At 39.2% G+C, this 71,276-nt stretch overlaps 6 protein-coding genes across 8 annotated transcripts; all 6 read right to left on the bottom strand.

Moving 5' to 3' along the window:
* Positions 1–22,806: 22,806 nt before the first annotated feature.
* Positions 22,807–42,461, bottom strand: hoxd3a (homeobox D3a). Of its 2 annotated transcripts, none has more exons than XM_082508976.1 (4): positions 42,003–42,461; positions 26,756–26,815; positions 24,716–25,265; positions 22,807–24,531 (listed from the first exon to the last, which is right to left on the bottom strand). In XM_082508976.1, exons 3-4 carry the CDS (start codon positions 25,161–25,163, stop codon positions 23,780–23,782), a joined length of 1,200 nt encoding a protein of 399 aa, XP_082365102.1. In that variant the 5' UTR covers positions 25,164–25,265; positions 26,756–26,815; positions 42,003–42,461; the 3' UTR covers positions 22,807–23,779. The 2 variants fall into 2 exon arrangements, with proteins under 2 accessions (XP_082365102.1, XP_082365103.1); XM_082508977.1 differs by lacking the exon at positions 42,003–42,461 and adding an exon at positions 38,994–39,089.
* hoxd4a (homeobox D4a) lies at positions 33,664–36,273 on the bottom strand. Of its 2 annotated transcripts, XM_082508979.1 has the most exons (3): positions 34,890–36,273; positions 34,387–34,483; positions 33,664–34,302 (listed from the first exon to the last, which is right to left on the bottom strand). In XM_082508979.1, exons 1-3 carry the CDS (start codon positions 35,296–35,298, stop codon positions 34,185–34,187), a joined length of 624 nt encoding a protein of 207 aa, XP_082365105.1. In that variant the 5' UTR covers positions 35,299–36,273; the 3' UTR covers positions 33,664–34,184. The 2 variants fall into 2 exon arrangements, with proteins under 2 accessions (XP_082365105.1, XP_082365104.1); XM_082508978.1 differs by having other exon boundaries at positions 33,664–34,483.
* A 4,565-nt stretch (positions 42,462–47,026) lies between the features above and the next one.
* Positions 47,027–48,848, bottom strand: hoxd9a (homeobox D9a). Its single transcript, XM_082509446.1, is given in 3 exon segments — positions 47,027–47,656; positions 48,149–48,713; positions 48,715–48,848. Coding segments are annotated over 3 exon segments (885 nt in total). The 5' UTR covers positions 48,790–48,848; the 3' UTR covers positions 47,027–47,411.
* A 1,501-nt stretch (positions 48,849–50,349) lies between these two features.
* Positions 50,350–52,712, bottom strand: hoxd10a (homeobox D10a). The gene is made up of 2 exons (XM_082508087.1): positions 51,866–52,712; positions 50,350–51,100 (listed from the first exon to the last, which is right to left on the bottom strand). The coding sequence occupies exons 1-2, from the start codon at positions 52,611–52,613 to the stop codon at positions 50,826–50,828; spliced, it is 1,023 nt and encodes a 340-aa protein (XP_082364213.1). The 5' UTR covers positions 52,614–52,712; the 3' UTR covers positions 50,350–50,825.
* A 1,540-nt stretch (positions 52,713–54,252) lies between these two features.
* On the bottom strand, positions 54,253–58,202 carry hoxd11a (homeobox D11a). Its single transcript, XM_082509290.1, has 2 exons — positions 57,539–58,202; positions 54,253–56,872 (listed from the first exon to the last, which is right to left on the bottom strand). Exons 1-2 carry the CDS (start codon positions 58,137–58,139, stop codon positions 56,637–56,639), a joined length of 837 nt encoding a protein of 278 aa, XP_082365416.1. The 5' UTR covers positions 58,140–58,202; the 3' UTR covers positions 54,253–56,636.
* A 3,500-nt stretch (positions 58,203–61,702) lies between these two features.
* On the bottom strand, positions 61,703–64,115 carry hoxd12a (homeobox D12a). Its single transcript, XM_082507144.1, has 2 exons — positions 63,556–64,115; positions 61,703–63,087 (listed from the first exon to the last, which is right to left on the bottom strand). The coding sequence occupies exons 1-2, from the start codon at positions 64,103–64,105 to the stop codon at positions 62,849–62,851; spliced, it is 789 nt and encodes a 262-aa protein (XP_082363270.1). The 5' UTR covers positions 64,106–64,115; the 3' UTR covers positions 61,703–62,848.
* Between the last annotated feature and the right edge of the window lie 7,161 nt (positions 64,116–71,276).

Below are 71,276 nucleotides of genomic sequence, written 5' to 3'. Positions count from 1 at the left end.
AGAGTGCTGATGATTATAGCAAGGACAATGCCCTGCATGTGTCAAACAATTGGCAAATAATTTATGTCATCTTTTCCACTGTTATTTCCGTGGAGGGCACTAACCGTGTTGCCAATATCAAACCTCCTGCAGAGGAGAGGCAGAAAAAAAAGGCAACGTGCTACAAAAGACTGATGGAGGGAGTGAGGAAGAGGGAGCAAGAGGAGAGGATTGGGGGAGGGGAATAAGTGCCAGGCTCAGCTTTTTCCTGACTGAAGATGCACTGCCATCTGTGAGGAGACAAACACACGTATGACCATCATTTGTCCAACATCTTACGTGATGTGAAGGCTTTTCACTCGCCATGCCAACCTGTGTGGCAGATGATGTATGTGTTTCTTCAGTCCCGTGATTACTAGCATGGAGCTGCAGAGCAATGCTCTTCACCTCATCAGTTCCACAGGCTGCGCTCCAAGGTGGGTGAGGGATTCTCTGCAAGATGGCTTCTGACACACAGCACAACCAAGGCGTACCAGCATGAATATTATACAGTGTATTTCACCATAGCCACCCACTGTGAACAGATCAATCGAGGTGGATGAGGTGAATTAGAATTTTAATAGAGTGCCTAGGTACAGTAATTAAAAAGAATGATTATATTTATTCCTGTATGTATGAAAAAGTGGATGATGCTGTGCGGGGGTGCTTGCCCCTTTTGTCTTATATGTATTTTGTTTTTCACGTGTGTCATGGTGAACACTTTTAAAGGACAGTGAAATTGCAATACATATAAAAATGTATTATTTTATTTTGTTATTGTTTTTTCTTCCATGACGGTTTTGTAGGCTTTAGCAGTTTTTTATTTCCAGTATTCTTCAGAAAGACAGCGCATTGTTTATTTACTATACAAAGCAGTTGACCTGTATGTACATAACACTTTTTCCTAGTCGCTTCCAAGTCATTAATCACTGCCAGGATTTAGGCGAGTATTATTAAATTTCACTTAATTTTGAAAATTAAGCCCATTGCTCCTTTTGGTCCATAATTATCTTTCATGACCGGTGGGTGATGCATAACAAGTTTATATATGACTAAATTCAGCACAACTAAAAAGGTGGAAGATGCGGAGGACGGTAGCGGAGACGCTGACACAACCACATAGTGTTATCAGGCAAGCTGAGAGACAAGTGGGGTGATAATTGTTGTGGGAGCCACGGGAGCAATAGGCTGTTTGAGGGAAAGGTAACAAACCAGCAAAACAATAGAGATGAATCACACTGGAGGACCTCCCGCTGCAGTCTACCTTCCACTGAGGCCCCATTAGACTTGGCTCACAAGCTTTATCTTTGAGCTACAGACTTATAGCTGTGGCTTTGAAAGCCCAAACTTGCACTGTAACTGATGTTATAAGACAAATCCCGGCTTTTAAAAATGGCCTATTCATGTAAAAGGTAAAGAACTGATGTTTGTTATCTCTACAGAATAAATATGATAGAACAATGTAACCTCATCCTCTAACACCTTCTAAGTTGAACAGCAAGACAGGAAGCAGGCAGTTTCTTTAAAGTTCATTGCAAAATCCACCCAAGTGAGCTTAGTCTCAATTAGAGCTCCACGGGCTGTCTGTCAACAACAACTATCCATTGTTTGGTTGCTTCATCCAGAAAGAGAGCAGTGTTTTTGTAGGGTGACCTCAGCACCTATACAATGTCAACTGGTGTCAGGCTACAAGTGCAATATAGCAGCTTGCCTGCAGGCTAAAACCCCAAACGAGGCCCCTTGTGTCCTAAACAACCTAACCAAAGATAGGGTTCCCAGTCTCTTCCTTGACAAATATTTCTGGTTAAAAACACCAGAAGACAAGACACGGCTGCGGTGATGACACAGGACGTTGGTCAGCCAACTTATGCTTTCAATGTTAGCAGATCACAGTTGAGAGATCTCAAGTAGAGTGCATGAACATTGCTGTGCAAAAATTTCAGTTGAAACTGATATTTTGAGGTGCTTCTTAAGGAAGAAGAGTGTTTTCTAAAATGTGCATCTATGCTTAAGATTTGCTCTTTTGTTTCCTCCAGGGCAGAAGTCAAGGTTTCTCATTTTCTGGCACCCTGCACCACAGAGGAAGCTTTGGCTCTCAAACAAAAGAAGCGGTCTACTGTAACTGCGGCTTCAAAGTCAAAGGGCGCGTTACAGATGATGCAGCATCTTTCATGTTAAAGTTAAGGAGAAGAGGAACAAGTGAATAACGTAACCTTTAACCCGTGCACGACTTTTCAGGGCCCTTGGTTGATGTTTTGGTACTTAGAAATAATGACCAATCACTCATTGTCCAGGGCAGCAGACCATAATAATACTTTTATTTGAATTTTGAAATTGGGTAGACTTACAGGGGGATATAGCTAATTTCCCATGAACAATGCAAGTCCTTTTTTATTATTTTTTTGGAAACAAACCAGGCCATCCAGTTCAGTGGTTCTCAAAATGGGACACAGAAAAACTCATTAGGTTTCTCCTCACCTCCCTCAGCCTTGGTTGAGCTACAGCAGGTTAAGTGTCACTCAGAAATTAGCGTTCTCCTGGTAGAGCAGTGGACGCCACATCAGCTGCTACCATTTTTGTAACTACATTAAACAAACCCTCTGAAGGCCTCAATGATGCATGCAATCTTAATTTTTATTACAGCAATTTATTATACACTCCCCAAGCTTATGACAGCCCCAACTGTCATTAACAGATTAATTATAATTTCCCCCTGAGCTCAGAGTTAAAGAGAAACGTGAATGCATACAGGCGCCCCTTAAAAACAATGAGAGTTGGGTAACCGTGTTCCATCATTCCAGTGCCTTTACCCTTCACCCTTCCTGAAAGTAAATGATAAGATGGAACCAGGGGTCTGCTCCTGAGCTTCTTCTCAGCCTTAACAATGCGCTCAGATAGAGCTGATCCACTTCAAAGGGGAGACTGTCTCCTCCCAGTTCACGATGTGCCAAGAAACTCAAAAAAAGACATGAAAGCTGCTGTTGGATCCTCCTCCTTTGGGTCACCGTCCAAAAAACATGACAGTAACAGAGAGTGTAGATGTCATGTACAGTATTACTTTACATCAGTGGTTGACTGTTAAACTGCTGCCCTTCAGCTGCAAACAAATACCAACTCCCAAAGCTATTATCACGACCATATCAGCTTGCATTATTGTTTCGCAACTGGAAAGCCTGAAAACCAAAACAGTGGACAAATTTCTACACGACAAGAACATCGGTGGAATTAATGAAAGACTGCTCAGTCCAGTCGCTTTGAAGTTGTGTATCATAGGTAATTATTCCAGCTGTTCTTCCAAGCCTTTCTTAATGCAGTGGACTCATTTTACAACATTTAAATGCTGTCCCCAAACTGAAACCTCAACATATAATAAATGAAGCCGACTGGGATGGCCTCAGCCACACATTAGTAAAATCAGTCCACACACCTCATTAGTTTTGTTTCACAGTTAAACACGTATTTTAGTAACGTAATTCATTAATTTCTTTACTTAAACAGTGATGTGTGCAACCATAATATTACTGTGTTTTTTCAAATTTATTAAGTGCATTCTGTTATATTAATTATGTTTCTCTTAATTTTGAGTTACCTGGTTTGGGGAGTTTGCTGTTTCCTGTCTGTGCAAAAGGTGTGGACCAACCATGTGCTTGTCTAGCTAGCTAGGTTTAGCTAGGTTATTTTGTGCTTGGATAGTATTGATCTCCCATTGATTAGTTTAGTTTCCCCTATTGTGTGTAAATGGTTTGACCAAACCACTATAAAAGTTACACTCCTAGTCTTTGTTTGCCAGTTTATAAATTAAGTTGTATATACTTTGTTTGCTGAGTTAATTTTCTCTAAGTCACTTTTTGAGAAGTTATGCTTACTTGACCTCTTTAATGGACCCATTAATTATATTTTTAACTTTTTCATTTTGGGGAGTGAAATAAAACCCCACAATGAAAACATTTTTTTCTGACCTTCACTGCTTGGTCCCTCACAACAACGCACAAGTGCCAGGAACCCTAGACCCTCAAATGGTCATTAGAGTCGATGCCCAGCTTTAGAGCAGAAATAAGTATGTTTACAGCCTGCTGTGAAAAACAAATTTTGCCTCTGCACAACACTGCAGTGGATTTTTATTAAGATATGACTATGTTCAGAGGTAGCTGGAAAAACTAACATCATTCATGTGATGTTAGTTTATAAGATATTTTTTCTAATGCTTGGATAAAAATGCTTCACAGTCAATGACTACCTGAAAACTAGAAGTCGGGGACATCACTAAATGCAGCGTTTCCTCCCTTGAGACACTCTGTGTAGCCTTTTATTGCAGCCACCTGCAACTGCTGTGTGTTTGTGGGTTTTTCTGCATTCAGTTTTGTCTTCAGGTATTGAAATGCATAATATAATATGTTGAGATCAGGTGATTGACTTGATCACTGAGAAACCTCGGGAGCTCTTGACTTGGTCAGAGGGTGTGAGCTTGTTTTTCTTAACCGTGATAATAATTCTGCCCATCGTGCACTTTTTTTCCCCTCTGTGATCTTCCAGACCTTCTCTTACTGAGGTGGCCAGTTCATGCCTTCTTTTTAAAGATGACCCAGACTGTTGACTTGGTCACTCCCAAAGTTTTGGTTATCTGGTTTATTTGGGTTTTTCAGCCTAATGTCAGCCTTCTTTTTATGTATTGGCATCTCATTGGACCCTATATTTATACTGAGAGAATTAGTAAAAACCAAGTTTAACACACATCAGCTCCAGGGTTATCTCTTTAAATTTTCGTGGAATAAAGGTGTCGTGGCCACGTCTCATTTCTTTTGACCCTCTAAACATGCTAACTTTTTGGAAAACCTAGAACTTCTTGATTGTTTAATTTAAAAAAAAATGTGCAGTGGTGCAAAGAGACAAAACTATAAAAACTCTACTGTTGTCCAAAACCTGATGAACCTTAATATAACTTATAATAATAAAACTGCACAAATCTTTAGAGCTAAGAGCTAAACTGCTGTACTAATATCGGCAGATTAACAAAGAAAAGACATGATGCATACGTAGGTGCAGCGAACCAGATACCAGCTAACGTGAACAGCAATTCACCGAAGGTCTGTCCCCTACAAATTAAAGGAAGAGCACAGAGATATTGAGGTCAGGGTAAGTTTAGCTAATTTATGTTAAAGGCTGCGAGGCGAGGACATTAAAAGGCTAGTTGGGAGAAAGGTAATAGCCCAATATTAGACAAAGGTGGGAATTAAACTCATTATATCACCCTTAATCATCTCTAATGACCCCCACCTGTAATTCGCACCTCATAAAAGTTCTTCCCTTTCTGAATTCATCATCTTGGGTTACAGTGAATTTAAACACAGTAAGTGCAGGTGAGAGTGAGAGTCTTAGTTCATAAACATTTGTAATTAGTTTTCGCGAAATAATTCAATATTGCATTAGAAAAAAATTTATTTTTAAATAAATAAAAAATATATAGTAGGTGTGTTTTTATCACTCTGTGGTATCCATGATTGACATGTTTCTGCTCTTTATTTATAACATAACATATTTCAATGTAGATGGAAACAAGTTATGTTATCATGGTGACAATTAATGCCTCTTTTAATGGATCGTTTGTATACTCATTAAAACAAGGAATACACAGAGTTAGCTCTACGCTTCATGAAAAATCTACTATTCCTTATTGCCTTAATCATTAAGTGGTAAAACTCTGGGCTGGAGGGGGTCTTTGTTGCATGTTCTACCCTCTTTTTATACATGTGTTGTGTCTATATCTCTATGAATGGTGTCAAACTCAAATGAAAGCTAAATTATGCTAATCTTTAAAGAAATGATGACCTCTGCATGACCTTTCCAGCCAAGCACACCTTGTGCTTCTGTGCATTCTGAAAATCTTTTTTTTATTTCACCCTGATCTTGTGCTGTCAAATGCTCATCATAATATATTTTGAATGCAAAAACAAAAACAGGTTTTTGGATTCACTGTATATTTGTATAAAACAAAAATATTAAAGCATTCAGTTTAAGCATTCATACCCTTAACAGACCTTTGGCAGTCACAACCACATTAGCCCTTCTTGGGAATGATGTTACATGCACAGCCTGCCTCCAGAGAAGCTGTGTTGGATTCAGGTCCCGAAACTGGCTGGGCCAATAAAAGTCTTTGGCAGAGTTTTTCTGAAGCCACTGCTGTGTGTTCTTGGCCACATACTGTGGGTTGTTGTCTTGCTGAAATGTAAACTTTTGTGCCTGCCAGAGAATTTCAGCACCGCAGACACAGTTACTCAGGATTGCCCTATGTTTTTCTACATCTTTCCTTTGATTCAAACTAGTCTCAAAGTCCCTGTTGCAGAAAAAACACATCCCCACAGCTCTGTGTTTGACTGTAGGGATAGTATTAATGAGGTGATGCTCATTGCTTGGTTTCCCCCACACAAACCAGAGGATTTTGCTTCTTATGGTCTGCAAGTTGTTCAGGTGCCTTCTGGCAAACTCTCAGTGGGCTGTCATCTGCATTTTAGTGACGAATGGCTTCTGTCTGGCCACTCTACCATGAAGGCCTGATCGGGGGAGTGCTGCACCAGTGGTTGTTCTTCTCTAACAGCATGGTGACTATGAACGTCGGATCCCTATATATTTGGACAATGACACAAGTTCTGTAATTTTGTATTAATATGTGACTGAAGTGCTGACCTTTAACCTCAATTCAAAGGGTTTAACAACATGTTTTTATAACTTTGCAGTCAATGACTCTCTAAAGAGTAGAACTCAAACCAAATGCTGTGTTTTCTCACTTAAGATGCTCTTTTAGGCTTTTACCGCACTCATTCTTGGTTGTTGTTTTTTGTTCATTTCTCTGCCTTCAGTTTTATTCTTTTGGGCTGAGACCAGGTACCTGACTTGGCAGCGGAAGGAAATCCCATTTGTTTCCTTCTGGAAACTCTTGGGCTGCTTCGGGTCATTATGCGTTTGCGCCGTGAAGCACCGTCTGATCAGTTTTGCAGAGTGAAGCTCTTAAACTTCAAAATTCCTCCTGCTACCTCTATCAGCAGTCACATCATTAATAAATAAAAATAATTAATCATGGTTTCATTTGCCCCAAAGTTTTGTCTTTCAGAGGCCGTTTTAGATGTTTTCAGCCTGCACAGTCTAATTCCCCCCCCCCCCGTTCCTGAGTGTAACCACCTTGTTGTAAACCCTCTGTATTTACGAGAGCAATCTTTACTTGGTAAAATGTTTTTCTTAACAACAGAAATAATTGTGTTATCATGAACTCTCGTTGTTTGGTGTTGTTGGGCTGGCCAGAGTATTCCTCCTTTATAAGAATGCATCAGATTTTTGATTTGGCTACTTTTAAAGTTTTTGCTTTCATTCTGATTGCTTTATTTTGATTTTGTAGCTTTAAGCTCTCTCTGGACCTCATATTGAGAATCTACCAAATGCAAGTGTAACATTTGGACTTAACTCTACATCCTTTCTATAAAAAATAACAAGGGAAAAGGCCTCACCTGGCCATGAAAGAGCTTGTCGGTCAATAGTCCAATCACCTTTAACTCTCAATTCTTTTGTAAAACCTCTTCAAATAAAACTTGAGGTCCCCCTTCATTTACACCCCGATTGTCTGATTTAAAATCCACTGCAGTGGTGTATAGAGGCACAATTATAAAAATGTGGTCATTGTCCAAAAACTCATGGACCTAGCTCTAGTGTACAAGACAAAAATAAGTTTTTCTCCAACAGGACCTCCTACAAATCATTTCTAATTGTTAACACGTAGTTTAATGAGGCACTTATGTATTCCAGTAAAAGAATCAAAGTGACAGTTGATAGAAGTGTTTTTTTTTTCCAGAGATAAACTGCAAGTCTCATACCGAAATGTCTGATTTTTTAGTACATACATAGGATGTTCTTTTATTTTTATACGAAAACAAAAAAACTCTAAGAAGCAGTTTTGCTTTGTCATAGTCTGTTCTGTGGAAATTAATGAGAAAAATGAACCCATCTTAAGGTGAGTCTGACATATAAGAAAAACTTGGAAGGATGTGAAATCTTTCTTTATGCAATATAAAGGCAAAGCATCAGTCAATAAGGTAAAAAAAATGTATTTATTCGTTATTTAGTATCACCAGCATACACTGCTCGTGGTTGTGATTTGTCTCTGAAATGCTTCAAGTGTATCAACAAGATGCTTTTTCTGCCTAAAGCCATAAATCTACCACCTGTCAAGCAAGTTGCACACCGAAACTATAAAACTCATTTCAAACTGATCACTTAAGAAGAATATCAGTGTGAGTTTATTACAACCCAAGATGACTCGATTGTACCTTCTGCATACATTTTGATCTAACGCAGAGGCTTGCTTTGTGGAACACTGGACATTTTTCACACCTTTCTTCAATACATCATGCAGTTTGTCCGCATGATAATCTCCGCCACTACACTGCCACCGATTCTGGTTTTGTTTTTGCATCGGGACACATCGCTCAAAGAATCTTTAAACTGCCAGTATCCATAGCAACAGCATGACTTGCAACCTTTTCTGCTCTGGTTAAGATGACTCCCTGAGGTGTGTTTAGATAAACATGAAGCAAAATGAGTTGAGGCCTGCGGGAGTTAAAGAAGTCAGCATCACGAACAAAAAAGTAACGCTAATCCTGGAGGATAGATTGGAAGATGCAGAGGAACTTAAGAAATCATAAATGCAAAGTACAGTTGGTACACCAGTAGAGTGGGGCAACAGGCGGGATAACAGCTTGCATTTTACTCACCCTGTCTGCCCGTAAACGAAATGGGAGAGATTGATAATCTGCCTGAACGCATTCTTTTTTTACACACAGATGCACCAACAGAGCTGTTACTGCTGCTCGGCTAAAATGCTGCTCACACTGTGCACCTTCCGCGTTAACAGTTTCATGTGGGCTGTACACATTTTGGATGCCACAAAATATAACCATTGTTTATTAAAATCATGAAGTCAGTGTTCAACTTGTCTTTATATATCTTCAACTCTTACAAAGTCATACTATATTTCACACTGTGTGTCATTCTTTAGAAAGACAGATGAACACTGTTTTTAAAGGCATGGTAAGGCATGTGTGGCGCACATTCATGTCATCAAAAAGTAAACTCTTTCATGGTGAAGGCATATCTTTAGATAGCAAATATTGCCAGGGACCAAGACAGTGAGAAAATGCAGTGATGTACATTTAATTCATTTAATATTAATGTATTCTTTAATATTTTATTAAAGAGAAAGGAAAAAAGATGAATGAAAATAAAAGTGGTAAAAGATCACGTTTGAATATGTCTGTAAGATGCCAGTCATTCAGGTCACTGAAGACTCAAGTACTTGATTTGAACTAGACTTCTTTTTATAGGCTCATGAAGATGTTTCACCTCTCATCTGAGAGGTTTCTTCAGTTCTCAAAGCTGATGAAGTCCATGAGGTATTTAAGACTTAGTGTGGCTGTCACTGTGAGGTGGTCCTGAGAGTCACTGTCCCACCTTGCCAGTTTTGCCAAGTTTAAAATTAAATTAAGAAAAAATAATAATGTACAGAATAAAATAACAAAAAAAGTTACAAATCTGAAATTGAAATTATTCAAGTTAAAGAGAGACGGCACAGAAGAGGATGGAGCACTTGCTAGCATGGCCTCTTCCTCAGTTGCATGCTACTTAAAACAAAAATAATAGCTTACACTTGGGCTGTGATATCAGCCAATAGGAGTGGCTGTTAGAAATGACATAATTCATTGCATGGGCTGTGTAGCTGTACTGAAAACAGGCATCTCTTGGCTTTGAAAGCCTAATTTATTCAGGCAGTGGCATTTCTAAAGATTAACCTGACAGAGGTTCATTTCTGAATGCAAATGTGCAACACAGCTTTAACCTTTCCGCTCTCTAGTGCAAAGTCTGTGTGATCGCAGGAATACGCAACTAGTGCAGCTAATTGTCACCGTTAGTGAGTGGGCGTCATGTGTGCTGCCTCCGGTTGCTTAAACCACACAGAGCATCTCATGTAAAGCGAATGTGTCTGCTGTGTGAGAAGACTGTGAAAAAAATGTCCCAACTGTATTCTCTGAAAATTGTTCACGAGTGAAAACAGCTATATACTATATTTGCTAGTATACCATTTGTTTCAGCAGGCCTAAATGAACACTGTAAAGGCAATGCTATAAAGTACAATGTTTCATTTATGAGCTGCAAGACACAATAGTAAAGAGAGCTGCATTTCATTAAATTTTAATTAAGACAAATGATCTGTGAGAGCATACCGTCTCTTAGGTGGCTGTCCTCATGTGACAACCAGCTGGTTGCAACTGCTGAGGAGAGAGAGGAGACGCAGAGAGAAGGAGGAAACATTGGCGACTAGATAATGAACAATAGACTTGTGAGTTTCTCGCTGAGTTACATACATAGAGTACTGAAACTAAAACAGCAAAAGCTGAGGAGGTTTGAAGAGTTGTGTGAAACAACGTCCTAGTGGCAGGTGATGTGATTTATAATGAGATGGCAGAAATCCGAAAAGGTTAGCAACATGTCATTAATGAAATTTCACAGTGTCACAGTAAAAAGGCATCAACGTGATTGGATAACATCTCATGCAAAACCATGTGGCCATTGATGGATGTTGATGCTGCACTCGTTTTTTGTTTTTTGTATATTCTAAGGGAGAAGGCTCTTTATATACCCCAAAAGCTTGCTGTCCTCACCAGCTAAGTATTTATTTGGTGTATCCTAAATTTGGTGCTAAGTATGTAGCACAGATTCATCAGAGCTTTTTAGCAAAAAACAGATGACTGCTGTCCTGAAGCTGGTTAGACCAGTAAGATAAATGGTAAATGGGCAGATTTACCATTTACTATTTTAACCTAGCACTCAAAGCATTTCTTTACTACATGCCGCATTCACTCAGTCACACACACATTCAAACAAGAGCTTTTTTTTTTAATATACTGAAATACCTTGTCTAAAATTCACACACACCCACACTCTGATGGATGCATCAAGGGCAACTCGGGGTTTGGTATCTTACCCAAGGATATAGTTGCCTGGGATTAAACTACTAAACTTCAGACTTGTAGACAGCTCACTCTACCTCCAGAGCCACAGCTGTGAAGCTAAAAAAAGAAGGGGAAAAGGGCAGCTGGGCTAAATCTAGACTCTCATCCCAGAGCCCACAATTTATTCTGAAGATTTGATCCATTGCTAATAGCGGTCCAAGATATTGCATGGTGGTCTGGTTATGTGTACAAACTCTTCACATTCAACAAGCCCTTGCCCAGAGAAATCTAATGTCAGCACCTCTGAAGAAGAAAATTGTGTAATTTATTTTCCTGTCAGTCAAACCAGACTTGAGAGCTGTCAGTCACCATAAGCAAAAGAGCCACAAACACGCTACTCTTCTACATGTCATTAGGAGTGGCAGCAGTCACATTTTGAACATTTACAGCACCCGAGCTGTCAGCAAGACATTTTTCATCAGAGGGCTTTACTCAGGGGCTTTTGGACAAAATCCAACCCTTCAACACGCAGCTTCAGGACAAGAGGTCCGAGGATTTTACACCAAGACGGGTCCTAATGACTCGTCTAAGATGCTGCAGCTGTAACAATAAAGAGTCAGGACCGTTTGAACCAATAAAGAAATCTAATGTGTAACACAACTCCAGAAAAAATGTAGTGTTTAACATAATTTCTGCATTTTGTGTTAAAGAAAGAACCCACTTCATATCAGCAAATATTTTTCAAATGGTTATGGTATGTATGCAGGCATTGTGCAGAACAGAGGGAGATTGATGGACTTGTGTAGCCCTGTGCAGTCTCTGCTGCCTGGCCATACTAAGGCAAGCTTTCCCCTGGGCAACCAAGACTATTGGTCGAAGTTCAGATATAACTTCATTTTCTATGTGGATGAAATGCACCTTAAGGGCAGAAGCAGTGGGTGGAGGGGAGGGGAAGAAGGGGTTTAGGAGAAACTGTGTTTTCCATTCACACAGATGCTTGGTGAGAGTCAGAGGCTAAGGCATAAAAGAAATCCATTGTGGCTGTGGAGCCTGACTGCTGACAGAAATTAAATTGTGTCCACTGACTTTTCATATTGCAACCCAAGGTCTATGGCAATAGTGCCAGAGTCTCTGTAGCATTAGTGGTCAGAGATGCCTTTTTGCTTGAACTGGAGCATTTTAAAAATTATTTTATTATGAGAAGCTAATAAAGAAAAACAAATCACAACTGTAACTGTGAAACATCACTTATGGGTAAACTGTATTATATATTTTCTATTAATAATGACTGATAATACAGATTTTCATACCAGCAAAGTTTCTGAAAATATTCATTCGTATTCAAAATGAATGAGAACACAAAACCAGCACACATGTGATTCTAACCTAGTACATAATTTCGGACGATCTCTAGACTTTACTGTGTTTCAGTTTCCCCTTTTCTCATTGTGGGGTCGTTTTTAGTTTGTTTAACTTCCTTGTAGACTGATACATGACTTGTGTACAAGGCTTGTCCACAACAGTCAATACAGGCATCATTTCAAATGAAACTCAAGGACCGGCATCGATTTGCTATTTCCAAACAAATGAAACCTTAGCGAGTGTGTTTAATGAGTACAATGAATGGGCAATAGAAGAAAGGCTAAAAACAGATATGCTGCTGTACTGCACAACTACTCCTTAAGTTGCTGCTGGTATAGAAATTAATATCTCTAACACCTCCCTGTAAATGTTAATGGTAGTGTGAATAATTTAAACATAATGCCTTAAAGAAATATTTTTGAAAAATATCTGTCTGGCATTTTTTGACCAAAAGATTAAGCCTACTTTCAAACCTCTTTGAGAAATACAGGGTTACAGCCCATATTTTGTTATCATAGCTTAGCTGCTTGCCTAGCGCTATCTAAATCCACCTACTAACACTCCAGCATATTCCCAAGATATTCATTCATGTATTTGAAGCTACAAAAACAATAACTACAACATAATTTTAAATATCATATGGTCCTTATAAGGCAAATGAAAACAGTTATACTATAGTAATAGAGACTATAAAAGTAATACAATTATTGTTCTGTATCCATGCAAAAAACAAACAAACTAATTTACAGCTTTTATAAGCTGTAAAAAATATAGAATGCAAAAACTGCAAAAAACAAAATCTTACCTTGTTGCATCAAGATGCTCACAAAATTCCAAGCTCACACTTATTCTTTCAGAGATTGAATCCTCGGAGACAGATACAGCCCTCAAACAAATATCAGATTGACAGATTGATACATGAGGATGCCAGACGTGATGATAGTAGCAATCTGCATGAAACACAGGCCAGAGCAGCAAAGAGAAATAACTTCTTTTTTTTTTTTTTGATGCATGGATCCCGCTGTTGAGCCTAGTTCACAGAAAGTTCAGCTGAGCAGCAGGCCCTGTCATAGACCTTTTGAATGGATTCATTCTGCACTATCTCTCTGGCAGACTGCGTGTAATGGATGAGGTGCAAGGTTCCAACAAAAAGCACATCTGCATCCACCCGATAAAGTGCTTCACAAAGAAGAGGCATCTTTTTTGTTGCTTTGAGCAAGGACCTGCTTGGAGTTTCCCACACATGGTCCTCATAAACAGTCGAGGTCCACAGTATTACTCTTTTGATACAGCCTGCTGAAAATATCCTAATACAAATTCTCACTGTACTGCAAACAGACTCTCATGCAGACACAATCATTTTCACAGGTGACCAATGCGTTATTTGACAGAATGAAAATGAAAATCTTTTAACAAAAAAAAAAAATCTCTATCAATGGCATCAGTATAAACAATTGTGAGGCCTGTCTGCCGTTGGTCCATTACTGAGCACATATCGTTGCTCTGGGTAGGCAGTATTGTGTAATTGACTGGCTGGCCCTGAGGCGACTGTAGGCATCTCTATGGTCACACCTCAGTACCTCACAGTTGGCAAGGCTGGGCTTGCAACAAATCACACTCCACTGACAGCCGTGCTCGTCTTTCGCTTCTCGCGTCCTGTGGAACTGCAGCAGCAGCAACAAAACGCTTGAAAGCCAAGGATAGCACATTTAAATATTTCTCAGCAAAAAAAAAAAAAGCCCAAGTGTCTCTGCAAATGAGAAAAGACTAGTTCTGGTCAGAGAACTGTAAGCAAACAGTCAGGGAACTTATCCTGCCTGTAACCATAGAAATAGCTGGAAAAACCTCTGCTCGAGCAAATGGGAACGTCTGGCGGGGGGAAATGTATTGTCTGGCCACTCCAGAGAGAGAACAGATGGAGATGTGATCCTGTTGTTGGGCCAGCAGGACACTTGAACAGGCAGATTGCGCATTTACATTTACACCTCAGAACTGGAGTCATTACAAGCCAGTGCTTATTACAGTTGCGTTAATTGGTTCATAGTTCTATTCATACAGCTCCTGTATAGTCCAATGGTACTCATGGCAGACTGTACATGAATGTATAGGTGTACCATTTCAATGCGGGCAATAAACAGACTGAAATTGTAATAACTGAATAAGAAATGTGATGATATTAATCATTACGTACACAGTACACAATCTCTCCCCCCCCCCCCCCCCCCCCCCACAAAAAAAATAAAAATAAAAAATCAGACAGGGACAGACGAATACTGGGAATTCAGAAAGGTAACAATGGCACTATTTCTGGGGACACAAATGAATTCAGATTATGCCTGGTGGTCAGAGTGCATCCCAAAATCCTCTAGTTTGATTTTATCCCATCTATCATTATTCTCTTTGGCAAACACAATGCCATTGGTTCCCAGAAGAATTATAGGGCTGCACTGCAGAAGACAAACAATTTACTGGCACTTTGCCTCACTGAACAGCACTGTCAGCCTGCCAGGAACCATCCATTTTAAACAATACATGTTTTAGTCACGAGGCTGCACATTTCTTGGACACAATAACTCACACTATTCATAGAACCATTTAAGTTATGCCAACTACTTAAGATAATAGAAGCTATTCAAACACGGGAAGTGTGTAGCCTCATCACACATCTCTGATTTCATTTTATGTTTAACATTCTGATAGACAAATATCACACAGATGTGCAGGAAAAATACCACCGCCTTCCACCTATGCTTTGAACTAACTCGCGCTTAAGAGGGAAAGAAGATAAGATTCAACTTGGCAGGCTTTTCTGCATTAACTCCCTCTCCTACCAGAGTGTAAATTAAGTGGGGAGCTAGTGCAGTGTGCTGAAGCAGGAATGTGGGCCTGAGGCAGAGCAGAGCATAGCAGCGGGATGCTCGAGGGGAGCCGGAGGCTACATTATGCTGCAGCGGGGCCAGAGAGCTCGGTGTGTGACAGCCCTGCACCCTCGGTGGACACACCAGGACCACTGCCACCGTATTCTCAGGACATTTACATTATTCAAAGATAAATGCATTGTCAATTTTGTGTCTCCCAGCACTAGATATGTGTGCCGCTTCACTCCTCCCGCAGCCAAAGGTGGGCTCACCTCCGCCCGCTGCAAGACACACTACAAATGAAATCAAATGTCTTTCTCGATGGTGCAGAATTACTTAACCCTGCAAGCTGCCTCTGCGCTCTTGGATTTTAGATTGTAATGCAGAGGCCTGTAGGTAAGGAGAACAACAGAAGTAGAAAATGTTCCTAAGACTGGTAATTTCAAAAGGGAGACACTGCAAACTGTCTATAAGATGGCAAGATCTGTAATTTTATTAAATGACTGTCATTTGTTTGTGTCTTGACAGTTTTGGTGTTTTGGCTTGTTTGCTGGGACAAAATCTCCCATCTCAAGGTTGAGGCTTTTATTTGCTTGAATTCTAAGTGAACAGTTAAAAAAATTACAGAAGTTATTGGCATGCATCCATCCTCTGGGTATCATGAAAGCCTGCAGCAGATTTTGGCCCTATCCATCAAGGATATGTTGAGATATTTCAACCACAGTAGTAGTAACATTAGCCAGCTGGTGACACTACAGGAAAAGTCAGGGATCGCTATGCTGAAACTGAGATTCATCCTCCGGGGGAGCATAAAAGTCAGAATCAAATGTGATAATAATTTTTTTTACCCCAAACTAAAAACATCACCTTGATGTGGCACTAAAGAAACAAGAGAACACTAAAGTCCCCCCCCCAGAGGAATTATTGTCAGTACAAATTGCCAAAGTGATCCAATAGTTGTCTCGATATGTGAGTCTGCTAGATCAAAGTGACCAGCACTGCGATGACTGGAGCCATGGTGTCTGTCATCCTTTCACATGGATCCTCATTGGTTGTTATAGTTGGCTGTTAACTTAATTGTGAACTGTTGCTATAAGTAAACACACCCAGCACTAATCTTATTTTCAATCATTTTATCTTATTTTAAGATACCAAGTTTCCAGCAAAAGAAAGCTGATCTTCTTTAAATGTTTTATTTAAATGGGCTTAACATAAAAAAAATAATAATAATCTATAGTCGACTGTTACATAGTAGATTTTAACTTGAGGTCAGTGAGGTCAGATCAGATGTAGTCCAAACCAAAAGGTGATTTAAAAAAATCTAAAAATTTATGTGAGACTTGGGTTATACTGGTTAGACAAATAAATCTTAGGGCTTTGCCATATGTCTCCAAAGAAAACAGAAATATAAAATGAGACTTTAACGTTTTCCTTTAAATTTGCTGCTGTTATAACAGTGAAACAATTACATTTGACAAAATTAGAAATTTGAAGAAAGTAATCAGTAAGGTCAAATAAGCTTACCTAATGCGTGGCATAGACAGACACAGTGATAGTTTTTAAAGATAACAAAGATTCTTTCAATATTTGATGCCTGATTATGATTAGAAGTATTTGAAATGCACAATCTCTCAAATCAATTCAAGGCATGGTAACAAGACTGTGTTAAACTACACAAATGATCAACCTTATTTCATACTTTATCACAAGAAATAGTGCTGTAATTTTCAAAGGTAATGTGGAAGACATTATGGGATAAATAATTACTTAACTGACAGTTAAAGGTGGTGTTATTATCATTTTATTGCTGCACAGATCTCCAAAAATGACCAAAACCAACAATGAAGTGGTCCAACAAGCATGGATAACTTAAGCACAGGTAGTGGTGGTGTTATAGTTTATTCCTGTCTGTAATAAGAAATGTTAAGTGTTTCAATGCAATGGATGTAGGCACAGTGGTTGATGTGGAGTCTAACCCTTGTACAGTTTCCCCAGCACCAAGTACTGTATTTATTAAAGTGTGCCTGAAACACAAAGTCCTCAACAAATGCACCATTAATCTATGTTTTAAAATGAAACTATTTGTAGTGGTCTTTGGAAAATTACATCTTCGGAGGGAGCAAATTGGCCCGGGGCAGAATGAGTCAGACACAGCAGGAAAGTTGGACAGTTTTGAAAGACCTATTAGCACGCTGTTGGTTTTGGTCCTTTTTGTGGAATTTGTTAATGCGAAGGGAAACGCAAACCAGTGACAGCCTTATCCTTTAAATACACATTTCCATGATTTGAACAACATCACCCATCAGTGTAAATCTTTCAGGTGTCATTCTCCTCTCCTGTAAATATTTCAATCAGGTGTTTGCTTGTGTTCTGCTGTAGGCTTTCCAGCAAAGATGACACTGGCAAATATTCCCAAGAAAATGGCTTCCAGAGTAAAACAGGGCAGGCTGTAGGATTGACCGTTGAAACTTCCTTGGATGAATTGTTAACTTTAATACAGAAACTTATAAATATAGTTATTCATTCAACAATCCATCTCTCATATCTAAAAGTCACAGACTATTTTACTGAAATAATGTGTCTGGGATTACAAATGAAAACCACACAGGATCATTCTTTATCCAGGAGACAGATTAAATTCCAAACCCTGTTACTGTAATAGCCACACTTGTAGCTTGCCATGAATTAGAGCTCTAATTATATTAGGTACTATTTTAAACAAAATAACACATTTCTTATGATCCATAGGTGTAATTTATAGCATAAGCCAGGTTCATTTTCTTGGGCAATCAATTTCGTGGTGTAGCAGAAGACTAATATAATTATGTAAAGTGCTGAGAGCTGAGTATCACAGTCAGCACAGAAGGTTTTTTCGAAGATAAATGAAGATGCAATTTATTCACTCATAATTTCATACAGAAAATACCAAGAAGGAAATCCATAAGAGCATCAGAAAAGGGTACAGGCACTAATACTTTTTGATATAGACTATCAGAGCATTGCAGTCAAAGGCTTGCGTAATGTATGAATTACTTCAGGTTTCCTCACATCAGTGAGCTATCTTTCACACAAGGAAGGAGGAGTAGAGCCTTTTTGGCCAAGCCCTCTAAATCATACCCGGACGAGTGAGTCATTTATAACAGTTACAATTATATCAATATCACTAACACATAAGAGCTGCGATAAATCCACGCACATCAGTTTCTGTGACACAATGCATGATCCATGTGGGGAGGTTCCTCAGCTACTGTTATTCGTTTGGCTGCAGGTTTCTCACGGTTAATGTGTTTCATGACTCAACAGGACACAAGCTCAACACAAGAACCATGAATTAAAGTACCAGCTCTTCTCATTTTAGTATGACATCAATTTTCACTCTTTTTATGGTCAATTTTCATCTACTGCATGCTCTTATTGAAAGAAACACACCGTAGCCTTACTGTTATGCTATGCATAACTTCACTGGAAATCCTTTTCAGTGAGCTGTACAGGCATGTTTTAGGAGTAGGAGCTGCCAGCATGAAAAAACTATTGTCAGTACTTTAGTTGCATCAGATCTGGACTGTGCAAACCAAGAACAAATATCAGTCAGTGGTTTATTAACAGACAGTATCCAGTGCTGTGTTTAGCTCTTTGGTAATGTTTTCACATTTGTTGTTCCGCGGGCATAAACAACTGCAGAACAAAAGTAGTTAAATAAAGTAGTTGTGTAGTTCATTTCCTTTGAGGAGGAGAAGTGCAGACTTTACAGGTTGCAAAATAACACCTACTTACTGTATGACCTTCCTAAGGGGGAAAAAAGTGTCTGCCTGTTTTGCTCATCCAACCACACACAGTTTGGTAGATCCCTGATGACAGCAGAGGCCATAGAAGGAAGGACTTCTGGCAGTGGTGTCCTCTGACATTCACATCCTCTGTCACTGTTTACAGATGGTCAGGGTGTGTGTGAAAGATCATCTTTCCTGCTGCCTGATGCCAAAGGCTTAGCGAACGACTCTATGAGGAAAGAAATTAAATCCTGCCTGTCGGTTTTACAATAAAAATGAGATATGATATTGCATAAAACATGCTCTGGAACAACAGGGTGGTTCTGGAGAGGTGGGAATTTCTGCAGAGCTGTTCCTGTCCTGTATTTTGTGATTAGTTTAGATAAGAGAAGAAAGGAAGTGAATGAATATTAAAAAGAACACACCTGTTCAAGTCAAACTAATCCTTTTATTTGGAGGATCTGGATTTTGTTGACATGAATTAAATTATGCTATCAAACAGTCCATGGAGTAACTGAAAACACTAAGTGTTACATAATGGCACAATCAACCTGAAACTTATGCTTCATCATCTTACAGTAGGCATAACATTACACTGGTTTGTTCTTACACCAGGAAAAAAGCATAAAAAGAATGTGAATAGACAAACAAAAAACAACATTAACGTGAGCTTTTTTTTATTTCCTTTGCTGTGCTTTGTTCTTACTGATTTCAAATTTTGTAAAGCCACAAATCTACAGCAAGACATCCTAATACTTTACAGTTGATTCTCTAATATCAGAACTAGAGCACTTTAGTCACTTTCTTAATTTTAATTTGTGGATTTAATGATAAGACAAACAAAACAGACCTTGCCCCTCATCCCCCTTTTTTAATATCACGCTCGTCAGCCAAAAATCCGTTTCAAACTAAGTACCAGCCCTGCCTTTACGACACATTTTTTAAAGCTGAAACTCATCTCCCAGGTCACTCAGCTGCTTGCTGTGAAGTTCAGTCTTGATCCGATGCTCTGTAATCCACAATCAGGTGCAAACAGAGCAGCCAAGGAGTCCTTTAACAAAAGCATAAAGACATTGAAAGAAACTAGATGTCAGTACAGCTCTAATCTTAAAACAAGGGCTTCTTCTGCAGCTTTTTCCACGACTACAGCTCTCTTTTCTCTTGAACCAGCGCGGGTAACAAACAATGACCCCCCTCCCCATACACACACATCGGGATGGAGATGAACGCTGCTCACTTACACAAAGGAGACATCGCGATATGTTATGCCAATGCCGACGTAGTAACTTTCTTTGAGATCTGATTAAATAATTGTTTCGCGTCTTTCAGTACGAATGAATTTGGGACCCTGCCTGTATAAAGAAAGGGTACCTTTTCTAGTTTACCTCAGACAGTTTGAATGAACAGCTGGATTCCTCCCTTGTTGTACAGCTCCTGATCTTCAGCAGAGACAGCATACATGAACCCCTCACCAAAAAAAATGTTTTTTGCAGGATGTCCTGAATACAGATGAGTTTAAATGCTGTTAGAAGCTCTTGTTCTCATTAAAACAGTAACACTACTTCGCCATGTGTAAATATTACTCTCCACTGAGAAGGCGTGGCCTGTCGGCTTTGTGTCCAATCAGGAGCGCAAAATGCGCTGCACAGCCTGCTCCAACAAATGCTTTCTTGTTTAATTAAATGTACTACTTCTCTTTTTAAGCCATCATTTAAAAATGTATTTAATACACAGTCTATACAGGATAAAGTGCATGTGTAATTTCACCATAACCAGTTGCATGTGCTTAATTGACAATCACTGTAATGATATTTCTCCCCAACCTCACCTTTTCCTCAGTTTGCATGGACAAAATTCAAACCCAGGATTCTGTAAAACACCACCTCTCTGCACAGTTTTCTAACCATGGTTTTTTCTTCTTTGTAGGGTTAGAATGTCTTTTTTTATTTTTTATTTTTTTACTCGGCAGCCGCAGGCAACGGAACTGTGCCGCTGCTATTTCCAGCTGAGGTGTAACTTGCTTTTTTTTTCTTTTTCTTTTTTTGTATGCCACAGTGCTGAATTTGATCTCAGCTACACCCGTGGTTAATTTTCAAAATCAGGGGCATTATGACGTGGATAAAATCTAAAACACAATTTGCTCCATTTGTTGCCTCGTAAATTAGATTTTAACTTGCATTATTTCCAAGCTGGAGGATGCAGATTTCCACTTAGCCTCACAAGTTAGCCAAAACAGTGGGGAAACGGTCCTCTACTTATTCAGCTGTGTTTTTGTTTTTAATTTAAATATTTATTTATATGATCATTATTTCACTTACTTGCATGTAAATAATAAAATTGTATTTTCATTGGAACTTAAAATTGCCCGAAAATCCCAGGAAAACAATTAATATTATCTTCCTCGGTGCTAAAGTTGTTGTTTTTATGAGAACTATTTTAAGCTTCATAAATTACATGTGAGGTGCAGAAAGAGGGAGGTGGCGGTGGTGGGGGGAACCCACCCAGGGTTAAAATGGCCGCCATCCACGGAATACTGATGATTTGTGTTGCAGTAGCTCAGAGACAAAATGCAAGATGGATTTGTTTGTGGCACAGCACGGACTGAACGTACAAACGCCGCCGTTAATATAACCGTGAATCACGCTCAGTTCAGCGGCTGATGTTTGTGAAACTTCTGGGGTGGGGGCTCACTCTGAATTAGAGCCACAGTGAATTAAAGCCACTGATGATTTCTGTGACAAGAGTTTCATTTTCCTTCATGCGCTCTTAAATCCAGGGATATATCATCTTGGAAAATGTGAACACAGATTCCAACTGCCACAGCCCCCCCCCCCCCCCCCCTTCCTTTTTTCTTCTTCTCCCCAGCTCCCCCACCACCACCACCACCATTAAAGATTGGCCTGTTCGGTTAGAAATGTGTTACTTGGATTTGGAATGCAAATGCTTTGTTCACGAGGAGGAGGGATCAGCGAGGAGTCTGAAAGCGACGAGTTTTTGATTAATGAGCTTTGAAATGGCTCTCCAGGAGCAATAAAGGATGAACTGCTCTCTCTCTTTCTCCCTCTCTCTCTTAGTCACACACCCCTCTGCATCTTGTCCTGTGTCAAGGAATCGCCGTGTATTTTTCTGTTTTGTCACCAGTCTGCTTTGTCTTACACCGACCATGAAAACAAATGGTCGTGTATATATATATATATATATATATATATATATATATATATATATATATATATATATATATATATATATATATATATATATATATATATATTAAGCGAGACTATATATGCTCAGTCTCGCTGTGCACCAATCAATTAGACAGTAGTCAGTGATTAGGCTTTGGTCTTTGCTGGAAAATTGAGCTTATTTTCTTGTCTCAGCAAGCAGGAGGCTAATCATGTGGCCGTCTCTAAAAAAAAAAAAAAGAAGAAGATAAGTGACATGTGGAAGATGCAATAAGCCCGTAGACTCACTTCCCTCATACCAATAAAACATCAATAACCTCCAGAGCCTTTTATTCCGCTGAAATGCACTTTGCATTGGAAGCATAGAGCCGTCTGATGAGTTTTAGATATCCTGGTGTCTAATTATTGATTGTCTCTCCCCGTTTAGGCTGTACAGTAAAGCTGTGGGTCAATACGCCTCCTCGGCACAGTTACCTGACAGATTCACTGGCAGCAACAGCAGCAGCTGAATGAGAAATTAAAAATAATGAGAAGCTGCAGGGTAACCAGAGTTCCTGCTGCAGGGTTTGTTGAAAAAGAAAGAAGGGGGAAAAGAAAAGGAAATCAACAAAATGCAATAAAAAACGAAGTTTAAGCACTTTATTTACAAAATGTTGAACACAATAAAATATAACATTTCAATATCATTAGGGTTTCATAAATTTATGGATATCCAACTGAATGGAATAACAATGGAAGACAAATAAAAAATAGCAATGGACTACACAAAATGACATGCTGGTGTGTATAATATTTGATACTTCGATAGTCTACGTTTTGCTTAAGATTTGACACAAGAATAACCATGGACATATAGTGATGTTTATACACTATAAAATGTCCCATTTGTCCCAGATTTACAATTAGAAATGCTCTTTTTTATATACCAACAACACATTGCGAGTCATAGCATTTTCCAAACCCTGTTTTGCCCACACTTCCAAGTGCACTGATCTGTCCAATCTTACAACAAACTCCACACGTATAAATACTCGCATATAAACGATAAATAATGTGCAATACAAAAGTAATTAAATAATAAATAGGCTATATGCTAGTACAAAAGATTATGCAAATCAAAAGAAAAATACAAAACAATAAATAAATTGGGGTGTGCGCGGGGGGAAATGAGAGCCTAACAAACAGACGAAAAACTTCCCTAAAAATCCTTCTCGCTAAGGATGCGCTTCTATTTTTGTGATCTACAAGACTTACCTTCAAGTAATGGCATGAAATACTCAGTCAAAAAGAAAAAAAAAAAACAATTGCGCATTGCACTTGAGAAAAAACAAGAACAAAAAAAGAACTACTGACAACCGGGCTATCTGCTTCTCCGCATCCCCAAATATTCAAGAGAAATGGACAAAGCTGTATTATTTAGAAAATAATTACACAATAGCATTAATAGTAATATCAATAATACTGTAATAATACACACGACTCGCTTGGAGTGTAGTTATTAGACTAGTGAGGTAATAAAAAAAGAGCGCAACATAATCTTGGCACACACACACGCAAACATACACGCGCACGCACACGCACACACGCGAAACCACATATTACAAATGCGTCAGTTTAGGCGCTTCCTGAATCCTTCCCTGAGACGCTTGGTGAGAGGTGAGGTCTGTGTATGTGGGATGGGGATCACAGGGTCCATGGTGGTGGTTTCCTGGGATCTGTGCGGCACAGCTGTAGTCCACACTGGTGGATGAGGGGTGGGGAAGATGGCCGAGGTTGAACATGGGGCCCGAGGCTGGCATGGAATCAACAAAATTCCCACCCACGTAAACGGGGCTGCTTTGCAAATTGGCGTTGGCAAAGCTGCCGTTGCTCTGCATGCCGTGGTGTTCGTACTCGGAGCCCGGGTATCTCTTCTGTTGTGGGATGCAGCCACCCAAGGGTGCCGTGTACGCGGCCAAGCCGTACATATTTTGCTGGGGTTTGGCAAAGGACGGGGGTGAGGGTGCGTCATAGCTGAGGCTGTTCACATTTTGGAGCTGGCCAGAGTATCCAATGTGATTTGGGCCACTCAGCGGCGGGCTTCTATCCGGGGAATGTCCCAGGGGGGAGTGCGCCAGCCCTTTAGACTTCTGGTCCTTTTTGTATTTCATCCTCCTGTTTTGAAACCAGATCTTTATTTGGCGCTCGGTGAGATTCAACAGATTTGCCATTTCCACCCTCCGAGGACGACAAAGATAGCGGTTAAAGTGAAACTCCTTCTCCAGCTCCACAAGTTGCGCGCTGGTGTAAGCAGTTCTGACCCGTTTGGACGCTGGTCCCGGTGGGCTTTTCTCATCACTCACTTCACCACCTGTGAAGGAATCACAGAATCATCTTAGGGTCTTTTGAACAATGTGAGGAATAATTTATAAATTCCATGCACATCAAGACCCCCCCCCCCCCCCACCCTGATCCCTCCCTACCCAAACACACCTCTACACGCTCACACAACATACACAGACACTACACATACACGTCACCATCATGATCACTACCTGCGGTGGCACAGTTGTTTGAGTTCTTCTGCTTTGAGTTCTGTCGGGTCTCCTTCATCCAGGGGAATATCTGCTTGGTGAGGGCTGGTGTGGCACTGCTGGAAGCACTGCTGGATGGGGATTTCTTCTTCTGAGATGCAGAGCTGTTGGAGCTAGGGGAAGATGCAGACAGTGGAGGAGCCTGCTGCTCTGAAATACTAGTCGCTTGGTTGTTGTTGTTATTTTGACTGCTGCTTTGTCGCATGCAGTCTCCGTTCAGGTCACTGTCTTTTAGGGCTGGTGGCCGGACTGCAGCTGTCTGAATGGGACAAACTGAGCCCTGGTAGTCGCTGTCTATGTTTGAAGTAGGATAGGACTGGTGTGCGGGCCCATAGTTGTAAGAGTCTGGTTTGGGGTAGGTGTAGCCTCCAAAAAGTCCAGAGTTGTCGTAGTATGTTGCTTTCTGCATTTTGTGGATTCAAAGCCAGTAAGCCAGTGAAGCTTTATCCAGTTGCATGAGTGTTGTTTATTTACGTGATTGGTGTTTCCCACCGCTGCTCCACTCTGTGACCTATAAAAAGAAACATCTCTCACTGTAACGCCACAGAATGTGTGAGATGCAGCGTTTGAAATCCACATTAAACCAAAAGGCACAGCTTGCTTGGCCCAGACTGAAGCTACTGTATAGAGCATTTGGTGCTTTCTAATTAAACAACTAGAGCAATTAAATTAGAAAAGCACCAAATGTCTTCAAACTGTCTATGACAATGCTTCATCTCCAGCTCGTTCGACTCGTTTCTTGGCACAAAACAGTTAAAGTTTAACTTGGACTAAAAGGACCCTCTGGGAGGCTCTGGGAGTCCCTTGCAAATAAGCTGAATCAGCATTTGACACACACGTACACACAATACCCTTTTCAGTAATCACAAGGCCTGACAAAGCCCCTAATGCATTCATTGTTCACGCGCGCACAGGCATTAGGATCGCATGTTGAAGAGCGCAAGAAGCACAACACTGAACTCCCGCACTGTTCATATAAAAATGTAGCCGTGTGAGAGGGTTAGAAAGAGAGAGCGAGAGACAGAGAGAGAGACAGAGAGAGAGGGAGAGAGAGAAAGGGAGGGATAGAGTGAGAGTGAGAGAGAGAGAAAGATGGGTTGGGTTGGGCTGGGTTAAATATGACATTTCACCAGCCTTTACGCACATCTCAAACATTATAATTTGGCTGCTTGGTCGGTTTTCTTCTTAAAGATTTATGTCTAATTATCTTGAATTATCTTTTTTAAACTTTTGGAGGATATTTTTGAAAACCAAAAAATTATTATTAATATTCTCATTATTTTACCAATATGATAAAAAGCATGACAACATTTAAAGTAAGCCGAAACAAAAATATCAAAGGGGCCCTCCTGTACTGTATGTTGGTGGCTTTACGAGGTGCAGCCTGCGCCGTGCATAACAATTGCACCTGTCAGTTTGGACCGCGGCAAAATTTATGACCGCAAATGTTATGGTTGTAAACGGCCTGAGAGAGGGGAATGAAAAGCAAAACACTCCTCAAGACTCACAGCCCCTCAGAAGTGTAAAACTAAGCGTAGGAGGAAGGCAAGGGAAAGAATTTCATAGTCGGCGACTTCTCCCATGAAGAGGCTCGGTTTATAAATGATGCCTCCATTCTGGCTTAGTGCGAGTCTCCAGCTAAACACAGAGGTGGAAAGCACGGAGCTGTTTTGCTGCTTTGAATAAGGCACGGGGATACTGGCGAGGTCTTGAAAAACTCTACTTTTTTTTTTCTTTTTAATTTTCTTATTGTGTGTGCTCTCACTGTTTAATTCCGGCAACGCTGCTAAAAAAGGAAATGGGACTTACTGAAATTGGACTCTGGCCTGCGTAAATAATTACACGTACAGGTTAAGACCATCCTTCATGTCTGTTTTCTTGATTTAAGCCTCCTGTGAAACACTGTGAGCGTAAATATGTAGCCTAATAACAAATCACCCTTTCACCTTGTTAGCAGTTGGCTGTGTTGTCCTCTCCCTTCATTAAAAAAACGTTACTCACCGAAATCTGCGCAGATCTGTTTTATACCCCTCAAGCATTCACCACTGCTTCCATCTCGACCTAAAAGACAAAAATAATAACACAAATAAATGTATTGTTATTAGTCTGAGCCCTGCGTTATTTTCGATGCATGTTGTGTTAAAAATGAGTGATACATTTTTAGTTGTAGTATTTTTTTTTAAATTTAGATTTATGTGTAAACTCAAGCTAAACTAAACAGTTCTAGATAATTAATTGAAAAATATAGTAGCTTAATAGAACTGAGGCTTTAATTCCATATTTTCCAGCGTTTTTATTGTATGTCTATTTTTATTTCACTTTTTTTTTTTTTTACTTTTTTCTTCTTCTTTTGCTTTCATTTTCTTGAGACTGAAAAGTCTGACATGTGCACTTTTAGTACAAAAGAGTCAGGCCAAATATCTAGCACTCATAAGCGTTTTAGGTGACCTTAGGGTCATTCAGCAGTAAGTCATAGTTTAATGAACAACGAACAGTTTGCCTTAAAGAAGAGCCAAGTCTCGACTAAATTCACAGCAGCTTTTCAGCGCTAAGAGAAACAGGACAAGATGCTCGACCGACGGCAAGGAAACCAGAACTTCAAACCCAGAAATCTTCCAGATAATTATATTTGCAGTGAGTGTAAAAAAAAGAAACAAACAGCTCCTGTTTCATTGCATCTATCCGAGGAATTTAGCTTCATAGTATCACGATTCAACTGTAGGATTTTTTCATGAGGATTTTCTAAAAAGCCGGTCGATAGTCTGCACCTCGAGTGCTTTTGAGCACACTGAGCTACTAGTAGCAGACATGGTTCCCTTTTCACGCGGCTGTGTTTTTCGCCTACGCGTTGTTACGGTAAGTTTGGTCCACACAATGGGTCGGACTCAATCTGGAGTGTTATTATCTCACTTAGTCGTTTCTTCAGCTTAACCTTTGAAAATCTATTAATAAGAGGGAAGTTTGTATAACTGGAAATATATATATATTATTTTTTAAGCTAAGTTTATAATTTTACACAATGTATTCGCTGCTGTTTTGAAACAACGAAAACGAAAACAAAACACAAATTGAGTTTTGTTTGTTTTTTTGCAGAAAATTGTATAGTGCTTACAAATTCCCATTTTGTAGCAAAATGTCTGTATTTTTAGTTTAGCTTTTTTTTTTTTTTTTTTTTTTTTTTCAAAATCCAGGAGACTGCGCGTAATTATGAGCAGCTCAGGCCTATAATACAAAAGCTGCAGTGCACAAACATTAAATCTTTATCCAAAGTAAAACAGTAAACTGAACGAAAATGGGTGGAAATTATCTCAAATTTGAGTTTATTGCCTTGTGTTCTTAGACCTGCTGCTCATCAGTCCAAAGAGAGAGAAAATATATTTGCATGGAACAAATTAGCCATTAAGGTATCCAAACATTAAAAAAAAAAACCGCATTTGCATTGTCCTTGTTCACTATTCAGACCTCCTATCCCTTAAAGCATCCACTATAAATTCACCTATAATATAACGTTGCAGGTTAACAAAGCCATACTATTGAACCCACATAAATCAACGGCAAACGCCAGCGAGTGAGGATAAGACAACAAATTAATGTGATTTACGATCCAAGAGTCAAAAAGAAAAGTTCCTCTCCCACTTTTTCCTCCGAGCAGGTTTTCATAAACGTGAAATCAGCTGAAAAGCGCAGGGTAGCTTTGGCTCGATCTGTCGATAATATTTGAACGCAATTTCTCGAGGAAAAAAAACTATAATAATGGTAATAATATGAATCTGCTTTTGAAGAGATAGCTTTGGGCTCCATACCCGCGCGTTTGCCGGTGAGAGCGACGTTAACGAGCATCGCCTCCATGAATGGAATGAATGATATATATTTCCTTGGATTATATTAACCCGTGGTTAAAGGTTGCTTTCTGCCATGCAATTTCTTACCTGTGAATCAATTCATCATAAAGCAGTTCCCTCTCAGTCTCAGTTCCTTTCCACGTTGTCTCAAGAATAAATCCTTCACCCTTTGTCTGTAGACAATGCTGTCCTAAACCTGATCTTGCTGTTTTTCAGACATTTCCATATACCAGTGGAGACAGTATTCCCGAAAGAATGGAAGGACTCGCATTCAACTACCAATAAAAAGCGAACAAGGTATCCTTATTCCTGAAAAAAATCACTGGCAATCAATCACCCAGTGAAATATACAGGAATTCAAAAACGGAGAGGCCTGTAAAGATTTGCAGCTAACATTGGGATTTTGGGGTGTTTCGGAAGCTTTATGATGACAAATAAAGGCGCTGCCTTAAGGTACAAGCATATTTGTTCACGTGATTGTTCCCTTCTTCAAGTAAGCCTTACCTCACCAATCCATTTTGATAAAGGGTGGCGTTTATTTCCTCATCTGAACTGTGTGAATGTGAAAATGTTCCTCTGCCTATTTCTTTTTATCTCCCCATGAGCTGCGAGCTTTGCAGCTCGCCTGCACTTCAGCGTTTAAACCCAAGCAGATATGCTTTTGTTTGGGTGCTCAACGTGCAAATCTAGACATCTTTAACCTCCCCCCCACAAAGGCACTGAAGTGCAATGCATGTGTGCAAAAAATGATCTGTGCATTTTATGTCACAGAAGATTTGAAATTTCCAACATTTATGAAGATTTCTTTTTCTTTGCCTCACTCCCCCTAAAGATAGAAACTAGCGGGGATTTCGCAATAAAACGAATAAAGAGGGCCTCACTCACCACATTTTGCATAATATTGAAACGTTTTAAAACGCGGTTCTGTGTAATTTACAAACAACTGCGCAATGATGTGGGAGTGCATTTTAAAAAATGATTTATGAAATAAATGACGTGTGTGTATTTTCTTGCAACTGGGAAAGGATTGTATTCAAATAAACCACATTATCATCTCGTGTTTGTTGTGTCTGTCTTCCCACACAGCTGAAGCACAAAGAGGCACGGAGCCAGTGTCTTCTTGCATTGTTTTCGGTACTAACCCCACACTATGCCAAATAATGGCACGCTTTAATGCCAGAGAAAATATACCGAAAGGCCAGACTCTAAGATTTCGAACCACAGAGACGGTTCTCGGACCTGGTTGGTTCAGCGGTGGGTAATCTTTGCTAGAGAAGAAGAAGAAGAAGGGATGCCGGACTGGTAGCGTCTCAGCATATGTTCAGAGGGTAATAAAAGTGAAAGATTTACAGTTTTCGCCCGGCCCCCAACAGCCTCGCACCCTTTCAGGGATAACTGAGAATGATTTACAAGGAGGCAGAACTGTCAGCCTGGCCGAACTTCTAGGACTTTTAAGAAATCAAAATTAGATCATCCCCCCACTAACAATAAAAACAATAGAAAATGATTGTGCTCTAAAGCGAAAGGGAGAGATAAATAACTAGGAATTTGTCTTATGGTTAAAAATACAACACCAAAAATCGCGATTTCTGCTTCGCAAACAAGACAAGTTAATTTTAATGCTTTCTTTAAACATATTCAATTTACTTCAGATTAAAAGAAACAAAAACAACTTCACATTAAATTAGCAAAAATCCGAATTAGACTCTGAATAAGGAGTCTATGGGCCCAAAAGAGGGAGCAGACTAAGCTGCATGTGTCCGAAAGAGCAGTTATTCAAAGCGAGCATCCATAAATCCTACTTGTCACTGCCATTTACTTTTTTCACATTAGTCCCATCAGTCCATTTCAAGACATTTGCAAACCGCAAAACTGAAAAATTATGCTACTGCTAATATATTTAATTTATTTATTTATTTTAAAAAAAGAAGAAGGCATGCGTACAGCGACTAGCCACAGCCTATACAATTGCGCTCAGAGCGCACACATCAAAGGGAGCAATTTATCAAATATCACGACATTTGATATCGTCATTTACCAGCTGGGGCAACATGAAAAATGTTGAAATATTTACCTACCCAAGCATCCATCGGTTCAGATGTGTTGCTAAAGTGCGGGACTACAGTTGCGCCAGGAATCGGATATTATTTTCTTGGGGGATCTCTTCAGTTTTCAAGTCTGATAGAGTCCTTGCGATTAATGACGACGCCGTGTTTCTAGGGGGACGTGCTGCATTAATTATTTAGACAATCACGTGGTCGAGAATAGAGAGCGGAGTGGTATAGTCTCTGGATTATATCTCTGAATGCAGACAGCGCACTTTAATATATCTTAGGGGGGTTGTCTGGCTCGGAGAGGCTTCTTGCGAAAACAGCTGGAAATCAAATATGGCCGGATGGAGAGCAACGACGTTGTATTCCTGCACTGGGTGCAGTGTCATTGAAAATGGCACTGCCTTTGGCTCCCATTTATTGCTGTTCAGACATGTAGGTCAGTGTGGCTACACACTGCACGTTGTAGTAGGCTGCTCTGACCTGATAACTGCCAAGGAAACTATGATATTGGCATTAGTTCAATTCATGCATTATATATCAGACGCTCAAAACACCCAGGTTTTATATTAAGTAGCTAAAAATAATAATAATAAAAAAGCAACCTTTGGTTAAGTTAGAGCTTGTAATGTATTTTAGGTAGGTTCTCCCCCCTCACCCCCCTTCTAGTCGCTTCTCCCCAGTCCCCCCCCCCCCCCACCCACCCAGCCCCCCTCGCTCTCTCTCCCTCTCTCTCTCTCATCTTCTCCTCAGCATCTATATGGAGATCATTTTTGGCAGGATGGTGGATTGGTAGCATCACTTTGTCTCTGCTTCTCTTCACATCCGTGTGACAAACTTACATTTTATGTATACACAAACGTTTATGCGCGGTGCACGCACGTGCTCAGTGGGCATCAGCCCGTGGTCACTGGGGATGAAAAGTGTTTGGATGCAGGTTGTCTTTACAAATGCATACATATGGTCACTTTGTTTGTATCCGAGCTGATCCTGTAACGTGAAGGGGTCGAAGGTCGGTATTGCTGCGTCTCATCCTCAATAAAGTCTCAGCTTGTGGATCATGGGGGGTTGGGGGTTAATATTAACCATAAGCAGAATATAGGTATGCTTTAATAGCCTAAAGTTCTATACTGTGCTATTGGGTGTTTGTTCCTTCGTTCTAATACAGCTCTAACAAATGTGGCGTGAATTAGTCTTGGAGAAGGACCAACTCCTCTTAACAAGTTTTCCCTGTCAATTTGAGTCTTATGAGGGCACTAGAGATAATTTGTGCTTCCACTGCACTGTAAAGAACCGTCTAAATAACTTTTACGCATTGAATGTGGTTTTTATGGCACAAAAATAATAATAAATAAATTAAATAATCCCCACTAAGAGTTTTTTTTTCCTAAGGGGAGGTTTTTGCGCAGTGCTTGCTCTCGCTTTGTTACGAACTCATGAGTAAAATGAAACGGCAAAGTAAAAAAAAAAAACCCTCTTCTATTTTATTTTATTTTCTAAATAATAAAAATACACTTGTGTGCTTAAATTTAGGACCTGCCAAGACAACAGGCTGCATTTGTGTATCCATTGGCCATTTGGTCCATTTGTAGATGTTTTGTAAAAGCGGCCTTTAGTTCCATATGGTTCCACACGCTTGTAACTCTTAGGTGAAAAAACACTTGGAGCAAAGCTGTCCTTTGCGTCTAGCGTAAACCAAATGGCACCAAATAACGCAAACAAAGAAAAGTTACTCTAAAATTTCAAGCTATCGGGGAAATAATAAATAACCCCGGGGTCGAAAAAATATATGTATTTCTTCTAAATCAAAATCTATCTTGAGTGCAGGAAATAAACATCCCAGAACACACACAGTCTCCCAAATACTTAAATGCATAATCAGTAGAAATCTTTATTTTTTTTTATTCAATATACTTCTCACATCTCAATGCACCGTACAAGGTAAAAAGCATGTACAAAAATAAAAACGAAAAGATTGCATATAGACATGAGGAGACAAACGCACAAATCAGAACCTTTTCGGGGGCTTCGCCTGGTATAAATACTGTTTAAACACGTGTAAAACGAGGAATTCAGTGGCTCTTACTTTGAATCAGCTTTAGCCTTTTTTCTTTTTCTTTTTTTTTTGAGGGTGGAACAGTCCTCCAAAGCAAAGCGAACAGCGCCTGGGAGAGAAATGCTGCCTGTCCGGCGGGTCAGGGGTGCTGGGGTCAGTCCTTGCGGCTGAAATGTGTCCCCTGGATGAACCTGCCACTGCTGCTTTGTCGACCTTCGGTTGAAATACCTTTTCAACTCTCTCGTCAAGAAGACTTCAGAAAGGAGACCTCCACATACTGGGAGAGCTTCTTGGCTTTTTGTCCGAGGACAAAGACGGTATAAAACGAGAAATATCTGTCTTGAAACATGACCTGAAAGAGCCCCATGGATAGCTTGGTTGTGAATGAAAAAAAAAAAAATAGAAGATTCCCATGTTAACTAAGACTAAAACTTTGCATAAGGCCATGCTAATAACGCACAAGAGTTCAAACATATTTCGGAATAATAAAGGTTTAACGAATACTTTTAATTTAATTGTGTGCTATACGAAAAAATGTACACGTTTTTAAACAAATAAATAATGACGCAGAAATCGTCTGAAAAATAAAAAATAAAATACTGCTAAATCTCCAGGATTTGATTATTTCCGATTGGAAACATCTAGTATCAATTTGATGCCATGCAAGAACAAATGATCTTTCATAGGAGAGTTTTAAATGGCACAAGAGAGCCTCTGAAAATGTACACTGTTTACAAAGATGTCAGGAAAGATTTATAAGGGCACTCTGAATAGTATGCACACAGGAATGTCTTGTGTTTGGGAAATAACAATTTTAAAATATCAAAGCTTTTTTTTTACAAAATAAGTTAAAACATACAAGTCACAAAAGATTCAGCGGGGATTTCTGAAAAAGGTTGAGGAGTGTTTGGCGTGCTCTATATGCAAATAATATTTCCTTCAAGTATACATTTATATATATATATATATATATATATTGTGCGTTTAATGTGAATTTTTCAGTTGGCTAAAATAATTTCTGTGCTGAAAGCTGTAATAACTTTTGTGTATGTGCGTGTAATTTGAAATGATCTCACTGTTTTGTTTTTAAGCAAAGATATTTCATTGTTTAAATCAGCTGAATCCACGTGAGAAGAGCAGAGACACTTTGTTTAAATCCACTGAATCGGCCGAGGCTGCTTGATAAATGTCTCCTCAGAAGGGGCAACGTCGGAAAAAGAGGGAAGGAAAAGTTTATTTCGACGTTTTTTCTGTCTCTTTGAGGAAATTTGAACACAGAAGAGGCTCAGCTTGCAAACCTCTCGGTTTTAAAGACCGATTGATTTTCTCACTCAGACTCGAGGCAACAATGCTGGAGGGTCATGTTTGTTAAATTAAAAACAAAATGGCTAGAAACGACATCAGTCCATGCAAAAGTCAGATGTAACTTTTGTCTTTTTTTATATACAGTTAATCTCTAAGGACAGGACCACTTTCCTTTCTTATAATGCTGTGATATCAGTCAGGTTATCCTTCTGAATGCTCTGCAGATGGTTGGAGACTGGTGCAGATCTCCCCTTGGTGTTGGGTAGTTTGTGATCTTTCTTCCATTTCATCCGTCTGTTTTGAAACCAGATTTTAATCTGCCTTTCGGAGAGACAAAGAGTGTGGGCAATCTCAATCCGCCGCCGCCTGGTCAGATACCTGTTAAAATGAAACTCCTTTTCTAGCTCCAGAACCTGCTGCCGGGTGTAAGCTGTTCTGGACCGCTTGGGTTCAGATCCCGTGTAATCCGGGTTCACTGGGAGAAAGAACACAAAAGAAAAACAAAACGAAACAAACAAAAGTCACTAAATGTGGTCGATGCAGCATGCAGGTAGAACATGTGCAGGACAAGAAAATTAGTTTCTCTGTCAAAGTTCATACTTTAAGGAAATTTAAACGGAACTGTCATCAGGAAACAGTGGATTATTTTAGCTAAATTTAACCAGATTTGCTCTAGATTTCATCCCAATTTCCACCGGCTAGTCTGCGTGTTTGAGGAGCTTTTAGGAGCTCACCTAGCGGCCTATTTCCTGAGCTATAAAAATTTATGACTTGTGTAATTGGCGAGGCCTTTCAAAGACTCCTATAAATAGTATACTGACTGATTTCTGGATTATAGCCCTCAGTAGAGGAAGAAGAGGAAGAAGAAGAGGAAATCTTACCAGTAGTTACGTGAACTTTCTTCATCCAGGGGTAAACTACTGCTGGCTGCTTGGCTTGTATCCCATTTTGGCTCTTTGTGTTTTGCTGCTGTCCACAAGTCCGGGGTCCGGCCACTTGGACCGGAGTCCCCTGCTCAGTCTGTTCGCTAAAATGGCTCGGGTGGCTGGCTCTCTCGTGCCCATGACCCCGTGGTTGCACTGTGGAGTCCTGCACAGTGTTGCAGCTGAAGGGTTGCTCCGTGTAGTTTGACCGTGGGTAGATCCCTGGATGCTGAAAGTCTGTGTCCTGCGATGGACTGTAGTAGTCGGAGCCCTGCTCAGGTATATAGTTATTCTGTGAATATTCCTCGCAGGGAGGAAATTTGGGATCCACATACTTAGAGTTCACCATATACGAACTCATGGCCATTAATTTCTGAAGGTAGAAAATACTAATTTTTCTCGAGTTGTCTTTTTTCCTCCCTCCATAAAGCCCTCCTACTTGGTGTCAACTGAATAAAGTTAGCGAACCATGTGACCAGATCGGCCAATAGAGGTGATGCGGGTCCAAACACTGGTAAACATACAACTAAATGCATTTTTATCTGAGTTAAGATACACAGAAATTAGAACCTGATGGAAAAAACGCAAATATTATCTTGAAACATCGGCGGACGTGTTTGGAAGACAGAAAATGAGGATTTCAAAATAAATAAATAGAAAAATTGGGGGAAAATATGCACAATATTGAACTTACGAAACGTATTAAAAAGAAAACAGAATATTAAAAATGGGGATTGTCTTCTGTGCATGGTGATGTTTCATCAAAGCTGATTCCTGGTTTCTAAAGTCTAACTTAAAAGCATGGTGTTCAACAGAGAAACCAACAAAAGATACAAAAAGCCCCTTGGCATAAAGACAGCGAATAATGAGTGAGGACAATTGATGGACACTGTCTTTGTCAAGAAGGGGTCATCCAAAAGTTACACGAATCTCATCACTTCATCTGCTCCCATCCCTTTGAAAAAAAAATCTGTCTCAGGAGCCTATTGGACAGCAGCAGCAGTCTCTGGGAATCAATAATGTAGAGACAGAAACTGCCCACAAGAGAAAAAAGAGCTACAGCTGGAGTGTCTGTGGCTTGGTTTCATTTAGTAAATTCATTTGGTATTTCATGCAAAGCACAGCGAGCCAAACAGGAATAGAGACACCTTCCAATGTTTATTTCCACGTGCAACATTTCATATTAGATTTCCTTTAAGCCTACAGAGTTACAGCACGACCTCTTATGAGGAATGTGGTGTTGTCAGATTTACTCTCACTCATAAACCAACACTGTTAATGTAACAACTGGAAGCACATTAGGCTTCAAATGCCTGATAACGATGGCAGTAAAGTCAATAAATCGAAGTTTTTTCATCGACCATATACTCCCCTAGAATCGAATCTGTGAATCTGGTTTCATCACACAAATTCGGTTCTACAGGGTATATATAGACGACGGGAAGCGATGCTGCCTAATTTTACCCCCTAAACCACATCACGTTTTCTTTGTGCAGCACTCTAGACTAATAAAATTAACAGAGTGGCTCACAATCAGAATAAACCAAAACCATCAAAGAAGCTGAGGTTACATAAGAAAATAAGAGGCAAGAATTAAAAACCCAGGGATAAACACATACTTTTATAAGCTATAATCACTCCGGAGTGCCCTATTTTCTTTGTTTTAGCCACGGCATTTCCTTTTTAATTTATTCCCCTTTTCTACAGTATAAAGTAGGCTTTTTTCGTGGTCTTTTTTGTTGCTTATTTGAAGGAAATCTCGTCAATAGGACACACGAAACCCTCGAAGCCTTGTCAGTTGCTGGTTGACAAGGCTTCCAAAAAAGCAGAAGAAGAAAGACATAAAGAAAAGGAAAAGCAAAAATATTAGGCTACAGGCTACCTCTGCCCTGGGTGCTCCTGTCAATCGTAAGAAAATGACAAGCGTAAAGTAAATGAAAAAACAGCTACCAACTGAGGTCAGCCCAGCTTTCAACGCAGAAGATCTTCTTCTCTTCATCAGGCTACAGCCCACGTTCACAGCAAGACAATACACTTCTTCAAACACCATAAATCCATAAATGACCTTAAACTTTTTAAAACTGTCAGCTCAGATTTAAAGTTAAGCCTCCGTCAAGCAATCGAGCAACGGTATAAACCCCTGAGCACTTGCCAGGTTATACAGGGGTGTCCTACCATCGCTGTCCAAAAGATGCTACGGGCTGGAGGCCATCGAGGTCAACTCAAATCATTTACAAACTTATCAAAAAGTTCAATTATTTTTACTGCTGCTGACAGCTCAAAGGGTGCAAAAGTTTACCAAGTCGTCAGACCTTAACTAACTGCCATGGAGACCACCTCAAGCCCTACACTGAGCTTCCTCTACAAATTAAATTAGTTAAAGCTGGGCGTGATCAAGACAGATTGGCCAAAACTGAGAGAAACTGAGAGGGTCTAGCAAAAATAATACACTTTTTTTTTTCAAGGACGCTAAATCACCATGCGAGTGAGCTAATTTCATATCAGTGCGTCTATATGGAGAAAAATAACGCTGATGGCGAGAAAATATAGCAAACTCTAAAAATTTTGAGTCAGTATTTAAGCAACGAGACAGTAATTTGAATTTATGACATGTTTCCTTCTTGTCCAAAATGTGACACAATAATTGCATCTCAGCTCTGAAAGGGCTTAAAAAGCAACTGTGCCTCACACACAGAACACGTTTTCTTCTTTAATAAGAAAAATTAAACGGATAAAGAAACAAATTCGTGGCTAATTATTTGACAGGTGATGTAAACGGTTTAGTGTAATATAATAGGGAATATTATTGGCTTGCACCAACCTTGTAAAAGAGGCCTTTAATAAATAAGAATCAAACATAAAACAGTAAAATGTAAAATCAGTGTGACGCTTTGTGCTGGAGCTCCTTTAACGAATATGTAGGCCTGCGTGTAGTATGCATGTGCACATATATATGCTGTGATCTGAGCTGGAAAACTTCCGCTAAAATACGAACAAAAACTCAAAATATTCGTTATGGCCTCAATTAAATGATGAGTGCATTATTTATTTATTTACTCATTTATTATAAATCGTCCTTGCACTTCACGTTTCAGTATTTATTAGACAGCCTGACCTGCCTTTCACCTGACCCTGCCGGTCCTTGTGACGGGTCAAAGCCGAGTTCCCCAACAAAAGAATGATAAAGTCAGCGTTTCCTGGCAGCTCGTGTTAAACCAATGGCCAACTAGTCTCCAGCTCGACTATTTCTTCATTACATTCACAGATATTTGTTTTCGATTTTGTAAACCATCAGCTGTGGATTTGAAAGCTGCAGAAAACACCAGGCCTGCTTATTTTTCACACAACTTAATAAAGGGATTTTTTTTTGTCTGATAGTAATACAAAATAAACGCTAAATTCCATTTGAAGCTTGGATCAAACGTGCAACCATTGCAAGACTAGATTTCTAACAAAGGGTGACAAAATTAATAATTTAAAGGCCTGCAGTTAGAAACGCGCCAGGCCTGGGGTGAATTAAGAAAAAAGAAAATCCACACCATGTAAAGACTTAAAACTGATTTTCTTGCGAAATCAGTGCTGTTTAAAAAAAACCAAAACATTTCTGTGTGATTGAAACCCAAAGAGAAGATGACGTTATCTAGCAAACGAATTGTGGGTGAAGAAATGTGCAGCTTAACAGTTGGACACAGCAGGAAATTAATGCAATTTAAAATAAAATTCCTTTGATTAAAATCTCAAGTTAACTGCACAAGATCACCATACAGCTTTAAAAAGACCAAACAAAGAAGCAGAACCAAAAGAGGAATAAGAAGAATATGGTGTGGAGCAAATCAGACCAATAACACTTTTAAAAAAAGAGTGAAGGTTAGATCCATAAAAGCTTTTCAAAACAAATCAAACAAGTACTAAACTTGAACACAACTTCAACAGAAGAGCACACTGTCTAAAAGTTACCGAGCATGCACTGCAGCTTTACAGGCAGGAAACAGTTTAGCCTGAGCATTACGCATGTGACATCACACGCCCATACCACGAGCATAATGATAAAACGCAGCTTACCGCGGAAACCGCAACAGATGACACGCAGTCCAACAAACGCATCCATGCTGAAGGGGAAAAGTCAGTCCGGTAGAGTTCCATGTCAATTGAGGCTCTATTCCATCTGGACTGTCTTACTAATACACAATGAGAATTATATTTTGGCTTGTCAAGTCCCAGGCCATAAAACAAAGTTTAATGGCATCACGTGTTTCCTCACAGCCATTCACAACAGGGCGCAGGCCCATAAATAACCCCGAAAGTTGCACTTACTCAATAATAGCGATTGCACTGATGTGCACTGAGGAAAAGTCGTGGAAATGAGGAAGCAGGGAAGCGGAAGGGATTTTGTAACAGTCACAACAGAAAGTGGTACAAGAGCGAGCCGTGACAGAATAGCATGTTTTATTCCCACCGTGAAAACTGGGGAGAAAAATATGTGCGAGCTTTAAACTTCCATGAACAAACACCAAAGTATCCTGGTCATCTTAAATATTCATTTTAATCATTTTAATATTGAGGTGTGATGGAATCAAAACTACTGAAATCGAGAATTTCAATATTTAAATCTCCTGAAATCTGACGCCTTTTGACCTCTAAAGTGTTAACAAATGAACCACTACGCGTCACTGATTGGTGCCCGAATACATTTTTTTTCTGTCCAGTGAACCTGTCACAATAGGACTGATGTCATTCATTCTTCCGGGCCAATCCCAGAGTGCAATGCCTTTTGGTCCTCCTCCTCCCCCTGCTCTGACCTAACCGGAGAGAGCAGACCATGTTGAGGTTTGGGTGGCTGCCACAGTGCGGCAGGTATAATAAATGTGAGGGCAGCAGATCAGAGGCTTTGAATTTTCTTACATGTATGTCTTCATAAAAGCTTTTCCTTCCTTGCAGATTCAAATTCTTCCTACACATAACCCCTGCTTCTAGTTTTCATGTTTCCTCGAACTGTTTTGAACTTGTAAATAAAGTCGTTTTAATTGAATCATCCTGTTTATCACGAGGACACAGTTTACGATTATTGAATGACTGTTTGCTGGGGAAAGATGACAGACATGAATATTTGGAGGATTTCCAAACCAGCACAAAATGCACCATTGTATAATCTTAATGGCTGATCTCATTTGATAGCAGCCTTTAACGTATCTAGTGCCCATGCGCGCCACATGGGTGACTTTTCTGGCACCAAAACAACTTTTAGAAAGAAAACGAACTGGATCACGTGATTCCCGCCTCATCTACTTACAGCACCAAAGAGCATGCTAGTAAAAGGATTGCTAAATGGGACCAGAGAATCTGACTGTTGGGCAACAGCGCCTTCTGCTGGCATGATAAAGGCCTCTCCACAGTTCCACTGTAATAAATACAAAAAATAAATAAATATATAAAACATACACAAACCAGTCATTTCACCCAATCCTGTGTTTCATCAAACTGTTGATGAAGTTTTGAATGAGGGGAGAGGAGATTTACTGTTGGTATGCAGACCACTGATTTCAAAATTTGCTCAATTACTCCTCTAAATGATTCCCTCCAAAGCAAGTAGCCTAATGCAAGCTAATTCAAAACTAGGTTTAGTCAAGCTCTTTAAACACATTATATGAATTCAGAATAATTACCATAGCATATTTATATCTAAATATTTTCCTCTATTTGTAGAGTGAACATTTAAAAAAGACTATAATGGGAATATCTGTAGTAATAAACTGCAAAGTAGATGTTGAAATTGAAAATGCTGATGTTGTGGTGATGATTCATACTTAACATTGTTAATGAAAGCATCATTTATCTAAGTGGCAACAAAAAAACAATTAAAACTATTAAATAGAAGGCAAATGACAGCACATTTAGGTTCACATGGCTTGGCTTGAGCAAAAAAAAAATTTAAAAAAGAAATCTCACAAAATATATTATATGATTATATAAGTCTGTTGCTAAAGGGTCTAGACAGTCTGGATGTCTGAGAGGAGCTGAGTAGGAGTGAAGGGAGGAAATCCATTTATGGAAACTAATAAAAATATTAGTGCAGGGCCTGCGGTCACACATATACTAAATAATTACGTGCATTACAAAAAACGCTTAAAACGTGTGATCTTTTTTTTTTTTTTTGCACTGTCAAAATGTAAAAGATCATGACTGAGTCCTATGTAATTCTCTCAGGCTTCTGCTTGTGCCTGTCTTTCAGGGTCCATTTTGCCGCATTGCAGTAAGGCTGTAAATACTTTCGCAGCTGCCTGTCAGGCAACAGTGAAATACTGTCTTTGTTCAGTTGGCCTCATCTCCAGGCAGCTGAAAACAAGTAGGAAAACTGAACTTTTGCTGCCAGGCTTTGTATACGTTCCATAAAGCAAATTAACTGAACTTTGTCTCGAGTATAATCCCTCATTTATTAGCATATAAAGCGAAACAGTGTGATGGAATATGGTGGCCTGAATATGCCAATACAGATTTTCTAGCAGGTTGAGAGATGAGGGATAATATAGCTACAATTATTCGTAGAGGCTGATGGAATTGGGATCTGTCTACAACCAATAACTTAACGCTGAAAGCAAAATAAGGAATGACCGGTTAAAGACAAAGCTCTCTTGCAGTACACAGTGGAAAAAAAAACTTCTCTGCATCAAAAACACAGCTCACACATCACCATCTGTGACCTCAGAAACAACTTCTATTTGTGCATCTAAGGCTTTAAAAAGGCATCAATAAACACGATGAAACGACTTGAAATCCATATGATATCTTCTTAAATATTTCTCTGTGGTTGTTGCATTATAAAAGGCAACTTGCCGGCTAAACGGACGTTTGTTAATCATTATAATATAATGGCCAGACTTCTGTTACTGAACATGTCTAAAAACAAAAACAATTAATCCCAACACACCCAGCAACATGTGACTTCACCAAATTACCTGAGTGCCATTACCTTGCAGCTCATTTACATGACCAATGAAACAGGAAGCTGTCAAACTTTACATGCTCTCACACATGCCCAACTAATAAACGCCATTATCGCACAAGAAATCTTACCTATGGTGGTGAGGTACTCCATGCTTGCTCTTTGAAGTTTGCTCAGGCAGTGCATTTTGCGTGAAAGAGCCAGCACAGCTCTGTGAATGAAGAAGGTGGGATGTGGATAAAGTTGAAACGCTTCTCTTGTCATCCAGTAAAAGAAAAAATAATTAATTAAACAAACGACGCAGCGCCGGGAAAATATGCGCTGATCAGACAATTATGAAACGAATGGCAGGCGATTTTTAAGAGAGCAGACCGTAGTGTATCGGTTTAACACCATAGACAACGTGATACAGAATGCAGTGGGGGGAAATCGCCAGGGAAATCAGGAAAAGGGCCATGAAGACGTTTGCCTCTCGCACATGACCAGTGGCATCCAATGACAGGCGATGGAGGCACATAAAAAGGTCTATTACCAAGTTGTAAATTGTCCCCTCACAAAAAGGAATTTGGACTGCAGCAATTCTCTCCATCTTGGCGCATAATAGCAGAAGCCCCACCAGGTCCCCCAAGCAAGAGCTTTTCCCCCTGTTGTTTTTTTTTGCATCACTCAAAAATCTAAAACTTCATGCAAAGTGTACAGAACAACTAAGAAACGAGTCTGATTAAGTATATGAGATTAATCTTTTTTATTATTATTAAATATTTGGCAAAATCAAACTGATCCGAGGTTTGGATATTACAGTGTTAAAATGCATAATCTGCCATAGATCACGTTGATGTTTAACGTTTTGCAGAAACTGGAGATTTTACGAAACAAAATCTTTTGAGAAACCAAATATTTCTTGTATAAAATACAGAACAACTTTGTGCCTTTATTTTATTTTATTTCTCATCTGTGAGTTCACGGCCTGTGCAGCAGATGCTAGGAAAACGCCACACAATAAAACCAGCAAGTATAATTTACACCTTTTTTCCCTCATTAAAAGTCTAATGCTTTGTCGCCGGCCTTTTCCCGTGGATGTTCAGTCATTGTCCTGGAGGACAGATTTTCAACGGATGCGGGACTTTTGTGTTTCCAAATGATATTGCATATCAACGGCTTTTTCCCACCCTCTTACAGGCCAGCTGTTGTTTATTATTAGAGACAGAGATACACTATGGTGTGAAAGTTTTTTCGTGTAATTGAAACTCGACACTTAAAGACCTAAATACTGCAACTGCATGCAGTCTCTGCACATGTGTCTACGACTGCACCAAAGAGGAATTTCATGTATTTCACTCTCGTTCATCTGGTGGCACGCCAGAGAAAGCATCGTGCGATTTATAGTTAGGCTAGCCCGAGCAATGGCTCTGGTTTCCTGTCTTATAGCTCCCTTTCCTTTCTCTCTCCCCGCGTGTGTCCCTGTGAAAGATGCAAGACCTCAGGATTTGTTAAATCACATTGCATTGCGACTATGACGTTACTGTAATGTAGACTATACTTGAAGGCCTTTCTTTTGGAGGGAAATAGACTGATGCATTTTTACTGTACTTTTAACCTATCTATCTATCTATCTATCTATCTATCTATCTATCTATCTATCTATCTATCTATCTATCTATCTATCTATCTATCTATCTATCTATGCAGGCACACACACACACACACACACACACAGACAGACACACATACACACACACATATGGGGCATATCAATGTCATTTTTTCACTGTATGTCGGCGCCTCTTTGTTTGCGCCCAACATATATCTTGTTGCACGACTTTAAGCGTTTCGGCATGCCACATAATATACATTTATATAAATGAATCAATCACATATCAGTTATTCTGCAAACGACAATTAGGGCTTTGCAAAGTTTAAAAATCGTTTTCTTCTTCTTCTTTTTCTCCTTCTTTTGCCAAGTGGCTTTCACTGACAGGTTTAGTGCTGCATGCTTATTGATAGGCCGACACTGATTTTCTCAGAGACATAAATTCAGATCCTGGAATCATGTCAAAGTCTGCCTTCAAGAAACTAAATATTAAAAAGGGTGGTGAACTAAGTTAATGCTTACAGGCACATTTGTGTCATTATTTGCCAAGCACACTGACTCTATCTGTCTTTGTGACCCATTCTGAGCTACAAATTCCTCGTCACATTACTCCTGACCAGCCAGAGGCTGCCTACCCACACTTTTATCAAACCGCAGTGTTTCATTCGCTTTTGGAGAAGTGTCATTTAGTGTTCCTCCGCATTGTCATTCTATATTCATCCGCAGCTCTATTCTCATAGAAACACCGTGTAACGTCCAGGATCTGTTGAATAGGATCTAGAATATATAGTCATATTCTATGCTTGTTTCGTTGCAGTCGCTATGAAAACAAAAGCGGTTAAATTCATAAGCATATTTATAACAATACATCATTAAAAAAAACATATTAAAAATCTAAAATTATATTGGGACGAGTGGGGGAGAGGAGACATTAAAATTCATTCCTGACAAGCGAACTTTAAAACTCATACATCACATTTGTTTTCTTTTCGTCTTCTTCTTTTCTTCGTTTTTTTAATGCGCACACAGTTCTCCCAACAATAAAATAAAATAAAATAAAAAGGTGTATTATGTGTCTTACGTCGTTTTTTCTAATAAAGTTATCACTTTACGTTTTACTCTTTTTTATGTTAAATTGCCCTGATTATCTTGGCCTACACGCATAACATTAATACGGGAAAAGTCTGCATGCAGTGCTCACTAAAAAAACTGTCCCTGTTCACAGTATGTACACACACAGAACACACACATATATATATATATATTCTGTTGTTTTTGTCCTGCTGTAGTGACTGTACACAATAACGTCAGACGGACAGACGTACTAAAATGTTACTCCCATGCTCCTTCTAGGTCTATTATTCTCCTTTGAACCAGTAATTGAACCAGTACGGTCTCTAACTATTCGCATTATTTAAAGGGTAAGCAGCTTCCTTTGCAGAGACAGAATTCGATCCATTCCTCGTGTGTGTAAACAGTGTAGTCTCAAAAAAAGAAAAAACAACAACCAAGTTGAACGTGTGTTCAGCCGTTTCAATAGTGATTACTAAAGTGATGCTCACAGCAGTATGTGCTGCAACATCTCTTTATGGCTCCATAACTGCGCTAAAACGCACAAACAGCAGAAGAAGGATAAGCTGCATTTTATTTCACGAAATGAGTGTAAGGTGTAAAAATAAAGCAAAACAACTTGGATTTATATATAAAAAGAAAGCTAAATCTGAGTGTACTTGGTGTGTTTTATTGTCAGTGAATTGACGCCATTTTTAAACTGTAATTACTTATTTTAATGTGAGCTTTGTGAAACAGAAAGCACTACAGTTTACATTTTAAGTAGTAGTAATATTATTAATAGTATCACAACAAATAGACAAAACAAATTTCCCACGTGTGGGACTAATAAAGGTTATCTTATCTTATCTTATCTTACAACAAGCAGGACACTGTGGGACAGTCTAAAAACGACAGGCTACTTCGCTGGTTATTTAACAATAACAATAGCAGGCTAATAATAATAAAACGACGAGGCTCAGAGACATGCCCTTTAAAGGAAAAAACCATCTGTGAAAGATCAGTGTCTCTGTTGTTATTTTCTCTGCATTTACACGGTGGGCTGGGTCTGCTTCTGCCTTCAGAAAGCCTTCCCTCTAACGATTAAATTTGGCTTCTCCTTTGTGCAAATGTGTGACATATTGCTGAAATATGGGGCCTGGGAGCTGTCAGGAGATTTCAAAATCAGTATAAGGGTGCTGCAATAACCGATTAGAAAAATGGGGCTTTCAGGTTTTGGAACTATTAAAAGTAGAGCGCTCTTCTTCACACACGTTCATCAGGGCATAAGACGTTTATGATATAAATCAGTAAAAACATGGACAATGGTATGGACCTTGCCTTGTCTACGTGTTCCAGCTGTGAATAGGCTGCTTTAGCTGAGACTTAAAGGACAACATCGCCCTCTAGCGCTCCCGGTATTCTTTCCAGGGGCCCTGAAGCTCCAGTAAAGGTAAACAGATTGCTTTTAGATCTGCAACTTTCTGGATTCCTGTTTTAATCAACAAGTTCCACTGAAGGTGGTTTAAGAACAAAGAAAAACAAAGCGTGTTAGCTCCTGCCCGTAAAGTACAATTAAGACACGTGCTCTTCTTGACCATTTCAGTACACAGTCCCATCAGAAGATAAGACTGCACCACACAGCAGTCAAAGTTAAGTTTTTTTTCCCATCGGTGGGAAGTGCAATTGATGAATACACGTGACCATTAAGGTGGGGGGTGATTTCCTCTAAAACAATTCATCGACCAGACACCCCATGGAAAAGTGTCTACACTCTGTTTGTCAGCAACAGACGCAAACACCCAGGAAAAAGGGTTTTTCAAAGGAGAGCGTAATTACTGGCCAGGCCCATAAAGTAATTTAGGCCAGACGTCTAGCCATTTCTATAGCTTTATTGGACCGCGGTTCTTCCTGCTTTAAAGTAATTGTTCGTACAAGTTGGACCATAAATTGGAAATTCGCCGCAACACCTCTCCCAATAGCAAACATTTTATGACTTGGAGCACTACTTTTCAAAAAAACACTAAAATCTTCCGTTTTTTAAAGTTATTTTTAAAGATGTTTTAAATAATATTTAGTGGGGGGTTAATATAATTTTAATATGTGGGCTGCTAATAAGAACATCCAGCCATTACATATTTAATATTATGTTAAATAGTGCTGTTCTCTATTAGGTTACATGGCCTCGATAAACCGCATTTGGATAAGTAAGGCCTTAGGGGATATGCTTTGGTCTAATACAAATAAATTAAAGAGCAAGGTGCTTACGTCAACATGTCAAAAATACGAATAAAGGATAAAATCTTTATGCATTTATTTTTGATTTAGACTAAAGGGAGATTTTTCCTTTCCTAAACATGGCACCTTGTCATGAACTGTATGAAAGCTTAAAAAATAATTTAGGAGGTTTTAAAAACAAAGATTTTAAGCAAAATGTCGTTAAAACTGGGTAAATTCTGGCTTTACTAAAACTGCGTCCCGTGTGTGTAGTGACATAGACAGCAGTCGAAGTAGTTGCTCTGAATTCTTTTTATATTTATATATATATATATATACACACAACTCCAAATAACAGCAATACACATACATGTTTCCTGCTGCGTAAACATCCCACTTTGTTGCGTAAAACTTTCAGTTGGCTTGAAACATTGTTCGACAAATCCTCTGTGGGTCTCATCAAGGCAAATTTTTTGCACGTGTGATGCATATTTGGCCAAATAACCCCAGAACGCTGACACTTAATAAATGTTAAAAAAAAAATAATAATAATAATAATAATAATAATAAGATTAAAAAAAATAAAATGGCTAAGGAGGCTCCTATCAAAAATCATTATAATTGTTCACATGGCTTCCTTGGTACAAACGTCAGAATGTGTGAAACGGCACCAGCACCGGACTTATAGCTGCTCCTTGCCGTTCCTCTCTCTGTTCATCTTCTTCATTTTCATCCTCCTGTTCTGGAACCAGATCTTCACTTGTCTCTCCGTTAAACTGAGTATGCGAGCGACTTCATAGCGCCGGTCTCTTGTCAAATACATGTTGTAGAGGAACTCCTTCTCTAGCTCTAAAGTCTGATATTTTGTGTAGGGACATCGCTTCTTTCTCGTCGAGCGTGCGTGAATCCAATTTGCTGCAGGGTTACCTAAAGACACATAAAGTAAATACACATGTGATTAGTTGTTTGGTTTTTCCCCTTTTTATTGTAACCTTTAATAAACCATAGCCATTGTTTTTACTTAATGGGGCTCAGAGACTTGCGGTCGGTTTCATTGAAGCAAAAGAAAATGAGAACTGTTGCCTGTTATGTCCAAAGAGGACTATTTCGATTACATGATTTCCTGTTTGTACCGATTGCCCCCGTGCACCAACAGAGGGGAATAGATCTGTACTTAGGTATAAAGTCTCTTTAGATGCAGTCTTATCGAAATATTAAGTTGTGTATCTATTTCGGGTGTCCCGTGACATGAAAAACATTAGGATCCCTGCAATAACCCTTGTAGGGCGGGTTCTCCCCTTTCGGAGCAACAGTATAGTACGAGACACTTTTATAGGTTAGTAAAACCTCCAGTTTTACACACCCGGCTCATACAGTTCTTAAAGTTGTAAATCAGCACCGGCTATTTCGTTTACTTACTTGGGTCAAGTTTTTGTTTTTCCTCTTTGGGTTCGCTGTGGCTCGAAAGCTCACTTCCACTGTGTTCTTTGGTTGTTTTTTCTGGACACTCCGATACTCCACACGTGAATTCGCCAGCAAGCGGCCGAGCCTCCGCTTCCAACGTGTCACAATCTGAAGATTTAGCTGGCAAGACCTCTGGCTTTGTCCCGTACGACCGACTGCTGGAGGGGAATCCGGCGAACGAAACGTGGTTCGAAATGGGGTCCATCCACGGTCGGACGCTAACGTATCTCCCGTCCGACGCAGGCAGATGGGACTGGTGGTGGTGGTGGTGGTGCACATATGGATGATAAATCCCCTGAGGATGAACTGAGGACCAGGACGGCGAGAAAACAGCGGATTTCGGTGCAAAATTACACGAGGAAAAGTCTGCGTTGTCCCCAGCACCTGACGGCCTCGGGGTCATCGCGTGTGGAGCCTGAATAAAGCGAGCACCGTACACATCCTCCGGCTCCTGCCCCATTATAGCGTCCACATAGCAGTTACTGAGAGTGCCACTGGAAGACATTTTTGATGGCTTCCTACTCATATAATAAGGGTTGCACTGTTACGGGAAGCTTCCCTTTATGAACAATCATAGTATTTTTGCTGGCCCGCATCTACAGGGATTGGTTACATGGATCACGTGGTCATATTTACCAATACAGCGAGTAAATCAATCCTGCCCTTGCTCACCCCCCCCCCCCCTTTTTTTTTCGTCAGGTTTAATTTAGCTTTTCATTTCTCAAATAATAAAAAGCCCATTCTGATGTGACTAGTGGGAGAAAACTAACGCTCAAATAAAATGCCCCTTTTTTAATGAAGATGTGAGGATGTTTCAACAAAACCTACAGTCTGTTGTTCTGTTTTTTAAAGGAGTAAGAAACATTTCCACCAAAAAGCACACACGGCGTCCAAAAACACGGATTCCTTCTGTCTTAATCCTTCAAGGGGGAAAAAGCTCTTCTAATATCGTCCTGTCCCGATACCCTCAATCCCAGTAAAATGGTTTATGGACTTACAGAGTCCTCGTAAAATAGATGTAATAACATGTTGTAAAATAAAAAAGACGCCATTTCAGCTCACAGTGCGGTGTATCCATTGTTAATATTTTGGCAAGGAAACGTATTTTCTGAGTTGGTTTAATTTTTTTAAGTTGAGGCGGAAACAGCAGCAGTCGTGAAATTATTATATTCATTGAAAGGAGAGTAATAATGTATCAATAAATGTTTTACGAGGTGCGTGTGATTATACATGCCGTCAATAAAAAAAAGTCTTGGAGGAGTCCATGTGTGTATTGCTCTCTGAAAGGTGTAATTTAGCACCAATAGCCTGCACATCTTGCCATGTTTCTTCTTCTACTTTTTTACCTACTTTTTTCACTATGTCATTTTCTCGCACTGTGTAAGGCAGAATGTCTCGACCTTCAGTGAACACTTGGAGATAAGAACTAGGTCAAATCTGAGGAGGGGATCAGAAATTGTGTTACGTTATCAGACGTTTGAAAAAGATTTGTGGCAAGCTAAGAAGGCCACACGAAGTTATTTTGTAGATGAAAATGAAGGCTGATTTCGCCACGAAGAAAGGGAGAGCCGAAAGTAATTTACTCCGTCCTCTAATCCTTATAGGCAGTGAGTTTAATTATAAACAGGCCTGCACGCAAAAGCTAAACCAACTTTATTCCATTACACAATCAGCCATCTTCGCATGATTTTGCTGAGCTTTTTCTTTTGCATCCAAATAGACTTTAAAGGAATTCTATCTTGTTATTCATACTAATTTTACTTAGATTTTATTTTTAAGTCGTTTTTAGCCAGAATTTGCCTTCCTCGAGTAGCCTACGCGTAAATGAGCGTGAGAATATATTTTCTGAATTTAAGAAGATTACTGTTTCGGCTCGTCTTCAGATGAAGTTGCGGCATAATTACAAACGTTTGGCGAAACTGGAAACACAAATGAGGGACGCGTTCACACTGTTTTGCCTGCTGTTTTGTGCAACAAGCTTGGAGGAAATTGTTCTTTTTCTTGCCTTTTCCTGCTCGGAATGGGACTGTTTTTTGAAGGAAAACAATGCTTGCGTCAGTGCAAATTAATTTCGGATACTCACAGTGCTGCTAAAACTGAGGCAGGCTATTTGCCGAGCAGAGACCGTGTAGCACGGACAAATCTAAAACAAGATCCTTTGACAATATATTTATTGCAAGATACATGCCACAAACATGCAATAAATTCACAGATTGACATTGTTTTGTTCTGTATTTTTTCCATCACTTTAAAGCCCATAGAAACATTTCACTATCGAGCACACGGCTTGCACTTACTCTTAAACAAATGTTGCACTAGACGACAATAAATGTGCTTTCATGACTGAAATAGAGTAACCTTTTCCACAGCTCGGCCGGATACCCATGTCTTTTTAGTAGAAGAGAAGCACCCTCCAATAATTTAAGACCACAAAGTGTTACCCTGTGATGAAACAAAACAAATACAGGACGCCACGCAAAATAATAATAATAATAATAATAATACAAATAAAAAAATACTAAGATTGGCAATACAGTCACAGTTTTGTTGATTTTGAGATAAATGTCCAATGCCAGCGAAGCATCAATATGTGAAGGACGAGGAGGAGGAAAGACAGCTAACACATGCAGCCTCACGAAAAGGTGAGATTTGAGGTCAGTTCACGGATGCGGTTTTCCCTGTTCATTTTCTTCAGCTTCATCCTGCGGTTCTGAAACCAGATCTTGACCTGCCTGTCGGTCAGGTTAACGCTCCTGCTGATCTCTAGGCGGCGCTCTCGGGTCAGGTACATATTGAAGAGAAACTCTTTCTCCAGCTCCAGGGTTTGGTGCTTTGTGTACGGGCACCTTTTCTTTCTCCCACTTTTTGCTGTCAGCCAGTTGTTTGTGAGAGTGTCACTCTTGCAGTCTGCAGGGATTCAAATCAGAGAGATCAGAGTTTTATTTTTTATTTATTTATTTTTTATTCTTTTAGCGACGCACTGAGCGTCCTCTCGAACAAAAAGCTCATCAGTTGCTTTGGATTTCACCTCTGGGAAATAACGCACAACATTTCCCTGAATAAATAAAATGCATGGGTTGTTATTAGTCACTCACATGCCATCACTAATAAAACAAAAATGAAATGAAACCCCAAATGATCAACCCGCACACGAGGAATACGTGTGTATATGGCCTGATTTTTTTTCTGTAAATCCTGATTTAAATGGTGAATTAATATGAATCGTGTAAGATTTCATAAGGAATTTGACATATTTTACTAATTTTGCAAATTGTCAAAACTGGATTGGGATTAGGGTGAGATTTCTCCTCATCATTTTTCATCTTTTTCCAAAACTTAAAAGTTCACACATTTGCCAAACAGATGTTAGAATTAATCAGTGGAGCTTGATTTAACGCTTCAATTTATGAAAGCTGTGCAATATGCTCACATAAGACAAGATTATGCATAAAAAAAACTATGCATATACTTTAAATATCCAAAGAACAGGAGGACATAGGCTTCATGCTGCATGGTAAAACCATTCTCTGTTGCCTATCAGTGCAACCTGAGAAAGACTCTCATTAAACATTACGACTTTAGGGTTGTTTGTGTTTTATACTTGGTTTTATGATGCTGGAGCCTTCTCAGCACCGCGCCACGAGATAAAAGCTTTCATTACAGCCAACCCACCTTTCCCTTCCTTCTGTAGCAGCTCAGGACTGGACACAGGCGCTTCCACTGAGCAGTTTTTCTCCTCCGAGCCCGACTTGGGATCCGGGCTTTCTACGGGGACCGGCGTTCTTGCGGTTTCCGGGTTTTGCGAAGCGTCCTCAATTTTTTTATCCACCTCTGAGAAATTAGAAGATGCCGACGAGGGCTGCGGTTTCGGGGTGACCCGGCTGAGCTGCATCAGTGTCGCGTTTGGACTCGGTGCTTCATGGCAGTAGTTTTCCTGATGCTTCCCGTTCGCATAAGTTTGGCTCAGTCTGAAATAGCCGGGAACCGGGATCTCGGGACCATCGACCGGACACGATTCAGGAATAACGTTAGAATATGCGGGGACTTCTGAAGAGTTGACTTTTTGTACTCTCTTATCGGAGTACATGCAGCAATTACTCTCTTCCTTTATGCTCTGTGAAAATGTACAGTTTGACATCTGATTGGGAGGCTCTATTCTGCAGGGTCTGCTCGGATCAGTCCAGTTATCTATCTGAGGTATGTACGAGTGGACGTTCATGCCCATATTTTGGTGGTTGACCTCCCCTCTTTTGCCGAAAGACGGCAGGAGTCCACAGGTTTGCATTCCGTAAGTTCCCATTTCTGAGCCAGACGGCATGTACATGTTGCTGTTGGAGTAAAAGCTGTCCGTCCTGCAAGCACCAATTAAAGAGTCCACTAAAAATGTATTTGCCACAGGAGAGCTACTGGAGAAGGACATTTTTTGAATTTAAGTTCTTAGGAGGAGAGAGATGTCCTTTGTAAGCTGACATATCTAGGAAAAACAATCTGTAAGTCAGGATGCCTCCCAACCACATGACAAGCCCACCAATGAGATTTGAAAATGGCCTTGAGACGCAGCCTCCTCTCTCTGCACACACTCGCACTGCGGATGCAGACGTGGTCAACAGCGACACCTACAACACGGACTTGAAATTGGTTTTTGCAGAGAGTCGCGCACGTTTCCAATGGGCATCGCGGGACTTGGAGACTTATTCGCGAAATTGAAAGAAATGCGTCGAAAGGACCATTTGAATCCCAACAAAAACTGCTCGCCTTCAATCTAGTCTCAGATTTATAACGACAGACGCGCTGTGAAGTGTTTAAGTGTTTATCAGTGCACCAACTTGAAGAATATGCGTGTCTCTTTGTGTGGAAGACATTCTCGAGAGAGAGAGAGAGAGAGAGAGTGTGTGTGTGTGTGTAGGTGTGCGTGTGTGTAGGTGTGCGTGTGTGTAGGTGTATGGGGAGGGGGGTGGGGGTGCCTGCATGGCGCATAGGCGACAACTGCAGACTATTTGGAAAAAATTTAGCAGCTCTGCTGATTATATTTTTATTTAACCTTTCACACTTCACCCGCTGTAATCATTAAGAGTGCTTTCCCTGCATATATGCAGCATATGTCTCGATTGTATTTGTATTAAATATGTAACAAAAGAATAAACTAAATATAAATGTAACGCTTTCTCCTTTCATCTATTTAAATTTTGGTCTTTTTTCATTATGATTTGACAATTTATGAAAGGCTTATTGTTGTTGATGTTTTTCAATTAAGGCACAGAATCTCTCTATTAAAGAGGAAACGATTTCCTGGAAGATATCAGCTTTTAAAATACCCAGAAGATCCATAAGATGATGTGAAAGGTGGACACATACCTTTAACAAATTGAACTCACAGACTGGTAAAAACGTGAAGGTCAACGTTATAGCTTTCGCAGTCGTTATTACACACTTCACACTTAATCCATGAAGCTATTTCTCCAGGATTATCATATCTGTGCTTTCGTTTAACGTATTTGACGCTCAGAAGCAGAGTTCAAAATGACTTGCTTGACCGTGGCTGTGCTCACAGTCACAGTATTCTCTAAATACCTCAGTGTTTTCGCTCGTAAGGAAGGCAAACGTGTACTGCCTGTTAAACTAGAGAGGAAAAAAAACACTGTCCACGAAATTATTCATGATCACAAATCAGAGGTCATGCCAGTAATTGCCACTGACTCTAACGGCCTTTACAAAAAAGTGTAACACTGGGAATCCTTATGTGTTTGATAGTAATGGCACAAGCTTGAAATAATTATACAGTGTGTAAGAGAAGATGTGTAACGTCCGTTTGGCTCTCTTTAAGGCTCTTCGATATTTATAGTTGGCTGTAAACAAACACGTGTGCTATGCAAACGGGATTGTCAAAAAAGAAAAACCTAGAATACCATATGCAGCAGTTATAGCTATTTAAATAAAGCTTTACAACAGTTAAATGAGGCAAATGATAATGGATATATATTTTTTCTCTTTTTTAATTATCATGTTTCCAATAATGTTGCAAAGATAACATTTTAACATACAATAAAAAAAAAAAACTCATTTGGAAGCCAGTATGTTCTTCAGGCAAAATCAACAATTTATACATCACATTGATCCAAAATATATTTTTAAGTCAAATGGTCCGAAGGATACGTACACTCGTTGACATCATTGCTGTCATTATTAGTCTTGTGAACAGTGGAAATATTAACAGTGATAATTTAAAGAAAATAACAAGAGATTCACTTGTATTTAAAACATTGGAGTAGAGCGCGTAAATTTAAAAAACGAAGAAAAAATCTAAAAACAAGAAAAAAAATACTGGCTGATTTTAGTTACAAGCAAAACAAGAAAGCTTAAAAACTGCGACAATACTCGGTCTTTATTCGGAGTACCTGTACCTTTTTTCAAAGTAAATAGCTAGACTCAAATAGACGAGAATTTGACAATGAAAATAAAAGAAACAAACGTTACATATATATGTTACATATACATATATATATTTGAACAGAAATACATATATAGCAAATGTGGGTCAATATTCACTGCTCCTTTTAGCATAAACATGAGATATTACTGGGCTTCAGGCCCATGCGGCCCTCAGGTAAAGGTCTAAGCCTTTATGATGCGGATCACAAACAAAGAAACAGAACAGAATTAAATTCCTGGTGTCATTTCCATACGCATGACAATTATTTGAAATTGTGTTTGCTGTTTTCATGAAACTCATGAGGAATTTCATCCCTTCAGAGAAGCATTTAGCAAAATGTAATGCGCTCTCTGATTAACAGTGTTCTTATTTTCTTTAAGGAAACTCAAGGCTCTCGTTTTGTCGGTGTTTTTTTTTTATCAGTTCATTAAAAAAGAGGATTAAATACTTTGAAGGGAATGAGTCTTTAAATAAAAAAAACAGCAACATGCAAACCATGCTGAATTTAGTGGACTGGAAGAAGTAATAATTAAAATAGAAATGTAAACAAACAGCTTGCTGAACTGATTATTCCCTCACTGACAGGCTTTCATGTGGGGTTGATGCTAAATTGACTGCATGGCTGTAAAAACTGAGAGTGCCCTCTTGTGGCTACATTGAGAATTGAAGTGAAACGCCCCTCACAGTTGGTAATGCAATTGCACTGCAGGACAAGCTGAGCACCCTTCTAAATGCTTAATGAAACCTCAGTTTTCTAATATCCTTTTGGGGAGGAAAACGGTAAATGTAACCCAGGTGGTACTAAATTAGCAAAAATCAATCTATAGAGGTTTTCTTTTTCTGACACTAAAAAAATGGGAGTAATTTTTGTTGCATAAATGAGCGATCGCCTATCTTTTAACAAATGAATTATCAATAAAGCGGCTGTTTTGTCCGAAATTGGTGCATTTATTTAGTTCGTCCCCCCTACTGGTTACAAAAAAAGGGAAAGAAGGATATACAGCACCTTATATTTTTATGGAATTAAAATTTTTTTCACTTTTTGCAGAGGCAGCTTGATGGTTCGTGTATGGTGAAGCTACACAAAGATGGAATCGCCTTACCTACACAAGGAAGATCGTACAAATTTCGTGCTATAAGCTCACTTTGCGTTTCTTTCTTCTTCGCAGATTCAGAGCCATCAAAGAAACATATATCCAATTTATAATACTGCAAAAGGAGAGAAACATGAAAAAGAAATACTTATCCTTCTAGAAGACCGGCATGGTTACAATATTTTCCATTGTCTTCCATTTCTTTAGTTGCAAGTGCCCCAATATGCCAGCATGAGCTAAATATGGAAACGATGCGCAGAAATTCTCAAAGCATTTCTAGCCTGGAGTTAAAGTACTTTAAGACAGGAAGGAGAATCAGTCCTCATGTGGTCTGGGGGTTGGGACACCAAAGTCCAATAGCCCCCTATTTAGACATTTACAGCTACTTTTATTATAGTGTCTAGACGGTTCAAGGTTTAGTAAACAATCAAGTGTTTCAAAGCAAAGGAAATAACGGGACATTACAGTACTGCAAGCGCCTAAATTATTCCGAAATCTTTCCTGATGTAAAGTTTTTTTTAGTTTAGTTTAGTTTTTTGTAAAACTTCCTTGTGATCGGTTTCGTGACAGCATATTTATTTTCGTACTTTTATTCACACCACAATTTGCATTGCATGCGCCTTACAAATATACATTCAGAGAAGAAAGAAGCCTACATATATTTAATATAAATTATTTCGAAGCACAGCTCGCAATTTGCGGAAATTTCTGCTACCGATAACGCAAAAATATGAGAATACAAATAAACGCAAGAGTTGGTGCAAAAATTCGAATGATACAAAATATTGGCAAATAAATTTTTTAAAGCCAGATTTTTGTGAAATCAACTGTTAATCACAGCTGACCATGAAGCCACTTGGAAAAGTGTTTGCGATTTTTCCTCCGTGTGTGAGTGTGTCTGTGTGTGACATGCCAGGTATCAGAACAAAGGATTCCCAGTGAAATACTGTAGACGGTCGCGGTTTAGCTTTTTCTCTTTCATTCTTCTGTTCTGAAACCAAATCTTCACTTGCCGATCTGTCAGGTTTAACATCCTGGACAGCTGGAGTCGCTTCTCTTTGTTAATGTACACATTGAAGAAAAACTCTCGTTCAAGTTCTCGGATTTGGTATTTGGTGTAGGGACACCTCTTCTTCCTGGACTTGGTTGATGAACCTGTGGAAGACAAAAAAAAAAGTTTTCCCAGATTTTACATCAAATGCCAAAATTCCCAAATGTGAAATATAGCAAAGAGAGCAGATTAATAGATTTACTTCTTTATTTCCGAAAAAAAACTTCCTCATCCACACACACACACACACACACACACACACACACACACACACACACACACACACACACACACACACACACACACACACACATGAGCGTAGACTGAAATAACCAACACAGGTATTCCCGTGAAAATTAGTCAATATTGCGCAAATGATCATCTACATGTTGGTGTTTGGTTACTTTCCACTACATCCCAGTCTGCATTTCCTCACTGTATTTCTATATCTGCACAGCACTAAAATATAAAATATAGAGTCACAAAAAATTCCTCTAATGTCCTATCAAAACAAATCAAACCTGGCAACAAGGTATTATTATTGGACACAAGGAGGCCTTTAAGTATGGTTACTTAACGGTCTCCCATTGTAAATACCTTTACAACCGTAAAGTAAATCTTATTGGGATATAAAAGCTTTTGCATGCTTATAAAGAAGCATATAACCCTGCACGGTCACGGCGGTGGAAATGGCGCAGTCCAGACCCTCAAAAGTCTGGACTGTTCATCTTATGTCTAACACACATAGGAGTATATCCTTACTGACTTACTTTGCTGGTTGATCTTGTCGCTGCAGTTGGAGGACGAGTCCTCGTCGACGTTCCCGGTTTGATCAGCTTTGTGTTGTTCTACTTTGGTCACAGCCTGATTGTTATTCGCAGCATCACCCGGAACGTTATAGTCTGTCTTTTGTTTGGGGAGCTCCGCGTTAGGCTTGTCCGAGTTAGGAGTGTCAAAAAACTGGTCGAAGCCCTGGGGAAGAACCCCATTTCGACCCACGCTGGTAAAGAAATTGCAAGGCGAGCCTGTCCCTCCGTGGTGGCCATACAAGGACTCGTTTTTGAATATCACATCCGCCCTGCTGCTGGAGGACTGGATTAAGTCCCGGTGCATTATCTCGTCCGTTGAGTAGTAAGACGTGTAATTGCCCCTGTAGTGCCATTTGGGATGGTCCAGTCCGTAATCCCTGAAAGCGACTTCTCGAACAGGTTGGACTTGAGCTATGTTGGAAGAATAGGGGAAATTAATCTGACACGAAGTCGTCTGGGGTAGAAAGGAGGAGACTGATGTAAAATCGGGCGACGAAACGTAATAAGTGCAGCTCGGTAAAAACATATTTGACGCACAGCTGCGATCATCATATTCCGTCATATCTCCTCTTCAGTTTTCCTCTCTGCAACAGAGGAAAGAATTGGCAGCTTTGCTGTGTTAAACTTTGTCCATCTATAGCACCACAGGCGTGTGGAAAGACCCCGCCAGGGAGAAAAAATCGGAAACGTAGGCAGAGCTGCAATACATCTTGATCGATTCTTGAGGTAATTGTGTCATGTGATCCAGCTAAGAAATTACCATACATCAATATCAGTCATTAAAAACTGTCCGGAAAAACTCATGTGAGCGCATGCAAGAGACTCCATTGGCTCTCTGGCTGCAGAGGCAACTCCTCTCCAGCCTTCTTGCCCTATAGCTCACGAAAAAAAAAGAAGAAATGTGTGAACCATCGCTGGAATATTTAATTAAAAGCTTTGCTGCAACATCATCCTCATCTTGTAATGATGTGTAATGACGGTCATACGCAGTGATGGTGTCAGTAAATTTTGGCTTTATATGTTTGTGGCAACAGTTAGCGGAAATATTAACGTTAACCTCAATGCAAAGCTTAAATGGCATGGCAACAAGGCTACCGTACCTACTCGCGCTGAAAAAAAGAAAAAGAAGAAGAAGCAGCCTGTGGAATATGTGATTCACCAAGTCAGATTTTATGCAAATACATTTAAGGCTCATTGCGCATAATCACTGTGCACCATGGTGGTTTGAGTAGAGTTAAATACATACAGAAACGCCAGAAGGAAATCGTTTGAATTCAGTTTCACTGACAAGCTTCTTGGCCTTCACCATGGTGACAAAAAGCTGAGGCTTCACAAAGAAATAAAAGACCACGACAAGACTGGGCTGCAATAGATTATTGTATATATTACACCCCAGTTACATTGCAGAGTCCATTTTTAAAACTCGTTGTTTAGAAATATCTGCCCATTAAATGGTCCTGTTGATTAAAACAAAAAACAAAAAAAAATCCCCAATTTTAAGTACAGATGGATGCACTTGAAAACAGACAAGTAAACAACCCCATGGAATGTTACTGCAAACACAGAAATGTTGATTTTTGGTTTCCACAGAAACATAAATCAAGCGCAAGCACAAATCGGTAAGCACATCCAGCATTGCCAAGTCCAAAACAACTGACTTTGACCGTCTGTGGTGTAGCTGATGTCCACCAAGCCTTTTTCACCAACAAGCCTCTGCAGCCAAATCATTTTACTGCCCCTGGGCAGCCATGCTTGCAGTGTTTTCCTCCTTCTTGGTGGAGAAAACGAACTTATACCACTGATGAACGGATCTCTCATATAAATGAAATTTCCTCCAATAATTTTTTTTTGTCTATGTAAGTATTAATAACTTTATTGTTTCATCTCTTTCTGTATTTTTAACTTATTACCTGGCGATTTTTATTTTATTTTATATGACTCCACTTAATGTAGTTTTTTTTATTGTAGTTGTGATACTGCAGTTGTGAAACTGCATCAGGCGCTGGGCTAGTTTTATATATAGTTATATATATATATATATATATATGCAGGAAAATATGCAGGAAAAATGTAGTTCATATTTCTCTGTGGGCTTATATTGTTTTTAAAGGTTAATCGATTGTCGGGCTTCAAACATAATGTGGTGTTCGCTTAAAGACAGCTTTAATATTATCTGGGGCTAAAGTCGAGCTCGTTGGTCCTGTTCTGTATCCAATCTAACTACATTTCATAATAATCCCTTTTTAGCCAGTTAGAAGATATTTTCCAAAATTAGGCCAAAATGTTCCAAAGTAAACTACTTCCATCTATATTCCACAGCGTTAGGAGGTCAAAACATCTGTATCTATGTAACTATCACATGAATAAATAACTTAATTATTTAATTAATTTAAATAATTGCAGTGAAAAGTTGATAGCGGTATGAGACTAATGGCTTACTTTAAGTTAAGACGAGTTGTTGCTATAATTTGGTGTTTTGTGTGCTTTAGGTTGTCTTTTTTGGCCGTCTGCTATTACATGGAAAGGTTGCAATGTGTAAGACTGTATTAAGCTTAAAATTTCAGATATCAAATCAGGCTGCAGACGAGATGCTTTAAAGTTCCAAGCATTTACAAAAAGGTTAAACGTCGTGTTGTCCAGCTTGTTTAATTAAGGCGTGTGACATTAAGCAAAACATTAAAAGGTTCCACTTGAAACACAATTGCTGAAATAGACACACGAAAGCTAACTTCCATAAGACTTTTTTTCTGATATTGTGAGAAATAGAAACCCAGTCTACTAACTTGACCTTAACTTTGTTTTTGGCACCCCAACTATCTAAAGGAAGCCTTAGCTATGTGACGCAGCCAGGCAGTAAACCAATAAAGCAGCAAACAATGTCTGAGACGCACAGAAAACCCACTGCAGGCGTCTGAAATACTCTGTGGAAGGAGAACTGGCTGTTAAGCTTCTAAGCACCACACAACAGGCCCGCAAAACAGTGAGGGCAAAAAGAATGAATTGCAGTGGTTTGAAAGTATGCCAAAGTCCCAGAAACTCTGTAAGGAGAGGGGAAAAATCTTTATGTTTCATTACAAATTACTATAGCTCTAAAATGTTATTCAGACTTCCTTGAACTTATGACTGCAGTTTAACAGAAACATAATAGTTGCAGTGATGCGGTGATGATGACGTGATAATGATGTAACGAGGGGAACCATTTATAGATTCACTCTCCCGTAATGTCGCGTGTGCTGCTCTGCTGATGGCTGGTCGTTCCTGCAGAGTCGCGGTCTCTCTTCGTTTAAAATTACCCTGACCACTTGTGACCTGCAGGTCCGCCGTGGAAACACCAGCGAAGAGTTTTGGTAATGAAAACAGTGACAGAGCTAGATTTGGCCATATCACATGCACCACTAATGAGCACGGATGGACTTGTCTGGTGCAGAAAGTTCACTTGATGTCGCTGAGATATTGATTTACATCCATTTCATTTAGTTACAGCCGCAATAACCTCCAACTGGCATGCAGAGATTTTCTTTTGGGTGAGAAATGCTGCTGGGTTATCCACTGTGCAGAGGAATTACGCATATAAAATGCCAAAGCCAAATGCAGAATGGAGGGGTTTCAATTTAAAGTGAGTGCTGGAGAGCAGAGAGATAATAGCCTGTTAAAGGTGCAGATATAAAAGAAAAACATTCCTCCATGCTACAGACATTTTATAGAGATACAATTTATTTCTAGAGAAAGATTACGCTCGCATAAGGCAGCCCTCTCATGGTTCTTTTACATCTGCAGGCTTTGAGATTTCCTAAACAAACGACGCTGACTTTAGTTTTAAAATCTATGTGACGCAGCGTGGAAGAGGTGCAGATCAGTGCTCGGTTATACGCTAAATATCAGCTCTGGAGCGAAGCTATATGAATAACGGTGAACGGCACAAGCGTGAAGTCTTTAGTTACATTTTCTTTCCAATATCATTCCTAATAAATATGAAATATCTATCATGATGCAAAATAACTTGGTCACGATTCTTTTTTAAAGGATCTTTATTTACAAATGCATTCATCTCCAGGTGCATCCACAGTACAAAACCAATTTACCTTGATTTAAAAAAAAAAAAAAAAAACTTGTATAACTTCATATTATACTTACCAACACCATGCATTCTGAAATTGCTATTAAATAAGTCAAATCCAGTTTGGAATAAACTATAACTGCGTATTTATTTTCAAAAAATGTAAATCTTCCGCTTTAGAATGACTTTGATGCGACCTTGAGATCACACATATGTGCGTTTTTTGTGACAATACAGAGGTCTACAACAACAACAAAAAAAGATAAACATTTAATTTACAACAGATATTATGCGTTTTGACACCATCAGACTGTTTCACATCCACAAACCTTTTTTCTTTTCTTTTTCTTTTTTTGCGGGCTTCAAACACTTCCTAGCGCCAAATACGCTGCGAAAAGTAGTTTCGCATTACTTCTTTAAACAGATTTACACAAAAAAAAGGTGGATAATTCAGACATTTGATTAAATAACATCAATTAGGGGATGGGCATGCAATCATGAGATATATTTTGCAGTGCTGACTATTGCTAATGTTTTACACATCGTAAACGTGAACTTGACTGTTGCCTTCTACAATAAGGCTGCACTACATGCAAAGGCCGTCATACAAAAGACACAAAAACAAATGGTTCCACATTTCCGTTTAAGCTGGTCTCATATTTGCGCTGGATGAGAAACAAGTGGGCTTATAGACTGATTATCATCCGCCGGCTAAGACCAGTTTGGAAGCTGTGGCCTACGGCGCATTTGGAGAATCTTAAAGCCAAAAGTGACCCAGCATGCGTAAAAATCTACTCAGTCTCAGTCACCAATGCAAATTTATTTTTTGCATTTGTTAGGCTATACTACAAATATGCTGGAACTTTTTGATGAAGGTATAATATATAACGTAACAGAAGCTGCGCATTTAAATTAAACTAAAACAAATGTATTTCCATGACCTTCACCAAAGTGCTTTAGTCGCCCAGACCTAACGACAGACACGACTGTAGACACGAAACCCGGCCCACCAATTCCGTCCACCCACCTTTCCCACCTGTGCAGCTGATAAATGTTGAGATTCATTCATTCGAGAAAAGAAAAAAAAGAACATAGGAAATTATTCCAGTCAGTGACTCCTCCAACACAACTGGAGGAATCAATTTAGCAACATGGAGTGCGGACGCAGAACGTTACATTATTGATGCGATGCTCAGGATCAAGGCCAAAGGTCATCAGTATGCAGAGAAAGCTTGCTCGCGCATCATCAGTCGTTTCTTCTTCATCCTCCGATTCTGAAACCAGATTTTCACCTGCTGGTCGCTAAGGTCAAGTCTGTCTGACAGCTCCTTGCGTTTCTGTCTGTTAATGAACTCGTTCATCATAAATTCATTCTCAAGTTCAGCTAGCTGCAGCTTCGAGTAGGGCTTTCTCTTTTTTCTTGTTTTCACTTGCGACGAGCACCACGGGGCACCTGAAGAGAGTAGAGGCGCAAACAAGATTTAAACTTTAACAGCACCTCCAGCCACAGTTAAATAAGGCGAAGGAAAATAAGTGGTCCCAAATGCGCTGCTTATAGCGTGGCTAAAGTCTTACATATTTTATTAAGATCATAAGAAAAAGGAACCACATCTGCTGCGCTTATGGAAAAAAAGACCTGACATTAGAATGACTCACACATGCAAAGGACTCTACAAGGTTATTATGGGACATTTTAAATAGTATACATGGACCAAAAAAATAAATAAAATCATAGCCACATGTATGCATTCCTGTTGTAATAACCTTATAGGAGATTAGTTATAGCCACAGAACCACACAGTGGCCACACAGAAGCATAGATCATGCCCATATTGTTGCAAATGTGTGGTTTTATAGTAAAATAGCTAGCACTGCTGATAAAATAAGGAATCTGGCCTGAAGAATTATGTAACTACTTAACCTTGAGCAAAAGTCGTCCTGGAGCATGGGTTACTGGATAACGTGTGAATGGGATTCTCCTCCTGTTTGGGGCCGTTCACGTTCAGTGGACCTGCTGTATCCGGATCAAGCTGTGCCGCAGAACCGTGAGACCGGTTGTCCAGAGCTGAGTAACGGACCCCGTGATCCCCGGCGTAAACTTCATCTTGACTGCCAGACTCCTCTGTCTTTTGGCTTGTGTCCTGAAAGCATCGAGGAGACTCCTCCAAATGCGTCTTGACGTGGCCGCTCGAGGAGTTTGTGTTTAAAGACACTGAATTGGACAAAAACGGCGGACAGTAGCCTCCGAAGGCGCGGCTCTGTGGTGGTGCCGCTGGCCCAGACGCGCACGAACTTGAGGAAGTCCACGGGAGCGTGCACACCTCCCTCCTATTGTAAGGGAGCTGATGCAGCCCGGGTATATGGGCTCCATTACCGCGCAAGTTGGAGAAATACAACGACTCAGGGGGAGCAAAATTTAACAGAGAACCAACATAGCCGGGATTTAAAGGATTCCGCTCACACATTTCCATGGAGCTTTCCTCAAACGCTTCTTGCAAGCGTTTTAGCAACTCCTGAAGAATAAAGGGAAGGTAATTGTTGATTTGTTAATACAGTGTCACGTGATATGTAAACTATGTTGTTCCGCCCCCACCCTTGCTTCCAATACAGCAAAGCAAAATACTCCTTGAGGAAATGTTTTGGTATTGGGCGGGTGGGCAATGAAATGGTTCCAACCAACCATTTAATCTTTGCAATTACTCGGAAAAAAAAAACTTAGAAATATGATTTTAGACGATGATTTCAGTGCCACGAGCGGCTGCTGAACAGAACATGAGCACTTGGGATGCCACCGTGAAGCACATATCAAGGATAACAAGTTGATTGTGTGGGCTGACTCATGCAGTAGCATGTGCGCATGGAAGCACTGAAATGCTAGATAGATAGATAGATAGATAGATAGATAGATAGATAGATAGATAGATAGATAGATAGATAGATAGATAGATAGATAGATAGATAGATAGATAGATAGATAGATAGATAGATAGATAGATAGATAGATAGATAGATAGATAGATAGATAGATAGATAGATAGATAACTTTGCGCATAACTTTGCGTTTTGCCTTTCATGTGACACAATGAAAGGCCCAGTAACCCTGACCATAATTCTAACTACCTTTTCACTGAAATTGCACGCAAAAACCTTAAATTGTGCAGACAAGAAGTACGAATTCGTCCTGCCTGGCGTTCTGTATTTATACACAATGCCACTATATCAGGATAAACGGACATAAAGGGGCACATACCTTTAGTGCACGCAGGGCATTGTATTTGATATTTGATTGTAGCCCTGGTTTCCTCGTAATGCCTGCAAAATACCCTTTATTTGCGCTGGTAAAGAGCCAAGGTCTAAGCACAGAAATAAAGTTACGCATGATTGAAAATTCCCACTGACTTTTAGAGAAGTATTTTTGTCTATTATTTTTATTATTTGTATTTATCTGTCTATCTATCTATTTATTTATTTGACAAAACTTGCTCAAGAAACTTGAGGTAGGTAGATCTGAACACACCAGTTAAAGATCACCATAAAGTCACATATGAAATTCACTATAGAATATTGGTGCCTTCATCTCTGTGTAAAATTATGCTACGCTGTAACCCAACTGTGCCAAAATAACACTGAGATTCTTGTAAAATGTTAGTACCTTTACATAAAATGGAAAATACTTCCGTCTGCTATCATTTTGTAGCACATTTGTTCTGGTAATATCAAGTGCTTGGCTAAATTTAGAACAACCTCGGTTTTGTTTGTAGTTTTCCGTATTTATTTATGATCGTACTGTTGGGATATGTGGGAATGTACTGTTGTGGGATACTTCAGCTACACGGTGTAATTGTGCGTTATACCAGCTTTCCTAATACACCCATAATATCTCCATACCATATTATTTTCGAAAGGACGCCTGTAATTCATGGGGAGTATATTGCACTATTTTCTTTGGTATTACTGCATGTTTTATATAAATTATTTGTTTATTTTTTTTCTTGGATACAGTATTCCCCTGTGACGTGAAATTGATTTTTTTTTTTTTAAATGACACTGACGACAGGGAGGATTTTGTGGTTATGAATAAATAAACAAAACATCCCTAAAATGTAAAATAAACATTTAATCATGCTGAACCTGTCGCTGTGATCTTTTTTATTTTCTTTTGTTTCAGGTTTTTTGGATATGTCTGGAAATGTTTAGCATTAAAGCCAAAGCTTCTGAATGTGTTTAATTTGATACAAGATAAAAGACAAAAGCTTTAATAAACCTGTAGTGTTTTGATTATGTGAGATGTTTCGGCTTTAATCCAATAGGTGGCAGCATAACATTATGCATATATAGCCTTTGTATCGTGTCATTATGTCTTTACTCTGACCATTGTAATGTTTTTACTGCGGTAGGAGCTTTGCTTATCTCCAGTAACCATTTGAGTCGTGTTTGGTTTCCTGTGCAAGAAGAAAAAAAAAAGATTATCAGGAAAGGAACCATGAGATAATGTCTCCAGAGTCTACATCGTCATCAGTACCTAGGTATGCTAAATATAACAATCACATGAACTGATGTTTTACAAAGCCGATTTTAAGGGATTAAAATTATATGTGTTAGACTGAAAACAACGTTTTTTCAATTAATTAAAAGTCCAGTGACGCTGTTACATTTATTTCATCCAAAGAGGGAAACGTTATAAAATCAGACGTTTTGGGGGGGAGGGTTTGCAGTTTATACATTTTCTGTTTTACATTTCATAGTTTAAAAACTTTTAAAATATAGACTATGCGAGGTTTTAGATTTAAACTGTCGTAAATAACTTGTTGGCCTATAATCAGTCAAATCTCAAACATATCGCACATTTGATTCGAAGGCATTTTGAACCTTCCTGTCACAATTTAGGCGCTGCAATCGGTTTTTTGCAAAGTGACCTTAATTCTTCTCAAACCTTCATTACAAATTTTCTTCACCCAGCTCAAAACCTGAAAAAATGACATTAGAAATGTCTTTTTCACGACATCTGGCCAAGACGGCTGCGCAAAATGCAACATAAACAGAGTTCTGTAAAAATATTTGAAGTTATCAACGTGGAGTAACGTGGAGCACAGAGGAGATACTTATAGATACTTACAAAACAGGTTCTTTAATTTATATATAACCCCTTCTTTATCGATGTTAGAAATAAAACACACACAGACATCGGCCATCACTTTTTTGCACGACTCATGCGCCATGTGTTTTCAGTATTCAGAGTAACTCACGAGACACTACAATGAAACTTCAGCAAAGAAAAAGTCAAAAAGAAAAATCTGAAAATTGTCGTTTATTACATCATCATTTTAATGTGACTACAACTATTTATATGACTAAAACTAATTGAGAAGAAAATATTAGGATTAGGAACAATTATGTGTGTGCAGATGAACGGTTTTACCTGCGCCCATGAATTGTTCGTGTTTCGTACGAGTGTTGCCCAGAATCTGGTGTTCACAGCTTCTATCGAGGGCAAATGGATAGCAGTCATCAGAAATGCTAGCTTTAATGCTAGAAAATTAATATAATAACGCACATGAAACGTGTGTGAACCTATATTTAGGAAACGTTTTGCTTTATAAAAGTGAGCTTTCGGCTGCAGCCAAGAATCACAAAATTACAGACTCCGACAATTTCAAAATAGAGTTTTAGTGTCATTTACTGTTCTTCGTCCTTCGTGTTTAGGGTGTCAGGAGCCAAACTGAGGATACTCAGTCTAGCTGTTTCCAGTCTGGCTGTTTTCCTTTGAGGGCTATCCGCCGTCTATTGTCCTTGGTAATAAACTTGCTGCTTCCCTCGTTCAAGTTCTCATGGCTGAGAAATGCTACACTGAATTTTCGCAGTTATTTCTAAGTTTTTTTCTGAGTAATTTCGCAGCAATTTAGAGTCATTGGAAGTAAAAATAAATTTTTAAAAATGAATAAACATAAAAATATAGCAAATTTAAGAGACTGTAGACTTACATTCAGCTTAAATTTCCATTATGTAAAATATAAAGCTCCGGTCACCTTAACAGAAATAATAACGTGAGATGTTGCATCGGAGAAAAAGCTGATTATATTCTGAGAAACTGTCGCGTTCATTTGGGAACACTTGACACCCTGGTGCCTTTCAATAGAATTATCTGAAGTAATGGACCTGAACCAAGAGTTCCTTCGAGGATAGTACTCCCACAAATGAGGTTGCTGTTTTTTTTCTGTTTTCTGTATTTTAATGGGGCTACCGAAAAGGATCACTGTCTTTAAAAATTAGGTGTGCTGACTCAAATACATCAGTGGTGTGTATTTTTGGAGCTTGGAGTCACAGTTTCTTCTCAAATATGCTGCGTCACAATTAATTTACTGATGGTGAAAAATCGTTAAAATGCCTCATATGCATTGGGCTATAAAAGCTACCCTATGTTATAAGGACGGTGCTGATGTTGCATTATAACTTTATCTCCAGTGCAGTCATGATTTTGTATAAACGTGCCACGAAAGCACTGCAAAGAAATGACACAGTTAACATTTCAAAAAGTGGTCCCAAAACAAGGGTGGGGATAGTTTCCAGCATACATCACAAAAGTTGTAAGTTTTATGGTGGAAAACAGTTACTACTGTGTTATTTAACATTTAGTTTGCCACATTGTTTAGATTGCAGTCAATTTTCTCACTACTGACAAATTGTTTCTTTTTGTCTTTGGTCTTTTTTGTGTGTGTAGAGTTGATAGATGAGGTGGGGCGTGGTAAAAGTATTGCTTTAATGACATCAGGAAAAGACGAAAATTCTCAACAATTTAGATTAAAAAAAACATATTTACATGATTCCGGTACAGTGTTTCCTTTTAATGGCTTTTAAAAGCATAAATAAAAGTACCGGAAAATGCTCATGTTTTGTATCAACGAAGCAGAGGGTTTAAATGTGAATGTTTCATCATGGCTTTCATCTCTCACTCAAAACGTCCTGTATAATCTTAACCTGGTTGACTAGTTAAAGCAAAATAAATAAATAAATAATAAGCAAGCATCGAAATACTTGCAATAATGCATCATAACTCGACTTGTGGGACAATGTGGCTTTCAAATATGGTCGATTAGGACAACATAATATGCTCCCCTTTGTTATGCAACTGCATTCACAAGATAGCGCCACTAGATGGACCTCTCACTTCAAGAAAGAAGTCTACAAAGTCGTTTTAACAGTGTATATGGATTGTTTTAGCAATATCAGAAGCACTAATGATGGTGTAAGTGGTTCTCTCTTCTGCACATTTTAAAAGGAGGAGGATCATGTGAAACAACTTTATCTATCACTGACCCTGTCTGCAAAACCAGCCCCATGTTATCATACTTCAAGTGTTGAAACAAAAAATAAAGCACTAAGCACAGGACGTTCTTAAAAAGCTGAGAGAATTGCCTACACAAGTGAGTTAACACTCTTTTACAATATCACACTTTAATTCTCTTGATTTTATGAATGACTAATATCACACACAATCCTACACATACATGATGATTTGGTGTCCCACATAGCTCAGTATATTTGTCACTTTGATTATTATTTCAAGTAAGCTCAGCATCTTTGATCATTGATGGAGGTACATTATTTTACAGCCTCGTGTTATTGTTCACCTCTAATATAGGCTATTAGTAATCCTTCAGTTGCCTCGGATTTACTCCCTGGTTATCAAAACAATATCTAGGATTTATTAACTTAATATTCTACTATCACATTTGTATGTTTCACATATTATTTTTTGTGCAAGAGCTTGAGATGCGATGAGGAGAAAACAAGTACCAGTAAATCTTTGCTAGCATTTGTTAACATTTATTCAGTTGTGAGAATTGTTCTTAGCAATACCCTGGGTGCTCGTTTTGTATTCTTCACCTAGACATTGTTTTACCATGGATCAAGATAACTACCTAGACTGTGGTGCCAGGATGGATCAATAATTTTCCAATGCCAAGTGCATTTGCTCAGTCTGAATGTAATGGGAAAATGACTCATTCTTCATCTATTGCACTTCAAACTGCAAATGTGAAATTTTTGTCACTGTGGATCATATTTTAATAACCAACTAACCTTTGTTTTTTATAGGTTTGTTGTGTAATTTTTTTTATTCTTTATGTGTGTGTCATCATGTATTTAACTTTCACTCTTCATTGAATAAATTCCTCTTTAATGCAAAAACAATTAACAGATGTTCGAGGTATAAGAAGATTTTTTAGAAGGTAATGTCCACTGATCAGGGGCCAACTGAAGCCACTTAAGAGCCGCGAAAATGCAGTTCCACTAATGGTCACTAGAGGAATACTGATACACACAAATCTACTGAGGTTAACTGGGAAACTCCCCAAACTTCTCCCATGTTTTATGGTCTGTGGTTCATTATCCAGTTTGAAATCCATCATCTCACAAAGTTGATATTAGAGATTATGGGGAAATATTCAAAGCATGTAAGCTTAATTGGCAGGTGTCTTAGTTAAGAAATGACAGCTTGTCCCATGTCCGTTCCACCAGACTCTTCCTCTCTGCCCACACTTGTATTTTCTGACTTATTAAAACAGACACGTTTTTCTGAAGTTTTAGCACAATGTGAAAATAAATGTTCGGTTTTGTGTTTCTAATGTCTGTTTATCTTTGTATGTTTGTGTGGTGACACCACTGAAGAGTAACTACCACAAAGGTAGTTTTGTGTGCTTGGGCAGGTTTTTATATATCTGTCCATCTCTTTGGAAACAGGTTTCTAATGTGTTAACACTCCAATTGTGCATTGCATACTGTAGCAACATTTGCAGATGTAAAGTTTGAAGACTGATGTTGTACAACTCTTAAGCACCACTGCCACTGTGTGACCCCAGTGCAGGATGGTCACCAGTCCCGAGTCCCTAGTTTATTTGAGTTTAACTGTACATGCATTAAATCTGATCTTATGCTTTTTCTGTGTCTTGTGACTCATCGACACTAAACATGTGAACAATTTATTAGCTGTTAAACTCATTTGTGCTTTTTATTGCTTCACACTCCACAATGCATACTTTGATATAACATTATTGCATCAATGTCATTTCTGTCCACTGTAATAGGCAAAAGAAATGGCACATTTAATCAATGTTTGCTCTCCGGAATAAATAAATAACTTATTCAAGTCAAGCAATATGAACTTTTTTTATTCACCTGATTGCATTTTATCCCATTCTATAAGATGCTGTTTCCTATACTTTTTCCAGATTCCAGAATATCTGTTTTTACCTTACTTTACAGTAAAAAAAAAAAAAAGTTAATTATGTTCACAAATGGAAAATCTTCTTAACAATCACAATGTCTGAAAATTTCTTTCACATAAGAACAAAGGACACCTTTGCTACTATGAAATTGCGAGTAGATATCGTCACACACAATGATAGCAAAATCTTTGATTACACATATTTTCTACCAGACCTCACCTTCACTACCCTAATTATCTATCAATGAAGAGAGAAGTAATCGATCAATACCTGAAGAAACTCTTTGTCCAAACAAGCTATCCCTTGCACATAAAAACACACAGAAATTGTGTGCATGGTGACTCCACATGACAGAGAAACGTAACTGTAAAGTACAAAAAAAGGAGAGAAACAACATATAACCTTTCATCAGCACAAC

The sequence above is a fragment of the Aulonocara stuartgranti genome (assembly GCF_965226115.1).
Source record: "Aulonocara stuartgranti genome assembly, chromosome: 16".
NCBI classification, from domain to species: Eukaryota; Metazoa; Chordata; class Actinopteri; order Cichliformes; family Cichlidae; genus Aulonocara; species Aulonocara stuartgranti.
The sequence above is the reverse complement of the archived record's forward strand: the minus strand, read 5'-3'. Positions and strand labels throughout refer to the sequence as shown.

Excerpts from the sequence above, each read along its gene's own strand:
- hoxd3a (XM_082508976.1), bottom strand. The coding sequence starts at position 25,163 with ATGCAGAAAGCAACATACTACGACAACTCTGGACTTTTTGGAGGCTAC. Across the intron at positions 24,532-24,715 it reads AAACAACTGTGCCACCGCAG|GTGGTGAAGTGAGTGATGAG; the intron begins GTAGTGATCATG and ends ATTCCTTCACAG.
- hoxd12a (XM_082507144.1), bottom strand. The coding sequence starts at position 64,105 with ATGGAAATGTGTGAGCGGAATCCTTTAAATCCCGGCTATGTTGGTTCT. Across the intron at positions 63,088-63,555 it reads CAGGACGACTTTTGCTCAAG|GTGCCCCGTGGTGCTCGTCG; the intron begins GTTAAGTAGTTA and ends TACTCTCTTCAG.
- hoxd4a (XM_082508978.1), bottom strand. The coding sequence starts at position 35,298 with ATGGCCATGAGTTCGTATATGGTGAACTCTAAGTATGTGGATCCCAAA. Across the intron at positions 34,484-34,889 it reads GAAAGTTCACGTAACTACTG|TGAACCCGGATTACACGGGA; the intron begins GTAAGATTTCCT and ends TCTTTCTCCCAG.
- hoxd11a (XM_082509290.1), bottom strand. The coding sequence starts at position 58,139 with ATGACGGAATATGATGATCGCAGCTGTGCGTCAAATATGTTTTTACCG. Across the intron at positions 56,873-57,538 it reads CGACAAGATCAACCAGCAAA|GTTCATCAACCAAGTCCAGG; the intron begins GTAAGTCAGTAA and ends TGTCTTCCACAG.
- hoxd10a (XM_082508087.1), bottom strand. The coding sequence starts at position 52,613 with ATGTCCTTCTCCAGTAGCTCTCCTGTGGCAAATACATTTTTAGTGGAC. Across the intron at positions 51,101-51,865 it reads GCTACAGAAGGAAGGGAAAG|ACTGCAAGAGTGACACTCTC; the intron begins GTGGGTTGGCTG and ends GAATCCCTGCAG.